This window comes from Elgaria multicarinata, chromosome 20, assembly GCF_023053635.1.
Source record: "Elgaria multicarinata webbii isolate HBS135686 ecotype San Diego chromosome 20, rElgMul1.1.pri, whole genome shotgun sequence".
Classification (NCBI taxonomy): Eukaryota; Metazoa; Chordata; class Lepidosauria; order Squamata; family Anguidae; genus Elgaria; species Elgaria multicarinata.
This window is the reverse complement of record NC_086190.1, coordinates 17364099-17429858: the sequence shown is the minus strand read 5'-3', so window position 1 is coordinate 17429858 and position 65760 is coordinate 17364099. Positions and strand designations below refer to the sequence as shown.

Below are 65760 nucleotides of genomic sequence, written 5' to 3'. Positions count from 1 at the left end.
GCATCCCTGACAGATGGTTCTCCAGCTGCCTCTTGAAGGCCTCTAGGGTGGGACAGCCCACAACCTCCCTAGGTAACTGATTTCATTGTCATACTGCTCTAACAGTCAGGAAGTTTTTCCTGATGTCCAGCTGGAATCTGGCTTCCTTTAACTTGAGCCCGTTATTCCGTGTCCTGCACTCTGGGAGGATCGAGAAGAGATCCTGGCCCTCCTCTGTGTGACAACCTTTCAAGTATTTGAAGAGTGCTCTCATGTCTCTCCCCCACCTTCTCTTCTCCAGGCTAAACATGCCCATAGAATTACTGTGTAAAACAGATTCATCTCTTTCTCCCCCTCCCCCTCTCTCCCCTCTCCCTCTCTCCCTTCCCCCTCTCCCCTCCCTCCCTCTCCTTCTCCCCTCTCTCTCCCTCTTTCTCTCCCCCTCTCTCTTCCTCTTTCTCCCCCTCTCCCCCTCCCCCTCTCTCCCCTCCCCCTTCCCCTCTCCCCCTCTCTCTCCCTCTCTCCCCCTCTCTCTTCCTCTTTCTCCCCCCTCTCCCCCTCCCCCTCTCTCCCCTCCCCCTTCCCCTCTCTCCCCCTCTCTCCCTCTCCTCCCCTCTCTCTCCCCTCTCTCTATCACTCCTCCCCCTCTCTCCAATGCTCAGTTTTAACTCCACCTCTCCCCTGCAGCCCAAAATTGCTTCCCACGGTTAAAACACGCCACTATATTTTCCATGAAGGAAGAATGGCATAAAATGAAGTTCAGCTGTAATGGGCTGAGGCGGCTCCTTAAATCATCAAGCGACGACACCCTACGCAGCTCTGATGGCAGAGAGTTTCCCACCCTGCCTGCACCAGAGGCTTTGTGTGCGTCTTTAGGGTTTCACTCGAATTTTAAATGAAACAAAACCAATGCACCGTGCAACAACACCGGTTATAGCTCGCGGAGGCTTCAGGGCCTGAAAGCGAGGGCACTGGGGCTTGCTCCTGAGTAGGCATGGATAGAATTGGGCTGCGTCCCGTGCCGTGATCCCTTCAGGCCCACAGAGGAGACTAGCTGTCATGTTTTGGCTGGATCAGGCTATGTGTTAGGCAAATAAAGCGGCAGATCCAAATGGTGTCAATTAGACAGGCCAACAGCCAAGCACAGAGGTATGGGATCAGCTTAAGGCAGGAGTAGTCAGGATACAGAATGGTCATAGCACAGTATTGCCAAGCAAGTGAGTGGTTTCCAGAAGAAAAGTCTGAGATGCAGCCAAGGTCCAAACACAAGTGAGTTGTCAAACAGAAACACAGTAGAGAAAGCAGACACTGGAGCTTAAAGTAAGGTATTGTTCCAGCAGCTAGCAAATTCAAACTGGGGGCTTATATGTTGGAGCTTCCACAGACTCACCCAGGACTCAGCTGCACCATAATTAAAGGCTTGTGAAAAAGGGCCTAATCATGAGGAATCTTTAAGGAGTCCTCTTCAGCAGGCGGGCATTCCTTCACCAGGCCACCATCCTAGACATAATCTTAAGGTGCCAGTGTTCTCAGGGACTAGATGGTGTCTCAGCATCCCCTTCTGCCTCAGAAGCTAAGCTCTGTGCCTCTCAAGGTGGCAGATCTGAAGGTCTCAACCCTGAGGGCTCAAGACCATGAGGACCATCTGAGGTTCCCTATTTCCTGTGGATATCAGGCTCTGATTGTTCAAGCTCATCCTCTGACGATGATTCCTCCAGTGGAGGTGATGCTGGTATCACCCAATGGCAATCAGAACAAGACAAGAAGAAAACAAAACCCTGAACAGCTCCAAATAGGACCTTCTGGCTGGAACTCTCAACTGTTAACCACAATAGGAGAATGTTGTCTCAGCAAAGAGCCAAAGCCAACAGAAGCTTGATGTAGGGTGTCAAGACTTGCCACGTGGTCAGGTCTGTCGCCTCTGTGGTGGTCTGGACTGTTAAAGGGCCCTAGCCTGATTTTTGTAGTTCATGGCAAGATCAGACTTGTAGAGTTGGTGAGAAAATGTCCAAATTAGTATGAATTACAGTGAAGGAAGATAGATGCTTTTGAATTGTGGTGTTGGAGGAAAATTCTGAGAGTGCCTTGGACTGCAAGAAAATCAAACCAGTCCATACTCCAGGAAATAAAGCCAGACTGCTCACTTGAGGGAATGGTATTAAAGGCAAAACTGAAGTACTTTGGCCACATAATGAGAAGACAGGATACCCTGGAGAAGAGGCTGATGCTAGGGAAAGTGGAAAGCAAAAGGAAGAGGGGCCGACCAAGGGCAAGATGGAGGGATGATATTCTGGAGGTGACAGACTTGACTCAACCAGCCGTTGATGGGAAAACCACAAGCACGGCATGAATGCAACAGTACCCTCCCGCCCATGTTCCCCAGCAACTGGTGACCTGATCTTTCCCATGGTCCCCCGGGGAAAGCACATTTAAAATATTATTTATTCATTTGCTTGGCTGTACATTGACGAGGATCAAAATGTTTCAAGTGCGATGCGAGATGGAATCATTCCACTTTGGCTGCCTCCCACATAGATCAAATGAGGCTATGACTTCTTGAAGGTACACATTCATGGCAAGCTATTTTGCTGATGTTTTTCTGCTTCCTTTGACTATTCTTCAAGGACTTCAGTTCTCCTCTCTCCCCACCCCTCCGCCTCCCCGTGCATTCAAGCATTCATCCCGCAAACATAACCTCTCTCGAAGCTCCAGAGATGTGAATTATCTGAGTGGGGCGTTCTGCCTTTGACGGAGACCGGGGTGTACCGTCTGCCCCGCAAGCAATGCACCTCGCCGTGATGAATAAACTTTTAATGGCACTGTAAATTGCAAGGTTATTTAACAATACCAAATCAATTTGGGTGCATTAAAGTGCATTTACCAAGAGTTAGCAGAAACCGGGAGGGCAAGGAAGCTATTTAAGAAAAATACAGTGCTGACGATTGCAAGATTTTAGAGTCTCTTCTTTCCTAAACATTCCTTTGACAGAAAAATCAGCAGTTTCTACCTCCACCTTCTTTATGGAGATCAATATACATCCACTGACTGTGACCAAACCGGTACAATTATAGGTTTGGTAACTAGAGAAAACGGCCATTTAATGCCCACCTATCCTTTTATTTAAAAAAATCCTCTCCCACCCACCCATCATGACCATTTCAGAAATGACAGCCAGGGGTGGGGGAGAATCATTAATCCACTAATTTGAAATCAATTTAAAGTGCATTTGCTTAATGGCATGAAGCTTGTAAATTATCCAGACATTTTTAATTTAAGGTGAATACCAATGAAGGGGAGGAAGTTTCTGTTGTTGTTTTTGTGTAACATTTGCACCCTCCCTTTATTAATTGCCCTTTTTTTCCAGATGTGTGTTTATTTGGAAACTTAATTAGCACATTCTATCGGTGAAAAAAAAGGGCCTCCTTCTGTGAGATGTTGCTTCTTCCCACGAACAAAGCGCAAACGACAACAAGAGAGGCCCAAGACGTGAAGGACGAAGAGAAGTGACCCAAAATGTCCGATGGAACGAGGGCAGCGACTTCATATTCAACGTGGGCAGGACTACAAACCCCATTATCCCCAGTTCTTGGCCATGCTGGCTGCTGGGAGGGATGAGGACTGTAGGCCAAAAGATCTGGAAGAGATTCAGGATGGATCAAAGGCAGGAATTCTTCCCACGGTGCATTGCTAAACCATGGAATTCGCTACCACAAGATGGTGGCATGGCCACCAATTTCGATGGCTTGAAAAGGAAGTTGGATGAATTCCTAGCCGAGAAGGCTATCAGTGGCTCTATGCTAACCTCTAGTATCAGAGGCAGAATGCCTATATACACCTGTTGCTGGGGAACATGGGCAGGAGGGTGCTGTTGCTCTCATGTCCTGCTTATGGGTTCCTGGTCAACAGCTAGTTGGCCACTGTGTGAACAGAACATTGGACTAGATGGACCCTTGGTCTGATCCATCAGGGCTCTTCTGATTAGGGATGTGCTCCGCTTCTAATCAGACCGGCGAATTAGAAGCGGAGCGGGGGGCTTCGCCTGCCCTTAAGGCGGAGGCGAAGAGGATTGGGAGGCCGGCGGAGCGTGGCGAAGAGGATCGAGGTGAAGGCGGATCCTTCGCCTTGATCCGGAGCTCCGCCGGAAAGGTAAGTGGGGTTTACCGGGCCCTGCCGCTGTCGCTGTAACCCCCCCCGCCCTCCTCTCCCGGCCTTACCTGGCACCACTCCCCTCCACTGCGGAGCTCCGATTCAGAGCCAGAGCTCCGCGGCGAAGAGGAGCGGAGTATGGGCGGAGCGGCAGGGAGCGGAGCGGGCCGATCCGAAATTTTTGGATCGGCCCGCGGGGCGGAGCGGGGGGTCCGTGCACACCCCTACTTCTGATGTTCTTATGTACACTGCATTACTGAACCTGGGGCCCACATTTCTGCCTCCCTGTACTATCCTAACAACAACCCTTTGAGGTAGGATAGCTGGAGAGATGGAGACTGGGTCAAAGTGAGCATCATGTAGCTGGATATGGAATGGAACCCTGGTTTCCCAGCTCCTGGTCCAACACTATCATCACTACACCAGAGTGGCTGTCCTAGAACAACCGAGGGAGGGAGGCATCCTTTCTCAGAGCCATCTATGTTTAAGGGCCATTGCTGTGTTTTGTGGCAGGGGTTTAGGCCTTCCCCTTTGGCCTCTGGACACTCCAACCTCTGGGAGGCCATGTTAGAAACAACCCTGAGATACAGATAGATGGATCTGACAATTTTAGTTTCATTTTCCCAATCTTAAGTACAACTTGTACTGATTTGTTTTTAAAGGAGGTGTTTTTGTGCCTCCTATTCCTAATATATGCATTTTATTGCAAGTTTGGGCCAGATTTTCCCCAATAAACAAATTGTGGTATGCCCTTTTGCCTGATATGCACTCTTGATGAAAGAACCTTCCCTAATAGTTTGCCTTTTCAAATGTTATTTCATGCATTTGGGGTGTATATTTTCCCCGAAGACATACATTTTTTATATATATCTTTTAAAAAATAAAATAAAATAAAATAAAATGGAGAACTCCATCGCAAAATTTGAAGAAGTGCGAAGCACAGAAGGAGAAGGGTGCAATCCCAGGCCAGTTTAGAGAGAGAAAAGTCCTACAGTGTGGTGTAGTGGCTAGAGCCAGCGTGGCGAGGTTGATAAAGTGTTGGACTGGGAGTTGGGAGATCCGGGTTCTAGTCCCCCACTTGGCCATGGAAAACCCACTGGGTCACTTTGGGCCGGTCACAGACTCTCAGCCCATCCCACCTCACAGGGTTGTTGTTGTGAAGATAAAATGGAGAGGAGGAGGAGGATTATGTATGCCGCCTTGGGTTCCTTGCAGGGGAAAAGGCGGATTATAAATATGGCTTGGGGGCCAGGCTATCTGAAGGAACGCCTCCTCCCGTATGTACCTGCCCGGACCCTAAGGTCATCCTCAGGGGTCCTTCTCCGCGAGCCCCTGCCAAAGGAAGTGAGGCAAGTGGCTACCAGGAGCAGGGCCTTCTCTGCTGTGGCACCCCGGCTGTGGAATGAGCTCCTTAAGGAGGTTCGCTTGGCACCTACATTATATGCTTTTAGACGCCAGGTGAAGACCTTTTTATTCTCCCAGCATTTTAACAGTCTATAAATAAATTTTAACTTGGTGTTTTAAATTTGTAATTTTGCAATTCTGCTGTTTTTATCTGGTTGAGCTTTTATATTGTATTTTATATTATACTGTTGTTTTATACTTTGAATGTTTTTAATTTTTGTGAACCGCCCAGAGAGCTCCGGCTATTGGGCGGTATAGAAATGTAATAAATAATATAATATAATATAATATAATAAATAAATACAATTCCTAGCATGCCCCGATTGTGGGATCTTTTCTCCATCTCAACAGGCATCGGATTGCGCTGTGAGTTCCAGTTCACGTATTGGTTTGAAAGAGAGAAATCAGGCGTCCTCCCATTACGATGTGAAGCGAACGAATCCCCTACCCTGAGAGGCGAAGGCTACAAAATGGATCGCGTGGCGGCTGGCTCAGCTCATGGTTCAGCCTCCAGAACATCCCGTATTTCTGTTTCTGTGTTTTGTTCGTGCTTCTCTTGCCTCCATCCATCATTGGGATGCATTGGATAGTAATAAGATGTATTGCATCCTCACAGCAAAATAACATTCTAGTTGGAGGTCCTCATTTGTTATAATCCAGATACCGGGACAGCCAGACGTATCCGTTCAGTAAACATTCCACTCGGAAGCAAGAGCGCAGGGATTTAATTGATGCCAGGAGCCACGAGTGGCTGAGCCATCTGTCTACCGTGCCATCTTTCAAACTTGGACCATCTAAAGGCCCCCAAACAAGAGATACAAAACCAGAGGTTCCGCGGAGCACGTACGGAGTGTCTTCCACTCAACATTGTGTAACTACTGAGACGGTTGGATCCAAACTCTGCCTTACACAGGGAGAGGTGTTCATAAGAACTTCAGAAGAGCCCTGCCGGATCGACCTGTTTAACAATAGCTGTAACAGAATTACTTTTGTTCCCGTTCCATGAGGCTGCTGAACCTCTTTCAGTTTTGAACATGGATGGACGAGAAATTCATTTCAGCTCATTTTTATTGGGATTTGGTGAGCCAGGACGAATTTCGAACTGGGATTCGGAGAACTTTAATGAGCACATGTTTTGCAGCCACGGAGTCCACCTTCCAGTGATGGGCGGAGCCGAAAGCCAAAAAGGGGAGGTGCCAACAACAGAAGGGAGGGGTCAAAACACCCGTGCCATTTAGCTTAAAGCTTGTACTGCCTTTGGGGCGGCATCTCAACCTTTTAGAATGGGGGTTATAAAAACCACACAAAATCTAGAAAAATCAAACGATTCATGGGTTTCGGGGGTGGAAGGTCAGGGACAAGGGAAGAGACCTGGTCCTCTGGAGTGCCCAACCCAGGAGGTAGTTTTAGACCCCTGGTTTGATGCTCTGCAGCCCTGAGATAAAGGACAGGGCTCTGCCCCAAAGCACTTACAATTTACATTGCAGCTTTGAGGACACAAATAAAACATTTTCTTTCTTTTCTTTTTTTTAAAAAAGGCCAATTTCTGTATTTTTCTACAGATTTCTGTATATTTCTAGAACTGATGGGCGTCAAGACAACATCTATCGCAAGCCAGCAAATTAAACCCACGTTCTGTTTCAAGGCATCAAGGGTTCTCTTGTATGCTCACAAAACGCACGAGCTGCAGAAAAGCGGAAAACTCCCCTTTCCCCGAACGCGCGGGATTACAAAAGAAATCTCATGATTTATTGTTCCTCATTGTGCCATCAGTTGAATAATAAAAAAAGAGAACACAGTAGCCTCTATTTCTCTTTTCTTTTCGTAGAACAATGGGGAGAAAATTACATTGTTTGCTTCAATGTTTCGCCCGACGCGCCATTAACGCTTTGATTTTTTATTTTTAAAAAGTGGCGTGTGCGCCTGCGTGCAGAGGAGAGAGTCTCTTTCCCTCCCTTGCCAGGCTTCGAAACTTTAAACTTTTAAAAGATGGATTGTTCTTACAAGACATGGGGCCTGCAGTATTGCTGTCAGACAACACACATCGCTGTGTGTCGGGAGGATGTTTTATGCTACGGCTGGAACCTTTTTTCTAGAAACTTCTTTTGGTTTTGGTTTTTTGCTGGCTGGAGAGGTCGTTTTAAGAATGCACGCGTGTTTACAGATCCACGCTAGAGGTTTCTGTGATTTTGTCAGGTTTCCTACAAGTTTATTTATTTATTTATTGCATTTATATCCTGCCTTTTTTCCTTCAAGGAACCCAAGGAGGCGTACATAACCCTCCTCCTCTCCATGTTATCCTCACAACAGCAACCTTGTGAGGTGGGTCAGGCTGAGAGTCTGTGACTGGCCCAAAGTCACAGTGGCTGAGTGGGGACTAGAACCCAGATCTCCTGCAAACAGAGCTGGTATCAAGGGTACACTTGGGTAAGCACTTACTGAGGGCCCAAACTGGCAAGACCACTTAGAGAGGGGGGGGGAGTCCGTTGCACAAGGGACCCCCAAAACCTAGGGCAGGTCCTGCCTGCAAATAACCAGATGCACATTGCGATTATTCACTTGTTTGACTTGTACCCTGCCTTTCTATCCAGAAAATAGCCATCAAGGCGGCTTGCCGTTATAGGGACCCTAACGTAAACATTAAAAAAACACCAAACGAGAGTACGGCAAATGCTTTAAAAACATAAATACAAACGCATCAAGGAGAAAATACAAGCAGCATCTAATCCAACAAGCCAAGTTTCACACCAAAGGGCTGTTTGAATAAAAAGCTCTTTGTCTTCACAGACGTCACAAACGTAAAATACCTGGGTGCTTTTCCCCCTTCCATCCCTTATAAACGAAGAGAATCCTGCCTTGGCTCCTTACCAGCTGACTGTCCATCTAGTAAAGAATTAAATTTGCATTTGCAAATCATGCAAACATGTCCTGTTTGGGGTGTGGGTGTGGGTGTGTTTGAAACAACACATTTGTCCCGTTCAAAACATACACTTTTCCTGTTTCAAAAGCTCAAATCAAGGTGGTGTTTGGAGAATCTGGGAAAACCCAAAAATGGCTTCCTCGCCCCTCCGCAGTCTTTCATCACCTGCAGCGGCTTTGCGGCATCTCAGACGCAGCACTTTGACATCACCTGTGCCATATCAGGCTGCCCGACTCATGACAAAATGCTCCTCCATGAAAACAAAATAGAATCCCCACATATAAAAATCTAGCGCGTCAGGGAGAAGGCTAGGCTCGCACCGTGGTCCTTGAGACACTAGATTTCTATCTGCAAGGGATACACCTTCCCCTTTCTAACAAGGAGGAGCATTTGGTGGTAGAATCCTGGAACTTCCTTAGCTTTTATGAGAAGTCAGACTCAGGTCTCCGCCATCGGAAGGGAGAGGATGAAACTTTTCAAGTAACTCAGGGCAATAAACAGCTTCTCCCTCTTGACAGCCGCTGCCTGAGGCAAGAATTGCTTACACTTTACATGCAGGAGATGACACACAACAGAGCCACCCAAACTGTTTAGGAACAACAACACTCCCACACACGGAAGAGAGCGCTCGCCGGGTGTGCCAGAACAAAGCATAAAGAAATCAAAGCAAAAGAACACAACATAGAACAGGGAAAGGTTGGGAGAAGCCAAGCACAGGTGACATGGTAGAAAAGTACAAAATTATGCCTGGTGTGGAAAAGGAGGAGAGGGAGACATTTCTCTCTCTCCCCCATAATACTAGACACCCAAAGGAGTCATTATTCCATGAAGCTGATTGGTGGAAGGTTCAGGGCAAGGACTTCTCCACACAGTATAAACTATGGAACTCGCTACCACAAGATGTAGTGATGGCCGCCATCTTGGATGGCTTTGAAAGGGGGTGAGACAACTTTCTTGGACGAGAAGGCTATCCATGGCTACTAGGATCCTATCTCCAGGATTAGAGGCAGTATACCTATGTACACCAGTTGCTGGGGAACATGGGTAAGAGGGTGTAATTGCATCCATGCCCCACTCGTAGGGTCCCCATGGGTAGCTGATTGGCCATGGTGTGAACAGAATGCTGGACTGATGGACCCTTGGTCTGATCCAGCCGGGCACTTCTTATATTGTTAGAAAAGTGCCATTAGTAGAGATGGACAAGTCTGTCAATTTTGCTCATACACACATTTGATGATGATGATGATGATTAAAAAAACACCCCTGAAGAGCTTTTTATCCCATTTATGAAGACATCAGTGCTTTACAATAAGTTCTGACATAACAGCGAACTGAACTGAAATTCTCATCCGTCGGCAATTTCAAGCGCTATAGCTATTCTAGCCATGGATGAATGTGTCCATTTCAGTTCCTCTCACATTCTCAATTTCCCACTCTTCATTCATTATTACGTTTATATCTCACATTTTTTCTCTCTTGCAAGAGCGGATAGCGCAGAAGGTCAATCAAAAGGCAAGGCCCAGAAAGTAAAGTATAAGACACCGAAGCTGATAAACAATGTTGTTCAAACACTGGCCAGGCTAAAACTGAAGGCTTATATTGCTGGAGCATTCTGAGCCCCACCCAGGGCTCAGCTGCAGTACATTACAGGCCCCCTGGCAAAAGTCCTACTCAAGAGGATGGCCTTGCTCCCAAGGAGTCTTCCTTCTCAGAGGAGCCCTATTGGCCTGCCTCTACAAAGATACAGGAGCCCTGTCCTCCTTTCGATAGGGTCACCCTAGCATTACTTTACTGCCCACGTTCCAAAGCTCGCCCTCAATCCCAAACGTCATAGCAAATTTGTAACGCGTCAATCCAGGCTCACCATCAAGGAGGGAGCATTAAGAACGGACAAGTTTTGCTCCATGAGTGAAAGACAGACCACATCTGGCAGCACAACTTATTCCCAATATGACCTACCCCCGCTACCCACCCCTGTGCAAAATATTTCTGAACACTTCTGATGTCCTCACATAGAACTTCTTTTGAAGTACACGTGCAGGACTCACTCCAAATTTAGGACACTGTGGAATTTCACAGGTACAGTCAGCCACAGCGAGGGATTTCTTGAGACACGATCTTAATAATGTGTGATGCTCTCCCTCCTCTTCCTCCTCCCCTTCTGAAAAAGGCCACGGAAAAACATTATTTGTGACTTTCAGCAAGAGAAAACCAGTCGGGAATAAATAGTTACATCCATTTCCAGCAAATGAAAAACTGTTTATTCCTGCTCCTTTGCAAATCCCTCACCGCAGATGGGGGGACAGCTGATGTTTAAATGCCCCTTCCCACCTTCACGGTGTCAAAAAAGGAATGCGTGCGGACAGACGATATTTATAATTTCAGTCGCACTAGGTCGGGCCATGCACTGTAAAAAAAAAAAAAAAGACATTGCAAAAGGATTTGTATGGACAGCTGGCACCGAGGGAAGCCTGATTTGATGCCCACGCTCAGTCATGTAGCTGACTTGGCAACCTTGGCGAAGTCACTATGTCTCAGCCTGGTGTAGCCTTCCTCTCAGGGCTGTTGTGAGATAAAATGAGGGAGGGGAGAGAACCAAGGTTGCCATGTCCTCGGATGTGTGGAATAGGCATGCAATTCATACATAAGCTACCTACGACATTCACCCACCGCTGCTCAAAATATAGCATATTTAGCCAGTGTGGTGTAGTGGTTAGAGTGTTGGACTTGGAATTGGGAGATCCGGGTTCTTGTCCCCATTCGGCCATGGAAAGCCACTGGGTGACTTTGGGCCAGTCACAGACTCTCAGCCCAACCTACCTCGCAGGGTTGTTGTTGTGAGGATAACATGGAGAGAAGGATTATGCATGCCGCCTTGGAAGAAAAAAGGCAGGCTATAAATGCAATAATAATAATAAATAATAATAATATTCAAGTATCTAGCAATGTCCCCCAGCTGGAAACATGAGCAGAACTATGCTGTTGTGCTCAGGACCTGCTCATGGGCTTCCCATTGGAGCACAGTTGTTGAAAGTCATAGAATCATAGAACAGTAGAGTTGGAAGGGGTCCCTAAGGCCATTGAGTCCAACCCCCTGCTCAATGCAGGAATCCACTCTAAAGCAACCCTGACAGGTGACTGTCCAGCTGCCTCTTGAAGTCCTCTAGGGTGGGAGAGCCCACCACCTCCCTAGGTCATGGGTTCCTTCAGGTCAAGGGCCAAACTGACTTTTGGAGGACATCTCAGGGGTGACATCCTGTCCTGCGTTGGCTGTAGCACTCTCAGTGATAGGACTGATCACAAGTCCAAGTAATAACCCCCAAGAAACCAGGCCAATGTTCCAGCAAATAGTTTCCTGTTCAAAGGAGTTCAGGCAAAGCAGGCAAAGTGTCCAAGCATGGTTAGACATTCCAATACATACACAATCCAGTGACAGAGTCAAGCAGGAGTCCAAGGTCATAATGCAACGGGTTCAGCAAACCAGGAGAACCTGGTGAGATGTTTCCACCAACTAGCAAGCTCAGCTGCTGTCCATTAGAGCTCTCTGGCCAGAGTCCTACTCAAGAGGAGTCACTTTCTCCTGCGGAGACCATTGTTGTAAGTGAGCACTCCTTCTTCCAGGAGGCCTATTGGCCTGTCACTTGAGGTGATGGCGCTTCTGGGGGTCTGGGGGTTACTCAGCACCTCCTCCAGATCAGAGTCCGCTCCCCCTGACAGGGACGGAGGTGAAGCCATCTCTCCTGAAGTCCCAGGCTAGTCTTGGTGTGGTACCAGTGACTGATATGGTGTCCCCCTGGTTTCTGCAGGCTCTACGTCTTCCTCTGAAGAGGATTCCTCTAGTGAACGCATGACACATCCCAGTGGTGGGAAGGGGTTAAGGTAGGGTGACCCTATGGAAAGGAGGACAGGGCTCCTGTATCTTTACCAGTTGTATTGAAAAGGGAATTTCAGCAGGTGTCATTTGTATATATGGAGAACCTGGTGAAATTCCCTTTTCATCACAACAGTTAAAACTGCAGGTGCCCTGCCCTCTTTTAAATCTGGTCACTCTAGTATCGCTCCTCCAGGTTTAACTGTTGGGATGGAGAGGGAATTTCACCAGGTTCTCCATATAGACAAATGACACTTGCTGAAATTCCCTTTTCTACGCAACTGTTAAAGATACAGGAGCCCTGTCCTCCTTTTCATAGGGTCACCCTAGTTAAGGAAAAGCGGGTGTGTGTTTGTGTGAGGCCAGAGTGCCAGTATATGTAAGCTTTGAAGCATTTACTGCCAGTAAGCAAGCCTTAGAAGAGAGATTTTGACTTTTTAGAAGGGCGAAAACTTTCTCCGCACTGTGCATCCATTTTGTATACCTCTATTACATCTTCTAATCCATGCCTTAAAAAAGAAGAAGCTAAATAGTTAGGGTGACCATATGAAAAGGAGGATAGGGCTCCTGTATCTTTAACAGTTGTACTGAAAAGGAAATTTCAGCAAGTGTCATTTGTATATATGGGGAACCTGGTGAAATTTCCTCATCACAGCAGTTAAAGCTGCAGGTGCCCTGCCCTCTTTTAAATCTAGTCACTCTAGTATGGCTCCTGCACCTTTAACTGTTGTGATGAAGACGGAATTTCATCAGGTTCTCCATATGTACAAATGACACCTGCTGAAATTCCCTTTTCTATGCAACTGTTAAAGATACATGAGCCCTGTCCTCCTTTTCACAGGGTCAGCCAAAAATAATCCCAGATATTGTAAGGAAATGAAGGAAAGGAACCTCTCGTGCAAGCACGGAGTCATTACTGAGTCTTGGAGGGACGCCAGCTTTCGCTGACATTTTCTTGGCAGGCCTTATGGTGGGGTGGTTTGCCGTTGCCTTCCCCAGCCATTATTACCTTTCCCCCAGCTAACTGGGCACTCATTTTACCAACCTCGGGAGGATGGAAGGCTGAGTCGACCCGAGCCGGCTGCCTGAAACCAGCTTCCGCTGGTATCAAACTCAGGCCATGGGGAGAGTTTCAGCTGCAGAAACTGCTGCTTTACCGCTCTGCACCACACGAGGCTCTCAATATTGTAAACCTCTCCTTATGGGGGGGTTGCTCCAGCCCTTTGATATACCATGAGACATCCATCTCGCGTGTGTGTGTGTGTGTGTGTGAGAGAGAGAGAGAGAGAGAGTGCTAAGCCAGAAAAATGTAAGATTTAAAGACCCTGCATTTCTCTGCATAAATTGCCCGTGAGCACATAAATTGCTCATGAGTGGCCCAAGAGGCTTAGAGATGGCCATTTCAAGGTTAAGCAGAGGGTGGGTTAGCGGGTGTGTGTGTGAATGCAACAGTGGGATAAAAATAAATGGAATCTTAAAGTTTTCCAGCAGGAGACCAACGGAATTCAGCGGAAATCTGTCTTCAATGTCCGATTCTGAAAGAAAGGGGGAGGCGGGAAACCCTGCAGTTGCTAAGTTGGAGAAGCTATACAACTCCGGAACGGAGAGGATGGAATCCGTTCCATGCAGTTGTTAGAATTTGAGAAAGAGTAAAGAGTGCTGTTTTTTCTTGATCGTTCTAGTAGAATATAAAGGGGAAAGTATTGGGTCTTTAAACGTCTAGGCATACATAACGTTAAATATTCCTTTCTTCCTTTCAAGCCAGAACAAAGAATCAATTACACCCAATCACCAACAGCTTCAAGCTGTATTCCACCCCACCCCCCCAATGGATTTTATACCAAGAACAGCTTTAGGGTTCCACCAGATGTCTGAAATAGCCAATGCATATTAATATCTCGCCCTGGGCTCCGTGCGAGGGTGAGCAGAATAGAAATAGGATAAAATAAATATTTGGTGTTAGGGTGGTACATGGCATTACAAGCTGGGACTGTTGGTCTTCTTTGAAATTTAGGATGCAGTCCTATACGATCCAGAGCTGGCTGGTGGATGCTGGAATTGTAGGACTTTTTTCTGTCGAAACATGCGTAGGATTTTTGTATTAGCTTGTGCTGTGCCGAAAAATTCTCCCACAGACTTTTTTTTGACCCGTCTCATTAGTATTAGTATTATTATATTTATTATTTATTACATTTATATACCACCCCATAGCCGAAGCTCTCTGGGCAGTTTACGAAAGTTCAAAGCAGTGAACATTAAAAACAAACATACAAAAATTTTAAACCATCAAAAGCATAAAAACAACAATATCCATTTAAAACAGCTCTTCTGAGGGCAGTTAAAAAACTCAGCCTATGTTGTTAACTGCCTGGGAGAAGAGAAAAGTCACGAGCTGGCGCTGAAAAGATAGCAATGTGGGCGCCAGGCGAGCCTCGTTGGGGAGATCATTCCATCATTGGGGGGCCACCACTGAAAAGGCCCTCTCCATTCAATTTCGAAAAGAAATTCAAGGGTGAAGGAAATTTTACGGAAATTGTCATGGGGTTCTTGTTCTTACAATACTCATGAGGTGGCTGAGGAGTGTTCTGAATTTTATTTTACCGTTGTCTCTCCAGCAACGTGCACCCTCCTTGGCTTCTCACACATCAATTAAAGCCCGGGGAAGATACCCGGAGGTGTACCCTCGCCTGAGGGTCTGGGATTGCCTCAAAGACCCCCAGTGAGCTTCATGGCCGAACGGGGAGTAGAACCCGGACCTCCCACGTCAGTCCAACACTCGAACCACTATGCCACACATTTTAGTGTGGACTGCTTGGAGATTTCATTAAATTAAGTGGTATTATAAACAAATATTTCTGGCAGGAGAAGGCTATACCCACGACTACTAGTCCTGATGGCTCTACAACCCCACTGTCAGAGGCAGTTGCTGGGGAACATGGGCAGGAGGGTGCTGTTGCACTCATGTCTTCCTTGTGGGCTTCTGGTTGACAGCTGGTTCACCACTGTGTGAACAGAATGCAGATTTATTTATTTGTTACATTCATATCCTGCCTTTTTTCCTCCAAGGAACCCAAGGCAGTGTCCATAATCCTCCTACTCTCCATTTTATCCTCACAACAACCCTGTGAGGTAGGCTGGGCTGAGAGTCCGTGACTGGCCCAAAGTCACCCAGTGGGTTTCCATGGCTGCGTGGGGACTAGAACCCGGATCTCCCAACTCCCAGTCCAACGCTCTAACCACTACACCACCCTGGGCCTGATCCAGCATGGCTCTCCTTATGCTCTGGCGTTCTTAATAACTTTGGTGTAATCCAAAACAGCTTTTCTTTATATTTGCGGCGTCCTTCCAATGAAAAGAGGCGGAGGAAATGAATGAGCCCTAAAAAGTACACAGTTGAATGTCAAAATCTTTTTATTATTATTTATTATTATGTACAACCATCTCAAAAAGAACGCACACACGCACAAAATATCGACAGCTTGGGGACAGGGGGGCGGTAAGTGGTGATGGAAATTAACTGGGAAGTGGGCGAGGAACAGCCAACACAACTTGATAACGGGTCCATTATATGAAGAAATTGTGCTATGGAACCTTCCTGGGAAAGAAAGAAAAAAAAATTCCAATATTTAAATCACCAGGTAAGGAAGACACACCTGTTCCTACCCATTGAACACCATAAAAATCCTACTTCTAAACCAGTGATTTCCCCCCCTATTATTTGATTCCTTCATGCTGCCAACCTGTTTGTTTTTTGCATAGCTGTATATATATGCAGTTCAAAGCCAGGTTAAAGCATTCACACAGACTAGTTTTGGACGAGTGCAAGACTGGAAGTTCGGCTCCACTTCGGTCTCTCAATAAAAAAAATGAACGTTAAATTCTTGGTTTCGTTTTGTTTTTGAAGGAAGGTAACACCAGCGAGTTCGGGAGAGATTAACACCTTGTTAATGTCGGCTCTAGTGACACCGCCCGGGTGGATGAGAGCTAGTGTGCAGTGAAAAGAGACTGAGCTACAGATCCGGAGGTCTTGAGTTCGAATTTTGACTTTGCTGTGAACTTGCTAGGTGTCCCTTAGGCATGTACGTGGAGCGGAATACAGACCTACAATTCAGAATTAGCGCAAGGCAGAGATTCCCTGTTAAATCAAGCCAACGGCATCTCTACCAGGGTGCTGAAAGACTGGAGCTTTTTTTCCTCTTCCCTCCCCATCGCTCTTCCTTGCGTGCCATGTCTTTTTAAATTCGACGCCTGCCTTGTTTCACATGATTCCATGCCAGTCACCCCAGAAGCCTTTAAGGAGTAGAAGAAAGGATCCGTCTCAGGCAGATTCTGTAAGAATTCCAGCATGTGTGCTTTTTTTTTAAGTGCTCCCTGCCACAGGGAAGATTTACAAAAGCAACAAGCGAGAGACCTTCTCTTCCCCTGACGCACACACCCTTGAGTTTACCCAGTTTGTCTGCAAATCAATCTGCAGCGACTCCTCCACCGGAGAGCACAAGAGGATTTATGTCAGCCGCTGTGGTAAATAACAGGCACTTTATTACCTTCCCGAGAGGAACAGCGTCTCTCGCAAAGGAAAATTGAAGGCACACAAATTACGCTCCAAGGATGAGGGTGCCGTGACTTCAGCCCAGACAGCGACAAGCAAACCCAAAACTGAGATGGGGTCCTTCCAACCTGGAAGTGGGACAGCAGCAAGACAGGAAGCAGAACTGTTGATGTTTTGCCCGCTGTTTCGAATTCGGGGGCCATCCCTCACGGCTGCACCGTTTAAGGCAGGGATGGGGGATTTCTTTCAGCCTGGGGATGGGGTGGAGATCAATTTTGAAGATGCTCAGGGGTGGGGGGGGAGGGATATCCCAGTGGTGGGTGGGACCGAAGGCAAAAAGGGGCGGAGCTACGGATGTGCAGATTTCGTAGACTCCGTTCCGTCTGTGTTTCGCAAATTGCCACCTGCGGTCCGTTCCTTTGAAGGAATTCCCCCACAGGATTCCTGGATTTACACAAATGCATAAATCCCCCCAAAGCGCAGACCCCCCCCAAATATTCAAATCCCCCCCAAAAATGTGCATTTCCATTCTTTAGCCTATGGGGGAGACACACATTTGGGGTTGGTGATTTTCGATGACTCAATTTGCGTAAAATTGCAGGAAGTTTTTTGTTTGTTTTTGTTTTAAAGAACAGTTTGCAAGTCTGTGGAATCCGTGCGACATGGGAAAAGCCGGCCCGCTGCGGAATCCATGGGGTGGATAGAAATCTGAACTAAATTCATTCCCTTATGGAGTTCTCCGGCATCCTTAAGTGAGGCCAAAAGGCAGAAGTATTTAGGGCAAAAATACTCAAAATACCAGCTTAAAACTCTGACTGCCAGAAAGGAGGCATTTGTAGGATACAGGGAAACTGCACAAAACTTGGGATGCCCCCAAATGATTGACGGTTGGGGAAAGGGGTGGGGCCAGTGAAAAGGGGGCAGGGCCATCTGGAGAATTCCCCACCCCCTTGATATAAGGCCGCCGTCCTTTCCGCCAGAGACAGAAAATGTGTAGCTTTCCGGAAGTTGGACTCTCTGTTCTATCCTCCCTCAACTTTGCTGGGGTTGAAGGGAGTTGTAGTCAAACCACACCTGGAGGGCCGCTGCAAGGCTCAAGACGCTGCCCTCTGCGGATCCCCTGAGCCGCCTCCCCTTTCTCTGCTCGGGGAGCCGTCGTTCTGCATACCAATGCAGACGTCTCATTATTCCAGCCTTAAGAATATAAGAGAAGCAGCCATGCTGTAAATGTTCCTGTTAATGGAGTTGGGTTTGCGGTTTCATTTGCGGCGTAATACAAACCGTCTGCTCCATGCAGGTGGCTTCTTGGGAGGGGGAGGCCGCAATACTTGCAAGCTGGCAGGAGCAAGCGAAATTTAGCTTCTGCTCCTTCGGCAGAAGGATATAGCGACGCATTCAACGGGCCCCTTTGTGCCCTGGTGTACAGGTTCCAGGACTCGCCGGGACAGAGTGCCGGCACTTTTTCATTAGCAGGGTTGCTGATGCTGTCTGCCACCCCCCTTGGACTCGGCTGTTCCCTCTGAGCTTAGCTGCAGTCTTCACAGGAGCTGGGGACTGGGGAGAAACCATTTCCCCCAACAATCATCTATTTCTCCTTATTATCCTAGAACGTTTTTTGGGGTGTATGTGTGGTTTTCAGTAGATCACTGAGACCCATTCGCTTTACTACAGCTCCTGATGGAGATGAAAATGGCTAGAATTGGTTTGTTGATCTGGATCAACACCACGGCCTGCATTTCCTGGACTCTCCTTGGGGGAGAGGAGCTTCGAAACAGCCCATGACTCTGTCGCCTTCGGCCCAGACGAACGTCACTAAACCTGAACCGTAACCGACTCCACTCTCATCATCCTCAGCCAGCATGACCAAATGGTTAGAGCCCCAAAAGTCTGGAAGGTACTAGGTTGGAGAAGGGAACTGTAAGGATTTCAGGAAGCCAACAAATCTGTACACAGAAGACATGTCAACAAGTTGGATCAGCTTCCTAGGGAATAAAAGTATTGAAATGGTTCCACCTAGGCAGGCAGGCAATTGGCTATTGTCAACCAGAAAAAACTGGAATCATAGAATAGTAGAGTTGGAAGGGGCCTGTAAGGCCATCAAGTCCAACCCCCCGCTCAATGCAGGAATCCACCCTAAAGCATCCCTGACAGATGGCTGTTCATCTTGAAGGCCTCTAAGCATGGGAGAGCCCAGGACCTCCCTAGGTCATGGGTTCCCATTGTCATACTGCTCTAACAGTCAGGAAGTTTTTCCTGATGTCCAGCCAGAATCTGGCTTCCTGTCACTTGAGCCTGTTATTCCGTGTCTTGCACTCTGGGAGGATCGAGAAGAGATCCTGGCCCTCCTCTGTGGGACAACCTTTTAAGTATTTGAAGAGTGTTCTCATGTCTCCCCTCCATCTTCTCTTCTCCAGGCTAAACATGCCCAGTTGTTTCAGTCTCTCCTCATAGGGCTTTGTTTCCAGACCCCTGATCATCCTCGTTGCCTTCCTCTGAACACGCTCCAGCTTGTCTGCGTCCTTCTTGAAGTGTGGTGCCCAGAACTATGATTTGTCCATTTCGCTTTCTCCCACATTTGAATGGTGTAAATCGCAATTCCTTTCCATCTTGTATGTGAAGAAAGGTGCAGGTTTTGGTAGATCCTTCTTGAAAATAACCCAAAATAAAATTCTCACCCATCTGCAACAGCCAAATTCAATAGATACAGTGATTTCTCCCATGGAGGGGGATGTGTTATATCTGCCTGCCATGTAGCTGTTAAAAATGGCCAGGCAGAGCAAGGAAGGTTTGATTCGAATTCAGCTCCTCAATATACAAAAGAAATTGGGGTGATCAAAATTATTGCCCGTCCCTTGCTCTAACACCAGCCTTGGTTTGAGGAATGTCCATCGCTGCGAAATCCATCTTGTTTTTAGTTCTGCGAGGTGTACTACCAGCGAGCCAAGCTGTGGGCTGTTCCTCAAACTCTGGGAACTTTTTGCGCATTTTGGTGGGGAAGTTCCTGGAATTAGCATTTATTTTGGAGCCATTCGAGCAAAGTCACAGCCAAACATGCACAAATTATGGCCAGATTTGTGGAAGTTACGCAAATTTGGCTGGAATTCGAGCGAACTGCACAGGAATTTGAGCAAACCGCTCAGGAATTTGCGTAAATTTCGAAACCTTCAAAAATGCACAAAAGTTCCCAGAAAATCCCCAAACTGGCCCGACTTGCTGCAGAATTAGTCGGGCACCACAGCGGAAACCGAAATGAAATCCAGAGGGCCAAACCCAAGAAAACTTGTCGGACGCTTCCCCCTTCCAAATGGATTTCTCCAAAATCCCTACTTGGTTTTGAGCTTCCGTTCAGTGGCTGCCTATGGTTCAACTCCGACAACGGCTTTATCATGAGGACCAGAAACTTACTTTGAAAAATTAAACACACCCACACACACAAATCCGACATGACCAGGAGGTTGGCAAAGACGACTGGGTCAGCTTCTGCTTCCGCAGGCTGAGGACATAGCTTGGGGAAACACAGGTTTTTTTTTATATCACGGGAAATGGAAAATATGAAACAGCAAAAAGCAAGGCAAGGAAAAAATATGGAGGGTTCCTCTGCCCAACTTTCTTCTACTATGAATCCCCCTCTCCCAAACGGTCAATTCTCCTACTAGCCAACATGTACAGACTCTCATTGTCCATCCTAAAAATACATATTAAAATACATTTGTTTAAAGAGCAAAAACAAGGAGGGGAAAAAAGGAGGTCAGGAAGTAAAGTGCAGCTGGAAATTGAGAGGGTGGAAAAGGGGGGTGGAAGCAGGACAGGGCGGAAACAAGGAAAAAGGACTGGATTCTTTTTTGGACTTACAAAAAAAAATCTTCTTTATAAAACGTGATGTGGGAATTACGGGAGGCCGTAGAAGTACAAAAACTGCTCACTGGTCCGGAGGTGGGAAGGAGACGGGAGCTGTCTGGTCCGCACAGGACGGGAGCCCCTTTCTCCTCAATCCGTCGCCCCCCTCCCCACACCCCTGTCCATAGGGAAAGTCCTCCCTTTCACATTTCTGGGGGGCTGGATGGGGAAAGTCAAGGACATCGGGGATACGGGACAGATCCCATGCTCTGGCTGCTGACGGATGTCCGCCAAGCCCCGCCCCGTTTGTGGGTGGGGCTCTGAGGGCACCCAGGAAATTATAAGCGCCAACCATGCCTCGGTGCTGTCACGTGTCCTCTGGTTCACCGTCCTGCTCCCGAGACTCCTGCAGCTCTCTAGTCGGAGGGAGGGGAAGGGTCACGAAAGAAGTATCAAAAAGAAGAGGTCATTGGGCATGCGCAGAACTATAGGACGGTCCCATTGGGAAGGGGGATCCTGAACCCGCTCCTCAGAAGTGCCAGGCCCACACAGAGACCCACGAGGCCAGCGAGCAGCACCCCTGCCAGGGCTTTCAGGAAGGAAGTCCGGCTCCGGGTGAAGGCGGGCGGACCCATGATGCTCAGCAAAGCGGTGCTGACAGTCAGGGTGTAAAGGATGGAGACGCCCGTGTTGAGGGCCACGATCTTGCCGAACTTCGCAAAGGGGGCGATGATGCAGAAGAAGAGGGGGACGGTGGCAATGACGGTGGTGACGGCGCTGGAGACGATGGCCACGCCCACGTGCCGGACCGCCTCGATCGTCCTCCACTGGCGGATGGAGCTGGGGTCCTGGGGGTGGGAAGGGTTACAATCTTAAAAGGCACGACGGAAAAGGAAAGAGGGCGGGGAGGGCAAAGGAAAAAGAAGAGTGAAGCAGTTTTTCAGCAGGGCTGGTGTGACGGTTGAGTTTCCCCACTCATCTCCCACCGCACAGCCTGCTCGAATGGCTGCTGGTGGGGAGAGCTGAGGGAGGAGGAGCCTTCATGAGGGAGGACTTCAGCACAGCTGGTGGAATGGCCCTGCTCTCCCTCTCATCTTGAGTGGGTATAAACCCTTACATGGCTCAGAACCACATTAGCTGATGCAGCATCTCTCCTGGTATGATCCTGCCTCTAGACTACAATCAACAGATGTAGTCTGTTGATTGTAATCTCCTCCGAGGGAGATTCAGAGGATGGCAACAAGGGAGAGGGCCTTTCGGTGGTGGCCCCCTGATTATGGAACACTCTCCCTAGTTATGAAGTGTGGGCCCTCAGCAGGTGCCCAACCATGCCTATCCTTGGTGCCAGCCCTGATCTACAGGGCATCAGATTGCCTGAGTGATCTGTTGTTAATAGCTGTTTTTCCAAGAAATAAGAAGTTTGTGTCCCCATTTCAGAAACGAAAAGTCAGCAATAAGAGCAAAAGCAACCTCTTTCTGACTTTTTGGATTTTTTTTCTAAAACTGAAGAAAAGAGTCTTGGGAGAAGGCACCACGCCAACCCCCCTAGTTCTTCATCCAGATCTGAAGCAGGCTGAAGGACAAGTCTTGTGGTGGGAGACCACGAAGGACAAGCCTCAGGGGTTGAAGGACAAGCCTTCCAGGAGGCCAGGAAGGACAAGCCTTGGGGTTGAAGGACAAGCCTTGTGGGAGGCCAGGAAGGACAAGCCTCAGGTGTTGAAGGACAAGTCTCGTTGGAGGCCCAGAAGGAGAAGCCTCAGAAGTTTAAGGACAAGCCTTCCAGGAGGCCAGGAAGGACAAGCCTTGGGGTTGAAGGACAAGCCTTGTGGGAGGCCAGGAAGGACAAGCCTCAGGTGTTGAAGGACAAGTCTCGTTGGAGGCCTAGAAGGAGAAGCCTCAGAAGTTTAAGGACAAGCCTTGTGGGAGGCCGGGAAAGACAACTCTCAGGGATTGGTGAATAAGCTTTGTAGGAGGCCAGGAAGGACAAGCCTTGGGGTTGAAGGACAAGCCTTGTGGGAGGCCAGGAAGGACAAGCCTCAGGTGTTGAAGGACAAGTCTCGTTGGAGGCCCAGAAGGAGAAGCCTCAGAAGTTTAAGGACAAGCCTTGTGGGAGGCCAGGAAAGACAACTCTCAGGGATTGGTGAATAAGCTTTGTAGGAGGCCAGGAAGGACAAGCCTTGGGCGTTGAAGGACCAGTCTCGTTGGAGGCCTAGAAGGAGAAGCCTCAGAAGTTTAAGGACAAGCCTTGTGGGAGGCCAGGAAAGACAACTCTCAGGGATTGGTGAATAAGCTTTGTAGGAGGCCAGGAAGGACAAGCCTTGGGCGTTGAAGGACAAGTCTCGTTGGAGGCCTAGAAGGAGAACCCTCAGAAGTTTAAGGACAAGCCTTGCAGGAGGCCAGGAAGGGACTCTCTCACCTCAGCCAGATGAAGCGGCAGGTTCTCCCCTGCCAGGAGGAATCCTTCCACAAGATGCACACAGTAGTCAACCGAGGAACCGACAAGGATAGAGAGGGAGATCGCTTCTACCGCTCCCATCTCCCAACCAGACCAATACATGATGGTTACCACCAGACACACGACCCCTGCGGAGGGGAGAGCGAGACAGAGAGAGCCCATTAATGAAATACAGGGTAGCCTATCCCTAAGTCTTCTCCATTGTTGCATACTCTTAGGGATATAATGCCGCCCCCTCCTACAGGTTTCAGATGGTGAAGCTGGCGATACTCAGGGAGCAACACAGGAGCCTACTAAGGGTGTGCAATTCTGTCAAACGTGATTGTGCTCAGGCTTTTATTGTGCGTACGTTCATTCGGTCCTGATCCTGGACTGGATTGCAATTTCGGTTCCTGTCTGCATGAAAATGTGTGTGCGTTTTTGTGTGCAGTTTTTTTTTTTTAAAAAAAAAATCTCATTTTTTTGGTATGTATTCACCGCCCCCCTGCCCCAATGTCCACACTTTGTAAATGCACAGTTTGTTTCCCGTTTTGGTGCACATTTTGTGGGTATATGTGTTTTAAATATTTATCAATTGATTTATTATTTATTTATTTATTCTATTCATATCCTGCCTTTTTTCCTGCAAGGCATCCCAAGGCGGCATACATAATTCTCCTCTCCATGTTATCCTCACAACAACCCTGTGAGGTAGGCTGGGCTGAGAGTCTGTGACCGGCCCAAAGTCACCCAGTGGTTTTCCATAGCTGAGTGGGGGGACTAGAACCCGGATCTCCCGACTCCCAGTCCAACACCTTAGCCACTACACCACACTGTCTTTTAAGTCTTGCACCACCACCATTGTCTGGGCCAGACCGAGAGGCAGGTGAACAAGGAGGTTGAAATGGCGAAGAGGAGGCGGCATTCTTGTCGGTGGGGCCCTGCTGGGACACGGGACCTTGACCATCGCCCCACCATGCCTACCCTTGATGCTGGCCCTGCACTAGGTGCCCAAGCAAGAAGCCCAAGATGCCGCATTCACAAAACTGCAGCCAGGTTCATTCCGCAGCAGTTTATGTCTCCTGTACCTAAAATGGTGAGCAACACAGGCAGCAGCAGCAGGACGTGAGTGGTAAAGAGTGCAACAGCAGCCACGCAGATCAACAGGGAAAGAATGAGTCCGTAAAGGGCACTTTGAACACCTGCAACACAGCAAGGCGAGGGGTAGAAGAGAGAGAGAGACACACACAGAGAGACAGAGACACACAGAGAGACAGAGACACACAGAGAGACAGAGACACACACACAGAGAGACAGAGAGAGACACAGAGAGAGACAGGCACACAGAGAGACAGACAGACACATACACACAGAGAGAGACACAGAGAGAGACAGAGAGAGAGAGAGAAAGGGACAGAGAGAGAGACGGAGAGAGAGATGGAGAGAGAGAGACACACACAGAGAGACAGAGAGACAGACAGAGAGAGACAGGCACACAGAGAGACAGACAGACACATACACACACACACAGAGACACACAGAGAGAGACAGAGAGAGAGAGAGAAAGGGACAGAGAGAGAGAGACGGAAAGAGAGATGGAGAGAGACACACAGAGAGAGAGAGAGACAGATAGATAAACAGACACACACACACACAGATTTTATTTCATGTAAAAAAACAACAACTAACTAACACAGATGTTGGATTAGGAATGGGAAGGCCCAAATTCAATTCTCCACTTGACCACAGATCATCTATGGCTGTGCAGGCTGGGGCTATCCTTGTAGCAGTTTTTATCTCTTGGCCCAGGAGTGCATCTCCAGATATGGTCAGCGTCCAACTCCCAGCATGGCCAGTGGCCAGCAGGGAATGGGAGTTGTACTCCTATGCTGCCTGGAAGGCGGGAGGCTGCCCCTCCCTTTCTTCTCCCAGGCAATCTCACAGGGCTTTTGTGAGCATGGCACGCATAGGGGTGGGGGAGAACCATGCGCCCCACCCTCAGCTCTGTGGACGATGGACGGGATGAAAATGCAATGATAATAATCTGTCACATAGAGGAAGACCATCCTGGACTGCAGCACATGGAATGATGGACTCAAGTTACAGGAAGCCAGATTTTAGCTGGACATCAGGAAAAATGTCCTGACTGTTAGAGCAGTACGACAATGGAACCCATGACCTAGGGAAGTTGTGGGCTCTCCCACACTGGAGGCATTCAAGATGCAGTTGGACAGCCCTCTTTCAGGGATGCTTTATAAGGTGGATTCCTGCAATGAGCAGGAAGTGGGACTCCATGGCCTTATAGGCCCCTTCCAACTCTACTATTCTAGGATTCTAGGATTTGGTATCCACACAGTGACTTGATACCCACTGTTCATTCATCACTTCATGAGTGTTGGTTCACACAGTTATGGCTATTCCTGGCTCTGCAGTTGGGATCCTCTTTGAGCTTGAGTGGAAGGGCGAGAGACTCCTTACCGATGATCTCCATGAAGATCTGTTTCCAGTGTTCACAGGTCTGGAAGCCCCGGCGCAACGCCGAGCCTTCCGGGAACTGCCGGAGCTGATCCTGGAGGAAAGTTTCCCACTTGAGATAGTCAGAGTAGGTCTGGAAGGATGATTTGCCCTTGTAGGTTGTCTGAAAGAGAAGACAGGCGAATGGCTAGAGAAGAAATGGGAACATAGAGGAGACCTGTGTTTTCACCCAGAGACATACAGGTAGGGACATACAACGCCAATGGAGGGTAATAGGATGGAATCTGTAGGGCAGAGCTGGAGAAATTGGTTGCGTTTTCACCCTCCGCCACAACAGAATTCTCATACACCCATAATGGCCAAGAAGATGCAGAGCCCAAGAGTTGGATAACAAAGTAGGGTTGGGTGTCCTCACCGACTCAAAGGCCATGGAGATCCATTGGACTTTGCTCTCCTTCACTCCCACTGCCCCATGGGAGAGCTGTCCTGGAAGAAGGTTTGGCTCGGGTATATTCTTACACTCAGGGTGTAGCATCTGAAGCACCGAGGAGATACTGTAGCCTGCAAAGAGGGAGAATGCTTTGTCCATACAAGCCAGAATGCTTGAGTCTATACCTGGAGAACTAGATTCTAAGAGATTAAAATGCCCCTCCCCGCGTGGCCTCCAAGAGCCTCCCTGAAATGGAATTCAGCCTTCACAGATCAACTCTGAATTGTGAGCGGCAGGATGGAAGCCTTGCTATATTCCAATATGGCCGTCAATGACCCAAAATGGCAGGCCACAATAATGGCGACCTCTCAAGAGGGTTCAACCTACCCGACGGCAGGCATTGGGCGCCTCCTGGTTTTACCAGCTCAGCGTTGCCGGCGATCGCCTTGCAGATCCGGCACAAGTTGCCAATCTCTTTGAAGAGGTCGAATCCATCATCATAGATGACGCTGCCCTTTCACAAGGAGACACAAACAGACAGAGAGAAACACATGAGACCATAGGGTTCCCCAAGGAAGAGGGGCAGAGGAGGCGGTGATCTTCAGCTCAACCTCCAACTGCGCAGGAAAGCACGTGTACCATATCTCCAATGACGTGGTTGTCCATCCGCCGGGTACGGTTCACCCCGAGGATCCCAAACACCACAAACACCATGGCTCCTGTGTCCACCAGTGGCCGCACTGCTGGTTTGCCGCAACTGGTGTTCCCACAAGGGTTGAATCCAGATGTGGCTGATAGCTTGGCTTTGGGGGAGGCTGGAGAAGAAGAAGAAAAGGGCAGGATAGCAATGAGGGTGCTGGAAAGAAAGGACCCAAGGTATTATTATTATTATTATTATTATTATTATTATTATTATTATTATTATTATTATTTTAAGAATATAAGAAGAGCATTGCAGGATCAAAACAAGGGTCCATCTAGTCCTGCATTTTGTTCACATAGTAGCCAACCAACTGTCAATGGGATGTTTCCAATTTGAAATGCACCCTTTTCCCATTTGAGCAAAACAACAACGAAAGGGCAAATTCATGCAGGAAAGGAGGAGAGGCAATCTTCAAATTGATGTTCAGAGGCTCCGGGACATAGCGAGAATTGCTTCTTCACCCATCCCTATATGGAAATAGTCTGGCTTCTTTGGGGAGCCAGTCCGCCATGAGCTGGAGAGGAAAGTTGCTCAATTGTAGAAGCAATAACAACTGGGCGTACATAGCGTTGGCAGTATCTCCATCAAAAATGTCATGTTAGGTGTGAGCCCTGAGGTCTTTTTTTTTCCAAGAGGGATGCTGTTGGCTTTGGGGGAACTGGTGCTATTTTTTAGCCCTCCGTTCTCAGGGTATTTGCCTCTTGCTCCCCTTGTAGATTTGTAAAGGGATGTTTTCCAATCCGAACGTGAGTCCTCTGTCCACGCAAGGAAATAAGCGTGAAAAGTTTCCCCCTTCAAAATGCCCTACTGCTCAGGGAAGCGGCAAGTGTGAAATAACATGGAAAGTACCCAGATCACTCCAAGGCTAACCTCTCTCACTTGGCACATACAAGAAGCCTTTGTTGGGTCCATCTGGGCTAGAGCTGAGGAGACATCCGGGCGGCGCCATGCACACTCGGCCATGAAATGGAGGCTTGTGCGACTGGGCAAAATATAGCTTCCTGGAAGAAAGAAAAGCAACGAATTTACCTCGATATGAGCACTACAGAAAAGCAGCCACATTCCTTTAGGCCTCAGGGAGGAACCAGAACTATTTCAATATCTACATTTCCTTCCATCTCAACAGAGTTGCCGCAGGTTCTGTGCTTTTGTCAACGTAACTCAACGGGTCAAGCTTCTCCTACTACAGAGGTAAATGCCTCACCTGCCAATTTCTGCATTTATAGTCAAATCCAGTCTCTAAATTGCTGCCAGGAGAAGGAATTCCACAGGTAGGAGGCACGCACTGGGAACTACACTGGCTGCCTATTCACTATCAGGCCGGGTTTAAGATCCTAATACTAGGGTACAAAGCCCTAAACAAGTTGGGATCAGGATACCTGAGAGAGTGCCTTCTACCCTATCAACCTGCCTGGTCACTGAGGTCAACTGAGGGCATACTCCTGGTGGTTCCACTTGGACCTATGATTCAGTTGAGTCCACCCGGAGAAGAGCCTTCAGTGTGGTGGCCCCCTTCCTATGGAATTCCCTGCCTCTGGTGGTCAGGCAGGCCACAACCTCCCTAGGTTACTGGTTCCATTGTCGTACTGCTGTAACAGTCGGAAAGTTTTTCCTGATGTCCAGCCAGAATCTGGCTTCCTGTAACTTCAGCCCGTTATTCCATGTCCTGCACTCTGGGAGGATCGAGAAGAGATCCTGGCCCTCCTCTGTGTGACAACCTTTCAAGTATTTGGAGAGTGCTATCATGTCTCCCCTCAATCTTCTTTTCTCCAGGCTAAACATGCCCAGTTGTTTCAGCCTCTCCTCATAGGGCTTTGTTTCCAGACCCCTGATCATCCTGGTTGCCCTCTTCTGAACACACTCCAGCTTGTCTGCGTCCTTCCTGAATTGTGGAGCCCAGAACTGGACGCAATACTAGATGAAGCCTAACCAGGGCCGAATAGAGAGGAACCAGTACCTCACGGGATTTGGAAGCTATACTTCTATTGATGCAGCCCAAAATAGCATTTGCCTTTCTTGCAGCCATATCACACTGTTGGCTTATATTCATTACCGTGTGCGTAGTTGTTCCTTTGTAGCCACGTAGAAACTGAAGTCGAATTTCCATCCTCTCTTGGCATCACAGGACAGAGTGGTCATCATCCATTTCTTGGGCCCCATCTGTTGGACATGCCCTACTGTGGACATACAAGCGGTCAGCCTCTTGGTGAAGTTACCGTAAGGAACTCTATACACCTAAGCAATGAATTAATGAAAACAGAACACTTCACTAAACGTGTCCGGAGCCAGGGAAAACAGGGCACAAAAGAGAGGTTATCATGACGTCTTCCCTATGGGCCCTGCAAGACGCTGCAGCCAGACATACGAACTTTCAAATGTGGTCGACATAACAATGGGAGAACGAGCAAAGTTTGATTTCGTCTCCTCTTTCTCTTGCTCCTGAATGAGAGCATCTTCTTTTCCTCCACCCAGCTCAGAAAGTGCGCATTTTCGAACATGCGCACGTGTGCATTTGCAGAAGTTTTATTTACGCCAGCAAATGCACATTTGGGAAATTGTGAACGTTTCCTGAGAATTAGGCTCCTGCTCATATTTGTGTCTGTGAAGGGGACACGATCACATGATTTGTAAATGGGAACCATGTTTTCATACATGCCTACACCCGCACCGAGCAGATCATGTTCTAAAAGTGTTACGGAAGAACTTCAGAAATGCCGTGCTAGATTAGGACAAAATCTCCAGGATCTTTTCTTGATCATCCTAGAGTGCAGGACACGGAATAACGGGCTTAAGTGACAGGAAGCCCGATTCCGGCTGGACATCAGGAAAAACTTCCTGATGGTTAGAGCAGGATGACTATGGAACCCATGACCTAGGGAGGTTGTGGGCTCTCCCACACTAGAGGCCTTCAAGAAGCAGCTGGACAGCCCTCTGTCAGGGATGCTTTAAGGTGGATTCCTGCATTGAGCAGGGGGTTGGACTTGATGGCCTTAGAGGCCCCTTCCAACTCTACTATTCTGTGATTCTATGATTCTATGAAAATGCTTTCTTAGCCTTGAGCACCTGGTACTGTCAGCACTGCTGGCTGGGGATAATGGAAGTTGTAGCCCTCCAACATCTATAGCAGCCTTTCCCAACCTAGGAATGTATAAGAATTTCGCTTTTGCTTGCAAAATATGGGAACATGCCCCGTTTGAAGCTCTGAGTGTGAACACAACCACGTGTTAACTGAAAATATTCATAAATAGCCAAGCATGTGTGTGCATTCGTCTGTTCCCTGATTCCTAGTTCAATTGGTGCAAATTTCCTAATTTGCGCAAATTAGGAGATGTGCACGAATTTGGAGCGATTTGCGCAAGTTTGGGGGGAGATTTTTGCAAATCTCCCATTCGATCACTGCTTGACTGGCACAGGCTTCCCATTCACAGAAAAATGAGCAGTGATCGAACTTAGCGCCCTCCAGATGTTTTTGACAGCTTCCAGCATTCCTGACTGTTGGCCGTGTTGCTTGGGGCTGATGGGAGTTGATATTCAAAACATCACGGAACCACAGTTGGGTCAGGCTGATCTAGTCTCTAAATCCCAGAATGCTGCATTCTGGGTGAACGTGGGGCACCCGGGAGTGGGGTACACCTGTCCTGGATGCTACACTTCCCAACAGCCCTATGGAGAAAGGGAGGCTCCCCTGGTGGAGGCTCCCCTCTCCTCTCCCCCAGGCTGTTTAAAGAAGCTGCCGCTAGGACAACATCACTCACAGCTGCTGTAAAGACTCACCTGAAAAGAGGGGACTTCCCCATCTCCTGCGAGCACCGTCTGCCATGGCGCTGGGACGGTGGCATTGAGGGAGAACCTGTAGACCACTGGCCTGCCTTTGCCTTTGGATCTGAAGATGTAGACTGTTCCCTGGGGGTCTGGAAAGGACGGCACAGTCAGTAGGACATCTGTGCTGGACCAGACCAAGAGCTTCTTCAGTCAAGCACGTTGTTTCCTACAGTGGTCGACCAGAAGACCCAATGGGAAGCCCACAACCCCGACACAGAAACAATAGGCTTCTCCCGTGGCTGTTCTCCGGCAACTGGAATTTTAAAGCAGGTTGATTGCTTCTGATCCCAATGTCGTGACTAACAAGTAGCTGTTGGTCCTTCTATTCCCCTGTAAACACGGGACAGCCTCCTCCAGTAACAAAATTACTTTCCAATGAAAAATGTGATTACAGCGAGGCCTTTGGGGTACAGGAGTGGAGAGTGCTTCTCCCTTTTTATTCCGCTACCAGAAGTGTGTGTAAGTGCTGGATATCAGGAGTGTGGAACCCTTTTCTCTCGAGGGCCGCATTCCATCGGAAGGGATCTGTTGAGGGCCGCATGTCAGCACTTGGGGAAAAATTGGGTGGGGATTATTTATTATTATTATTATTATTATTATTATTATTATTATTATTATTATTATTATTTACATTTATGTACCACCCCATAGCCGAAGCTCTCCGAGCAGTTTACAAAGATTAAAAGAACTGAACATTAAAAATCAATATACAAAATTTAAAAACATTTAAAAAACCCCACATTTTTTAAACTCTCAGCCGGGCCAAAGATAGTTCTGGAGTCCGTTAAAACTCAACATATACTGTTAAAAGCCTTGGAGAAATGAAAAATCTTGACCTGGTGCCTCATCGGGGAGATTGTATTTGTGTTTTTAGACTATTGGTTGTTTTATTATGGTTTTAATTTTTGTGAACCGCCCAGAGAGCTTCGGCTATTGGGCGGTATAAAAAATGTAATAAATAATTAAATAAATAATTGGGGGCCACCACAGAGAAGGCGCTCTCCCTTGATGTCCCCCCTTTCTCTCTTCTCTGTGTCTCTGTCTCTCTGCCACTTCATTTTCTCCCTCTCTTCCTCCCTGCCTAGTGACCTGTCCAGGGAAGAAAAGCTCATTCTTGCCAGAGATGTAAACACATATCTTTCAGTTGGCCACATGGTGCTCACCACTGTTTTATAGTTTCCTCAGCTGCTTGGTTGCTGAAGACCTTAGCCAGCCTAGGCACTGATGATGGAGAAACGTGTCCTACAAGGCCACACTTTGGGTGTGTGGGTGTGTTTGAGGAAATCATCACATGTATGTATGCTCACAGGCTTTTAGAGGGGGAGAGGAAATGGAGGGGGCACGCGCATAAACTCACCCTGCCCCACTCCTCCATCACCAGCGGCACTTCCTCGGCTGCTCCATACTGGGGTTGAGCCCCGTTTCCTCTTCTCCAAAGAGGTGCGGATGTTATTCTGAAGAGTATGGGGCTTTTCCTGAAACAAGCCTGTCGCACAAGGTTAGTCAGGGACAAAAGGGTAGCCAGCATCGTCAGAAGTCCAGCAAGGCCGGGGGACTTCACTTCCAAATAAAGGAGGAACCCTACCACGGCGAAGTCTTGCAACCGCGTACCTTCTGTCGGAAAATCATTCTACAGGGATGTCCATCGCCAGGAAATCCGGCACTTTGGGGAGTCGCCGGACTTCTGCAGCGTGCCCCACAATTTCCTTTTAGGAATTGCGGCCATAATTCGTGAAAACGACTCAAATTTGCGGCTGTTGCGGCTGGCATTCATGCCAATTCAAAAACTCCCCACTCACTGCAGAATGAATCGGACCAGCTAGCAGAAGTCTGGGAGTCCAGGGTGGGCGACGAGCAGACGGAAGTTAATTGAGCTTTACCCCCAATCAGGATTTCTCCGACACCCTTATTATCCTATGGACAAATGGTCTCCTAGGAGCATTTATTTTGCGTAAATACATGCCCAATGGAGCCACGCGGTTCTGCCAACCAGTGACTGCCCCTCGGTCCAACTCACCTGAGCAGGTGACACAAGAGATTCCCTCAGCGCTCAGGTTGTACTTCAGATCTAGCAGCACCTGGAAACAGGGATGCACGAGAACTTCCTTTTTTTGCCGGCCATGTATGACCACACCCTGTTTGCAACCCCGAACAGTCCGCGAAAAATGTCCGCAAATTACCGAACATTTGCGCAGCTTTCCTTATCCGACATGGACAAATCCCCAGATTAGCGCGCATCTTAACATTAGCCCTGCTTTAGCCGACGGGGGGAAATGTGAGCAAACTGGGGTAGGCCTGAGCAATGTTGACATTCGATCGCTGTTCGTTTCGCACCATTTTCCTGTTCGCGCAAAGTGAACAGCGACTGCAAACGTGAACGGGGATTGAGCATGTGATGAGCAGGGAGCGGCGGCTAAGAGAATCTTGGTGAAATCAAAGCTCGCTTTGCCCCCATAGTTACCTGGATGTTGGTGTCGGGCCGGAACAGCAGAGGGGCGCGGCTAGCGGGGCGGAGGCGGCTGGCGAAGAAGACCGAAAGGCTGAGAACCGACACAAACAACCCTGCAACAAAAATGGGGCGAGGTTTAGTGCTGAGTGTGGGATGAACAGGGAGAAAAAATATTGAAAACCAAGGAGGATCATAGAATAGTAGGGTTGGAAGGGACCTATAAGGCCATCGAGTCCAACCCCCTGCTCAATGCAGGAATCCATCTTAAAGCATCCCTGACAGATGGTTGTCCAGCTGCCTCTTGAACGCCTCTAGTGTGGGAGAGCCCACCACCTCCCTAGAGAATTGCTTCCACTGTCATACTGCTCTAACCGTCAGGAAGTTTTTCCTGATGTCCAGCCGGAATCTGGCTTCCTGTCACTTGAGCCCGTTATTCCGTGTCTTGCACTCTGGGAGGATCGAGAAGAGATCCTGGCCCTCCTCTGTGTGACAACCTTTTAAGTATTTGAAGAGTGCTCTCATGTCTCCTGTCAATCTCCTCTTCTCCAGGCTAAACAGTTCTTTCAGCCTCTTTTCATAGGGCTTTGTTTCCAGACCCCTGATCATCCTGGTTGCCCTCCTCTGAACATGCTCCAGCTTGTCTGCCTCCTTCTTGAATTGTGGAGCCCAGAACTGGACGCAATACTCTAGATGAGGCCTAACCAGGGCTGAATAGAGAGGAACCAGTACCTCACGTGATTTGGAAGCTCTACTTCTATTAATGCAGCCCAAAATAGCATTTGCCTTTTTTTTTGCAATCCACTGTTGGGCACCATGGGTAGGATCCTCCTTGTAGGTCCTCCGTCTCCTTTTCTCCTGGCTAAAAATGCCCAGTTCTTTCAGTCTCTGTTCATCGGGCTTTGTTTCCAGCCCACCTGGCACCAAATAAGCAAACACGAAGGGGTTTGATGACCTCAGAAGGAGATGTACGAGCTCAGTGAGTTCAGTTGCAGAACAATCTCCCACTGAAGCCCACCTGACACCCAGGGCTGAATAGAGAGGGACCAGTAGTTGCATGGCTGACTAGTTTGCCTACCGTACACATGCTTGCAACTGTTTTTCAAGGTGCGATCCTCTGCATGTTTAGACAGAAAAAAAGTCCTACAACTCCCAGCATGCTGGGCATTGTAGGGCTTTGTTTTTTCTGGCCCAGCATGCATGGGATCGTGCCCTACAGGGCCTAACCTGCAATGGGGTTGAAAAGCAGACTATCAAACCTTGATACGACCAACGAACAGATAGAGGCAGCTCACCAACGATCATCCATTTGCTCTTCACGGCTGACCACAGCACCCAGTACTGGAGAAGTTCCTGCAGGTGAGCTAACAGGTGGCCCTGGCTGTTCTTCTTGGTGGGGACCTGGAGCTGCTCAGGCAGGACGGATACCAAGGGGACGTCCCCCAGTTCCAGAGCGACTGATGCCGGGAGAAAGAAGAAGGCCAAGTTGAAGGCCCTGACACAAGCAAAAGATCATAGCTGACCCCTTGGCTCCACCCCCTGGTGCCCCACCTCCACGCCACCAGCCCCAATCGCCTCCCACCACCGCTGGATGGCCAACCAAAGAGAAAGCCGTTTCGTGGACACGTGATCTGAGCAGTCCAATCTACTGGCAACTCGAAAGGCACACCACCCGATTCAGTGGATGAATGGGGATCCAGTGAAGGAACGCAGCCATCCTGTAAGATTTCAGTTCCTGCGGCTTCCAATCCGTTCCTGCCTTTTAAATCTTTGCTTCGGCTGCTAGCTTTTATTTTGGCTTGGATTTTGATTTCATGCTGCTGTTTTCAACGGCTATAGTGTCTCTTTCCACGATACGTGTAATGGATTTCGTACTTGCGAAACCGCCCAGAGGGCTGCGGCTTTCGGGCAGTACAGAAATGAATAGATAAAATTATCCTGGCCAAGGATTTTGAACCCCCCATTTGCAATAGCAGGGGGCCCCTTGAGCTAAAGACCCCTGACCTGAGATCCCCGGGGAAACGCCGTAGCGCAAGTCAGATGCCCAGAGGAACTGGTGCCTTTTACGCCATAAAAGGGAGAAGCTGGCAAGAGGAGACAGAGGAGGAGGCTCCAGACGGAAGGCTGCCCCTTAAAGGAAGGGGGTGGAAACTCTTTCCACCCGAGGACTGAATTCCATTTTGCAATTGCCCTAATACAATGTATTTCAAAAACCTTATTTCAGTGAAGTTGCACATTTTTGGTGTGCATTCTCCCCTAAGTCAAACACATTTTGTATGTATTTCGGATAGTATTAAGGTTGAGAGGAACCAGATTTAAGATTGGAAAAACGTGAGAACTCGTAGGAAGAACACGTACTTCGTGTTGGGTAAAAAGGAGCAACCAAAGAGAGAGAGAGAGAGAGAGAGAGAGAGAGAGAGAGAGAGAGATCCATCTTTCCCCCCTGCCCTTCAATTTAGCATTTCGGCGTTCAGGGCTACCCTCCTTTCTCCATTTGCATCACATTCACGCACCCCCACAAAACAGAGAGCTCCTTTCTCTGCCCCATTGACCCGAGGGTCTCCCGGAGGAAATGGTCCTGCTGTCTACGATTATTCCAGGAAAGCAGCAAAGGACCCATTTCCATAAATTACCATGCAGCGCAGAGATGGCATATTAACAAGCCTAGTTCCAAGTCGTGTGCTGAGAGGCACCTGACCTCGGCTTGCAGAAGGGCGCGTCACAGGAGGAAAAGAATGGGGCTCAACACTCCCCAAAGACAGGACTGCTGCAGTGCTAAAACCCCTCCCCGCTAGGGATGTAGGAACATTTCATTTCTGCTCTCAGAACATGTGAGCATGCCCTATTCACAACCCAACAGGAGCCCCCTCCATCTGCTGGGGAAATCCTCAAATTCTAGAGCATGTGCTCACGTTCAATTTGCGCAAGTTTCTCCATTCGGTTTTGCGCAAAATTTCAAGTTTTTAAATCACCTGTGGGTTTTTTCCCTTATAGGGGAAATTTGAGCCCATTGGATAAAACGAGGTTGATTTTTCGCCCAACGTTCACGTTCGGTGGCGGTTTGGTTGCTGCATGTGCTCTGCGCAAAACGGAGGCGAAAGCAAATGGAGTGCGAATCGAGGCAAGGTGAGAAGCAGGCCGAAGTTTGGAGAATGGTGATGAGCTCAAAGAGGTCTTGTTCGCCCACCTCTACTCGCCACCCGCTTTTGCAACAGATCTGCCAGCCCTTTGGACTTCCAATTCTTCATCAATAGCAACAACCCTACGGCTTCGCCTGATGAACTTGGTCGGCTGAAATGGAGACACCCTGGTGTCTCCAGGAGGAGATCTACACTAGTGTCTTACCGGTTTTCATTGTGCATTTCGTAGTATTGCGCCACATGACGTATTGTTTTTAACGTTGTATTGGTTTTCCTTCTCTCATTTTTTAAAAATCTTATCTGAAATAAATCGTGCTATGAGCTGTTATGTGACCGAATGCATCATTTTAAAATTTCCCCCTGAAGTTCTTCCATAGCCAATCGCCTTCCTGGGGGTGTGTTTATTCTATTTCCACGCCCAAAGTTGGAGGTAGTTCTCTCATTCAAGCCTCGTGTTAGCAGCCACTTTCAGTATCAGTTTTCGGAGGATTCTTGGAGGATCGCATGTTGGGGGAGGATTGCCCCGAATTGCCTGGTTAGTTCTGTTCCCGTTCAAACTGTTTGAATTTAAACACAGGCAGGCGCCGTGAAACAAAAGACTACAGAGGAGGGACAAAGGAAGAGAAGAGGAAGTGGGAGGAACAATGAGCAGACAGATGGGGAATTACAAAAGAACGATTTAATTTTCATTGGGTGGCCAAAAGGACTGCAGTCCAACCGGGAGGGGAAACGGAAGTAAACGTTGTAATAGGTACGCGTGCCCCGCTATGTTTAAAATCATTAGATAATATTACGTTCACTGACTGTAAAAAGGACGTTTTATATACCAGTGTAGATCTGCCCCAGGAGTGGACCTTTACATGAAAGCTCAACTCCGTTCTGGTGCTGAGAACAAATTTCGAGCTTCAAGATACGCTCAGAGGCCCCCCTGTTCTTTAATTTGGGTTCTTCTGTTCCTGGCTCTGGTTGATGGAACTTGGACATCTAGTAAACAAACAAGGGCGATCTAACAAAATGGAAGTTCTCCTGACTTCCCTTTGGCCTACCTGGTTCGTCTTCCACATTCAGAAGAGGAATATCGTCGTCCAAGTAAGGCAGAGGCCCTGGGCTTGGCACGCCAGCGGCCTCCGAGGAGATGAACAGGCCATCCGAGACGTGCAAGGTGTCCTCCTTCACACATTTCTGACTGCAGCTGCGGGCAGAGAGGGAGGAACGGATGCCAAGTCAGCTCCTCAAAGCAATTTGCCCTCGCAAAAACAGCTGCGGCTCCGTTGGGAAAGCCAAGGACGGACCGGCTGGCTGGGAAGCCGCCACGCTCAAGACGGGCATCAGGTGCGCACGGCTTGCAAGCAATTTCCACTGCTAATGCATGGCGGGGGGGGGAGGAGGTTGAGGGAGAGGGGGGGACATAAACGCTCACCTCCCTTTCAGCATCTTCCCATGGAGCAAAAGCTCAGCATGGTTGCATTGAGCAGGGAGTTGGACTCGATGGCCTTAGAGGCCCCCTTCCAACTCTACTATTCTATGATTCTATGATAGGCAGAAAAGGAGTTGTGTGTGTGTGTGGGGAGAGAATGAAGCCCAGCCTCCACCGTTACTCTCTAATGGAGCCTCCCCCAACAGAATGCCCCCCAGATATCTTAAACTACAACTGTCCTCATCCACAGCCAGCATGGCTAAGTCCACCAGTCTGAAGAAGGCTACTCTTGAGATCACCCCAGATACACTAAGGGAAGTTGAAACTCAGGCCCGTCGGCTAAATACGGACACCTGGGCTTTTCCATATGCCTAAACCTCCTTCTCCTGGCCCCGCCCCCTTTACCGTAACCACCAACCAACGGCTGGTTTCCCCGCTTTTGCGCAGTCCCTGTTTCCTGCCGTTCCAACATTTTGGCAGGTTTCTCCTAAGGCTCCGTGTCTGCCAGTAACAGCTTTAAGCTTAAATATGCTGGTATTTGAGTGTGTTTAGGCCCCGCCCCTATTTTCTTTGGCTCCTCCTACCACTGGAATGCGGCCCCCGAGAGCTTCTATGGAATAGAATGCGGCCCTCGGGCTGGAAGAAATTTGGACACCGAGCTTCAACATGCCCAGATTTATAACTTTAGCATAACTAGATAGTCTCATCAGCCTTTAGGGATGTCCGTCACCAGGAATTCCAGCACTTTGGGGGCTCGCTGGATTCCTGCAGCTTCGCTGACTCAGCTTTTGTTTGTCAGCTGAGCCACGGGCTTCTTCCCGAAATCTGGAAACCTTTCCAGGTTGCTTTTTAAAAAATTGCCTAAAAAGCAGTTCGCACAAATTGCAGTTCTGCGGATTGCAAATTATGGCTGAAATTTGCACAAATCCATGGCCGAAATTTGTGTAGGTTGTGGAAATTGTGGCTGAAATTTGTGCAAATTTCTTTTTTAATGCAAATCCCCATCCCTAATCCAAGGAATTGGCCCAACGGATGTAGAAAGAGAGGTAAAGTCCCGGGGCCAGGCTGAAGAGCGACAGATTCCTCTGACATTGCGATAACTGTTACAACAGCCTTGCAAAGTAGGGCACTATTATTATCCCCCTGCTGCAGCTGGGATTCTGAGGCCAGGAGAATGCAGCTTGCTGATGCCTCCCAGCGACAATCCAAATGGGCTGTTTCTGTTTTGTTGCCTAATCTCTTGGCCCATAAGCTAGGCTCACCACGTGCTTAAAGCTAATCCATGAAGTTTCTCTCACCTGGCCTGGCAGGCATTTTCCAGAGGGGACAAGTAGAGAGACCATATCCCGAGCGCTGCAGGCATGGTGAAGAGGACGGCCACCCAGCAGCAAGAAACAATCAGAGACATGAAGAGGCCAAAGTCATGGACGGCAGGGATCTGCGGAAAAAGCAGGGGAGAGTTTGGGAAACGGTGCTGAAACCTCCCGGGAGGAACGAAGCAACGGAAGACGCTACCCCAAGGTTTGAGTAGGGGGTAGGTGCAGAGGTAGGTTTGGTTATTTGTTGGTAAGGAAGTGCCAAGGCCTGCAAATGTCTTCCAGTTTGGGACAGAAAGATTTTAAAAGAATGAATTCTGGGAGAAACAGAGACGGATAAAGTTCTCCATCGTCCATTGTAAATCCGTCCATTCCTTCTTGGCTGAGGAACAGGATAAAAGATATGTTAAAGGGGCAACCCTATGCATGTTCAGACAGAAAAGAAGTCCTATAGCTCCCATCATGTAATGATATAAAGTAAGGGGGAAGGAAGGAAGGAAGGAAGGAAGGAAGGAAGGAAGGAAGGAAGGAGAGAGTGGGCACCCTTGGTGGTTTCAACAGGAGGTTGAGGATTATAAATCCACCTTTGTGAGCCCCTATTCACAGGGTCAGGATGAAGTCAAGTGCAGCTTAAGGCACAATCCTCGGCACCCTTAGGCAGAAAGAAGTCTGACAATTCCCAACATCCCCCAGCCAGCATTGGGATACTACAACTCCCAGCATCCCCAAGCAGGAAGGGGGGAAAGTCCTCCAATTCCCAGAATTCCCCAGCCAGCATGGAAGAGAAATCCCACAATTCCCAGCATCTCAAGCAAGGTGGAAAGGAAGATCTACAACTCCCAAGATCCCAAGCTGCCTAAGGCGTGCTGGGAGTTGTAGGACTTCCCCTCCCTATCTAAACGTGCATAAGATTATGCCCTAAATAACTAAATACGTCGGGAACCTGAAACCCGCTTGGAGATCTTGCCTCCTCCGGTCAGAGAAGGTGGAAGATCCATGCTCACCTGCGAGAAGACGTTGGCTGCGTAGGCCGCGGCGGTGGTCAAGGAGGTGAAGAAGGTGGCTTTGCCAGCGGTCTGGATGGTGTGGATCATCCGGAGGTTCAGGTCTTTCAAGTGGGTGGCCTGCCGGTAGGTGTTGATGAAGACAAAGACGTCATCCACACCTGGGATGACACAAGCACAAGCAGGATGGAGAAACCTTCAAAAAACACTAGGGTGGTCTTCCGTCCTGTTCTGTTGATTCTCCAGGAACAGGGGTGTTGAACTTCTTTTAGTCTAAGGGCTCTCGGGGGCTGCATTCCAGCAGTTGGCGGGGCCAAAAGGGGTGGAGCCATAAATACCACCATCTCCTAGGACTTCATCCCTTCATTTATTTTATATTTATTTATTTATTTATTACATTTCTATACCGCCCCACAGCCGAAACTCTCTGGGCGGTTTACAACAGTTTAAAACAGTAAACATTAAAAAAGTATACAAAATTTAAAACCATCAAAAGCTGCTTTGTAGTGATATTGAAGTGCACTGACAACTGTTTGGGCCCAGAAGACACATACCGTTAGGGTGACCCTATGGAAAGGAGGACCGGGCTCCTGTATCTTTAACAGTTGCATAGAAAAGCGAATTTCAGCCCTGTCCTCCTTTTCATAGGGTCACCATACATACCACATACCGCTTTCGTACCACTTTGATACTGCTATATCCTGCTTGGTGTGGCTCCTGCCTTTAATACACTGCTTTCATAGTGCAATATCCTGCTTGGTGTAGATTAGGCCTTTGAGTCCTCATCCTCCAATCTTTGAGTTTTTGCTAGATGGGTTTGTTAGCCCATCTAGCGAGAAAGCTTCAGAGGAGGAGGAAAGGAGGCTCAGCATAAAGTGGGGACTCAGGATAAATTGACATTAGGCCTTAAAGTGAAACATGGTGTTCCCAGTATTTTGGCCCTTTTCCTTCGGCCCCGCCCACTGCTGGAATGTGAGCCCTGACAGCTCCCCTGAACTTGAATTTGTCCTACGTGTTGGGAGAGATTCTCTCCCTTGCTGTATCCACTTCTTTGGGAGGAAGCCCGATTGAACTCGAATCAACTTACTTCTGAGCAGACCTATTTAAAGACTGCACTGTCTGGAGAACATCTTGATACCTGGGCAGGGCAACGAACTTACCAATCCCCACAATAACAAATGCCGCCACTCCGTTCAAGATTCCTAGGTACTGGATGCCAAACACGACGTGGTATAGGAAGAGGGCCACGAGGCAGCTGAGACCAATGCTTGCGATCCCAAAGAAAGAGAGGAACACTGGCGGTAGAAGAGAGAGAGAAAGAGAGAGAGAGAGAGGGAGAAATGTTATACAAATACCTTTCAGAGGGAACCTACCAAGAGCAGGTTTTGTAAGACATTTATACAAGAACTGCGGGCCGAGAATTTGGAGGAAGAAATTCCCAACCGGAGTTCTGCGTGGCCATTGCAAGTGGCTGCAGTGTCAGCTCTGTTTGCTGCAGTTCCCTATTTTGCATCCACCACAAGGTAGGTGTGTGAGAAGGGGCAGTGTTGTGTCCCACTTCAGGGAAAGGGTTGGGATTAATGCTACTAAAGTAGATATACTTCCTGTTAGAGCGGTACGAGAATGGAACCCATGACCTAGGGAGGTGGTGGGCTCTCCCACACTAGAGGCCTTCAAGAGGCAGCTGGACAACCATCTGTCAGGGATCCTTAAGGTGGATTCCTGCATTTCAGCAAGGGGTTGGACTCGATGGCCTTAGAGGCCCCTTCCAACTCTACGATTCTAGGATTCTATGTTTTCCAAAAACCCACAAGCGTCCAGCGGCCTCCTTCCAAGAGCAACCACACCTGAGTAAGCGCTGTGCCACTGCGGCTTTTCGCCGCTCAGAGAGGAAGCGGGGCGGACATAACGGCAGCTGACCTGAGCAAGACGCAAGGATGTAGACCAGAACCGCGATGCAGCTGCTGCTAATGAAGGCGAGCAACATGTCGTTGTTGAAGGTCTTCCTCACTTCGTAGTCGAACAAATCCGTCCCGCCGTAGAGCACTTGGACTTTGCTGGCAAGAGACACAGGAGGAAACGTTACGATGGAATTAGAACATTAGAACATGAGAAGAGACGTGCTGGATGAGACCATCAAGTCCAGGACTCTGTTCACACAGTGGCCAACTAGCTGTCGACCAGGGACCAACAAACCAGGACATGCTGCAAAAGCACCCTCCCACCCATGTTCCCCAGCACCTTGGTGTATATAGGCTTACTGCCTCTGATACTGGAGGTAGCATAGAGCCATGAGGACTAGTAGCCACGAATAGCCTCTTCCTCCAGGAATTTATCCAACCCTTGTTCAAAGCCATCTAAATTGGTGGCCATCACTCCATCTACCCTTGCGTGGAGTCCCTCCTCTACTTCCCCAAATACAATGTGTTTTTCACCGTTCTTTTCACTTCTTCCAATAACGACGTTTTTGTACACATTGTGGGATTGGAGAAGTCCGTTGCGGAATTCGGAGCAGTACGATTTTCAGAGGTTAACTCCGTTCCCATGCACGCGTTTGTTTGAAAGTGCAAAACTAGGTAAGTCCGCATTAAAAGGTGAAATAAATTAATTTCTCTCCTGTTCCTAACCATTGTGTAGAAACCACGGCCTTATCTACACCAACCGGGATATTGCACTATGAAAGCGGTATGAAAGCGGTATCTAAAAGGCAGGAGCCACACTCCTGCTTTATAGCGGTATTGAAGTGCACGGACGCCTGTTAGGGCCCATTGACACATACCACGTTCATACCGCTATATCCTGCTGGGTGTGGCTCCTGCCTCTTATATACCGCTTTCCTAGTTTAATATCCTGCTTGGTGTAGATTGAGCCTCGTGTGGCGCAGAGCGGTAAAGCAGCAGTTTCTGCAGCCGAAACTCTCCCCACGGCCTGAGTTCGATCCCAGCGGAAGCTGGTTTCAGGTAGCCGGCTCGGGTCGACTCAACCTTCCATCCTCCCGAGGTGGGTAAAATGAGTACCCAGTTAGCTGGGGGAAAGGTAATAATGGCCGGGGAAGGCAACGGCAAACCACCCCGCTATAAGGCCTGCCAAGAAAACGTCAGCAAAAGCTGGCGTCCCTCCAAGAGTCAGTAATGACTCAGTGCTGGCACGAGAGGTTCCTTTCCTTTCCTTCCCTTGGTGTAGATTAGGCCAACGTTAGACATTCTATAGCTGGAAACCATCACACAACATGACGCAAGATGGATTTCTCCTTCCAGCTCTTGACTGGTGGGTCAGAAGAAAATCTGTGTCGATGATAGAAACTCCACCAGCTCCTTTGCCTCAAGAGAAACAGGATTACATTCTCCGGAAGGCGGAAGCAATTGTCAAGAGACGAACAGAGAGAAAACGCCGAATGCTCCCCCCCTCTCCGGCGTTTTCCTTTAGAGCTTAGTTTTCTGGTTCCCCAAAGTTGGCAATTCCACCAGGAATCCTGATCAGCCTTTTATTATATTAAAGGAGCACAAAAGGGCTAATGAAGGAGCGTATTCAGGTGGTGCAGCAGCCTATGTTGAAAGCTGCATGATATATCCAGGCTCTTCTGCAAAAAGATAATCCAAGATAATTAAAAACGAGAAAGACAATGAAGCCTGCCCTGCAGGAAAGTGGCTTTTCGCAAATCCTGACAATCTATCCCCTCCTTTGCTTTTATTTTCTCCTTGGCACAATGGCCTGAAATATCGATGGCATTATTTCAGGGCTGAGCGAAACATCTGACTCAGCTTGAGCGGCGACCTTCACATCTTTAGCACCAGAGTCATTTGTCAATATTAGGGCTTTGTCATGTGACGGGCACTGCTGAGCATGTGCCAAGTGCCTTTCCTACACTGCAGGTAACTGCGGTCAGTCTCCTTCACACGTATATTGGGGATGTGTGAGAATTTTCCTTTCACTTGCAACTCCGAATGTGAACGGGAGCACGGTTTTTGGGGAGGGGGGGGAGCTCACACATTCCTGAGCTTGCGATCACATTCGAAAAAATGTGTTTGCTGGGGGGGGGGAGTTCACTTTACAAGGAACACATTTTTGTCAGGATCATGTCCAGTCTCCCTGGTGTGCAGTCAGACTCAGCCAAGGAGGAGGAGGAGGAGGAGGGAGAGGGAGAGGGAGAAGGAGGAGGAGGAGGAGGAGGGAGAGGGAGAGGGAGAGGGAGAGGGAGAGGGAGAGGGAGGAGGGAGAGGTAGGAGGAGAAGGAGGGAGAGGGAGAGGGAGGAGGAGGGAGAGGGAGAGGGAGAGGGAGGAGGAGAAGGGAGAGGGAAAAGGAGGAGGAGGAGGAGGAGGGAGAGGGAGAGGGAGAGGGAGGAGGGAGAGGGAGGGGGAGGAGGAGGAGGAGGAGGAGGAGAAGGAGAAGGAGAGGAGAAGGAGAAGGAGAAGGAGAAGGAGAAGGAGAAGGAGAAGGAGAAGGAGAAGAAGAAGAAGAAGAAGAAGAAGAAGAAGAAGAAGAAGAAGAAGAAGAAGAAGAAGAAGAAGAAATAATAATAATTTATGAGCAAAGACAGGAAGCAGGGGAGGAAAGAACTGGGTATGTTTAGCCTGGAGAAGAGAAGATTGAAGGGAAGACATGAGAGCACTCTTCAAATCCTTGAAAGGTTGTCACACAGAGGAGGGCCAGGATCTCTTCTCGATCATCAGGGAGAGGGAGAGGGAGAGGGAGAGGGAGAGGGAGAGGGAGAGGGAGAGGGAGAGGGAGAGGGAGGGGGAGGGGGAGGGGGAGGGGGAGGAGGAGGAGGAGGAGGAGGAGGAGGAGAAGAAGAAGAAGAAGAAGAAGAAGAAGAAGAAGAAGAAGAAGAAGAAGAAGAAGAAGAAGAAGAAGAAGAAGAAGAAGAAGAAGAAGAAGAGCCAAAACAGGATCTGGGGGAAAAATTCTCCAGGAGTCAAGGAGGAATCTTCCCAGGAACTTATCGGACAGGAGGCCCAGGCTCCGAGACCATCCTCCCTGCACCTGGGAACTCAGTCTTTGTTCGAGGGGAAGGGAGCATCAGAATTGACAGATCCCAGAGTCCACCGCAGTGTCAAGTGGAGGTGAGAGGAGTTGGGACTAGACTAGCCACATGGCAGAAGTTACAGCTTGAAGCCTCTCCCTGAAGGAGGGTGCCCAGTAAAAGCCTGTCAGGCACGGTGGGAAACTGTCCATTTAGTTGACAGGCAAGTGCTTCGCTTTGGTAGGCTAATTTTTAGAAGACAGCCTTCGCACTCCCTTCAGGTGTGAAGAGGTGTCCAATTTACTGAATCAAACTTTGTGGATGGCACAGCAGACCTCTTTATCATCTCACATCTTGGCGGGACGGCTTGGGATCACGACATATTTTTGTACACTTTTTTGTTATAAAATCGGAGAACTGGATCGCAAAATCCAGAGAAGGGCAAAAAATGGATGGATAATTGCATTCCGGACGGGCACAGTAAGTCAGAGGGCATCAAAATGAGATCCCAACCCATTTCTCTCCCCCTCCCCATTCCATCTTCCTCCTCATACAAATGAAACCGCCCCCTTCTTCACCTGGTGGATTGCTTGGCCAGCAAGGTCACGTAGGTCACCACAAAGCTCTGGAACTTGCGGCGTTGTTCCTCCCACCGGTCTTCCACCGAGTAGTAGCTGGGGAGAGGGGCCCCAAAGAGGATCTCACTACGCAAGAGGGAGCTCTTCATGTTTTCCGCCGACAGAGCCTCGTCCACGTACCAGTAGAACTCCGGATGAGTCATGGCTAGCTCTAAGGAACCTAGAAGAAGGCAGAGAGACCGGTGGGATTTGACGGACTGTCACTCAGTAGCAGGTAGGGATATCCATCACTGCGAAAATCTGCCCCATTTCCAGCTTGCTGGTCTTCCGCAGCACGGCCAACTCGGCTTGCATTTGTGAGCCAAGCCTCGGTTTCCCCCAAATTCCGGGGGAATTTTTTACATGTGTGTGTTTTGTATTTGCCAAAACAGATATTAGTGTGAATTGCAGCTGATAGATGCTTCATAAGCTACAAAACACAGACAGGATGGCTTTAACAAAATTCGTAGGCCCGCTGCAGTGGGAGACAAGATGGGGAGCAGCGCCGTGCTACCACCTCCACTGAAAGACCATTTCCTTTTTTCTCCTCTTCCCTCCCCATCCTCTTTCCTTTTGTGCCATGACTTTTTTAGATTGTAAGCCTGCCGTCAGAACACTTTAATGCTGATGGCCACAGTCTTGCAGGCATGGCAATATTTCTGATAGAACAACCCATCTAATCTGGCAATCCTCGGAACAAGAGGAAACTTTTGCAGTCACAGACTGGGCACATTGACTCCAAATGGCCCGAACGGGGAAGATAATACCACCTCCTATACTTCTCTTTCACTCTGGGAATTCCACCAACAGCACTACGATTCTATAACTATCACCTGGGTGTATGTGTGTGCATGTTTCAGCTCTTATACGAACTGTCACGGATGAAGGATTTGATAGACATTAAAGAATATATATTTATCCCTGTTTTGCTAGTTGTGTCACTCTATATCTATCTATCTATCTATCTATCTATCTATCTATCTATCTATTTATTTATTACATTTCTATACCGCCCAATAGCCGAAGCTCTCTGGGCGGTTCACAAAAATTAAAACCATGATAAAACAACCAACAGGTTAAAAGCACAAATACAAAATACAGTATAAAAAGCACAACCAGGATAAAACCACGCAGCAAAATTGATATAAGATTAAAATACAGAGTTAAAACAGTGAAATTTAAATTTAAGTTAAAATTAAGTGTTAAAATACTGAGCGAATAAAAAGGTCTTCAGCTGGCGATGAAAGGAGTACAGTGTAGGCGCCAGGCGGACCTCTCTGGGGACATAATATGCTAGACATAATAGCATATTAATTACATCATATTATATCTAAACATACATTTATTTTATAGAGATAAATTTAATTATAGAGCAGAATCTATCATATGTAGGAGATCCTGTGAGTATCAGTAACCAGCCAGATCATGTTTGTCCAGACAAATATTTAACTTGCCCAATGGTTGGGCCGGCCCCTAGCCCAACACAACTCACCTCGAATGTCAGCCAGGTCCTGTCCCAGGCCATCGTAGTAGATCTTTCCGCCCCTCTCAGTGGGGAAGAAATAGGTCATGAGAGAACTAGGAGGTGAACAGTAAGAGTAAGAACCCAATGGGAGGTCTTTGAGGACCTCGTGTGGCTTCCAGCAGAACTCCCGGAAGTGAGGGTGGTCCATAATTTTACGCTCAATCTCGTGGATGGTGACCAGACGCTCGGAGGTGAAGATGTTGTTCTCGGCGTCTCCCCGGGCCAGGAAGATGAGCTCGATGCGCCAATGCACGTGGGTCTGCGTGTTGGCGCTCACCACGGCGTTGGAGTATTCCCAGCGGGGCAGGGTACTCCGCGGTCGGCGGGAGGTTTGGTTGGTCAACGTCGGCTGAGCCAGAGGAGAGGGACTAGTCCTGTCCTGGTCGGCGCTGCGGCGTTTCCGCCCGCGGCCGCCCAGCTGCGAGGCGTTCCGGCGCACCTGCTGGAGCTGCTCAAAGATCAGTCTCTGCAAGGTCTCTGAGTTGAAGTCCGCCAGGTCCCGGCGGCTGCGGCCCCAGGAGCCAAACTGGGACTTGAGGGCCAAGGCCAGGGCGTCGAAGCGCTGGGAGGACTCGTGGTTGCGGATCTCGAAGGCGTTGTACGAGATGTCGATGTCCAAAGCAGGGTAGTGCAGGAACATCACTACGGCCAAGGCGGCCGGAATGCCACAGCCCAAGAAGAGGATAAGGCTGGCGGAGTAGGGGTTGGTGAAGACCCAACCCACCACGTGCCAGAAGCTGGAGGACAACACCGGTGCCGTGGGCGCCCGGGGCCTGGGATTCCATCGGCATTTCCCGCAGAGCCGGGGGCCTTCGGATCTCTTGCAGGGGCCGAAGGCCACCTCCTCTTCCTCGTTCAGCCAAGCATCTTGCAACAAGGGGTCGTCCTCAGCATCCATACTTGACACCTGACAGGACAAAGAAAAGGGCATGAGTCGACAGGCTAGAACCCGGAAGTGAAGGGCTGTGGCTCAGTGGTTGTTCGCAAAGCGACGGACCCAGGTTCGATCCACGGGCTCCCCAAGTAGGGCTGGAAAAATTCCATCACACCACACCAGCAATGTGTCTGCATCTCAGTCCTTTCCTGAGCCCGATTCCTACCACTGGTCTTCCCTTTTTGAGCTCTCAACAGCTTGGGACCAAGTTAATTGAAAAGTCAGCTCTGGGTCAGGATTTACCCCGTCCATACGGAGTCAGTAGAAGCAGGAAGGGATTTTCTGCAGAAAAATGGTGCAGCCCCTTCCGGCTTCTGGATGCGGAGTACGTTGTGGCTCAGGATAGGGTGGGGACAGAACTACTTTCTGCCCAGACCTTAAGATCATTCACAGGGGCCCTTCTCTGTGAGCCCCTGCCAAAGGAAGTGAGGCAGGTGGCTACCAGGAGGAGGGCCTTCTCTGCTGTGGCACCCCGGCTGTGGAATGAGCTCCCCAGAGAGGTCCGCCTGGCGCCTACACTGTACTCCTTCCGTCACCAGCTGAAGACCTTTTTATTCGCTCAGTATTTTAACACTTAATTTTAACTTAAATCTAAATTTTACTGTTCTAACTCTGTATTTTAATCTTATATCAATTTTGTTGCGTGGTTTTATCCTGGTTGTGCTTTTTATACTGTATTTTGTAATTGTGCTTTTAACCTGACGGTTGTTTTATTATGGTTTTAATTTTTGTGAACCGCCCAGAGAGCTTCGGCTCTTGGGCGGTATAGAAATGTAATAAATAAATGAATAAATAAACAAATACTTCCCTTCTAAATCAGAAGCAGGTAGGTTACACACGGTCACTTAAAAACAGATGACACCAGCGGTCAGCACACACATTCTCCTGCTCTTCTAGCACTTTAACCACTACGCCATACTGCCTCCCCGTGTACCGCTCTTTGTGGAAATTAAACGCTCACCCCTGCACCCCTTGGCTGTATCCTGAGAACCCGGTCTGCAACCCCCAACCCTCCAGGTAGGAAAAACTGGAGGAGAAACTCCCAACATCTGAGCCTTCCTTCCCTGAAAGCAAAATCGGTTATCTTCCCTCCCTGGGCAATTTCCGCGGAGGCGAGGTTTCTCTTTGTAGCTTGACCCTGGAAGTCACAGGCAATTTCAAAACGCCGGCAAGAACCGATTTGAAGCGTCACCTTTGGCAAGGTTCCACTTTTGAAGGGACTCCGAAGGCGAAGCACGCATTTCGCCTCCGTCGCCAGTGCCAGAGACGAACTCCCGACCGGGCTAGCTGCTGTTCCCGCTTCTAACGGCTAAGTTCAGCCGAGGAGAGGTGAAAATAAATAAATCCCCCGTTTAAACTGAGAGCTACTTTCTTTTCTTTCATTTCTTTTTTTTTAAAAAAGCACTCGATTGGATCGTTAAATGGAAAAGGACGAAACGAAACCAAATAAATCCGCGTTGCAGTCGCGTCAGGTGCGCAACGCAAAGGCCAAAACTGGAGGGAGAGGAGGACGAGAAGAAAAAATGAAGAAAAGTGAGCGATAAAAAGTGGGAATATGTGCGCTGCCAGGCAGGGCAGTCATAGAATCATAGAATCATAGAATAGCAGAGTTGGAAGGGGCCTTAGAAAAGGGAATTTCAGCAGGTGTCATTTGTATGCATGCAGCACCTGGTGAAATGCCCTCTTCATCACAACAGTTAAAGCGGCACGAGCTATACTAAAGTGACCAGATTTAAAAGAGGGCAGCTTTAACTGTTGTGATGAAGAGGGAATTTCACCAGGTTCTCCAAATATACAAACGACATCTGCTGAAATTCCCTTTTCTATGCAACTGTTAAAGATACAGGAGCCCGGTCCTCCTTTTCACATGGTCACCCTATTTTAACCACTGAGACAGGAGTGACAGAACTCCAACTCAGAGGCGTAAATCAATTCAGGCTTGTTAGATAGGTGACCATTATGAGCAGATGTATTTCATCCAATGAGCCCATGAATTATGAAATCCAGAGACCTCACCTATTTCCAATAGGGCTTCTTTCCCCCATGCAAAAGATTTCCAAACAGCTCAGAAGTTCTCGTGTTGAGCTCTGTTTGCAGTACAGGAGGATCACACCTGGGATTTCACAGGTGCAGTCAGTTACAGTGAGGGCTTTCTTGAGATTTATTTATTCATTTATTTATTTGTTACATTTATATACCACTCCATAGCCGAAGCTCTCTGGGCGGTTTGCAAAAGTTAAAAACAGTAAACATTAAAAGTATACAAAATTTAAAAACATCAAAACAACGGTATAAAAACAACAGCATCCATTTAAAAAAGAACAGTTCTGGGGGTCCGTTAAAAAACAAACTTAGCGTTGTTAAATGGTGTTAAATACTTGGGAGAAGAGAAAAGTCTTGACCTGGCGCCGAAAAGATAACAGTGTTGGTGCCAGGTGAGCCTCATCGGGGAGATCATTCCACAGGCGGGGGGGGGGGCACTTAATGACCCTCCTCCGCCCTTATCCTCCTCCCCCCCTTCTGCAAAGAGCCAAGAAAACAATGCTTTGCAGCTTCACAAAGGAGAGAAAGGGAGGCAGTAAGGAGAATGGTTCAAACAGTGGTCTAGGTGATAAGGACAACAGCAGATTTAGGGGGAACCTGCATTCTAGTGTCCTGTGGGTGCTCAGGAGTTCACACGCCATTCCAAACTTAATAGCAAATTCAGAACATATTGACCCGGCCTTGCGACGCAGGATGGTCACATTTCAACCAACAAGTCCACTAATTACAATTAGCGTTGCCCCTCACACCCCTCTGGTCTTGTAGACATCAGGGCCCTTGGAGGCATTAAATAAACACACACCCTTCTCTCCTCTCCGGCAAAATTGAGTAAGTCATCATTGCTGCAAGCTAGCTGCAATTTCCCGGGCTGATTGGAATAATTGCTTCATTAGTTGTTCTTAAGGCTCCGTGGAGCCATGAAGAAGCAAAACACACACACACACGCACACACACACACACACACACACACACACACACACACACACACACACATACCTTGTGCAGCCCTGGAAAACACCCGAGCCTGATCCACACACACAGAGAGATTACTTGTACAGCCCAGGAAAGCACCTGGACTTGTTCCAGCCTCCTTGGGCAAGAACAAGGAGAGCTCTGATGTTCCATCTGTATAAAATTCACAAGACTGAGATCCAGGACTTTCTTCACCAACACCAAATTCCCTGCCACGTAACCTGGGGAAGTCAGTACAGAACAGGGACGAGTGAGAACTTGGTTCCAGTTCATTTTTGGTCAGAACGGACCGGAAATTCAGAAACGACTTCAAATTCAGGATGAAAAGAACTTGAGTTTAGAAAAAAAAATCAGATGCAGGACATCAGGAAAATCTTCCTGACTGTTAGAGCAGTACGACAATGGAACCAGTTACCTAGGGAGGTGGTGGGCTCTCCCACACTCGAGGCATTCAAGAGGCAGCTGGACAACCCTCTGTCAGGGATGCTTTAGGGTGGATTCCTGCACTGAGCAGAGGGTTGGACTTGATGGCCTTGTAGGCCCCTTCCAACTCTGCTATTCTATGATTCTATAAAGCAAAACTGACAGACCCCTCCCTTCCTTGATGCGTAATATCACAGAGTCCTGGCTCTGTGGCACATCCAAATTTGATACCGACAAGGGAACGTTCACCAAATCATGCTCACCCCTCTCTCGGAGGGAGCTGCTCTGGAAAGCAGCTATCCCCAAAGGGAGAAGCTACACCACCAGCGTCGGATTCATCAGCTCAAATTTCTCGGCTTAAGGGACCGGGGATTGGGGGAGAAGAGTGAGATCAAGGGAAAAGCCTGAAGCAAAGATAAGAACGTTGCAGCCGCAGCAGTTCGAGGCTCTCGAGGCTGAGAGCAGGAAACGCATCCCAATGGGATTCTTCTTCTCTCTCTCTCTCTTTTAATTGGGGGTCGGAGGGGGGACGAGAGCAGAGGCGAGGTGTGAGCACAAGATGGGCATGGCGTCTGGTCCCCCGCCAATGGCGAGTCATAACCATCACTGCCAGAGGCGCAAGCCATGCAGAAAAAAGGAAACCATTAAAGCATTACCACAGCTCACCGAACAGAGTTCGCCAAGCTGGGAGCAGGAAGAGTAGGGCGAGAGGTTCCCAACGAGAACCAAACATGTTGCCTCTGTGAAACACGCCTCATGCAACTGCATTGCCCTCAAAGCTTAGATGAGTCCAGGACTTCGTTTTCAGCCAGGATTCGTTTATTTTTTTAAAATACTTCGGATGTAGACACACGTAAGGATGTCCAGATTTCACGAACACCCATGTATGCATGTCGCGTGAGTTGGGCGGTGTTGTTCATTCCGGGATCGGTTCCCAAACCGAGTCGATTCCCCCCTCTGTTATGCAGGAAATTATGTAAATAATTCCAAAAGAACGTTCGAAAGAATTTACATAATTTATGTTAGTACGTAACGTCCAACATTTTGTCCCCGATTCCATTCAACTTCTCCTTGCGCGCATTCTCCAGCATGGCATATGTCTCGGGAGAAACTTGCGCATTTTTCTGAGAATAAATTCGCGTAAATTTCAGGAAAGTAAAAAATAAAATGAAATCCAGAAATTGTCGGACTCTGCACAGCTTGGGGAGGTTGGTCCTCAGTGGTCCAACCTCCCCAATTCCTAAGAATTCTGCAGGTCAGATTCTTAGAAAACCAAACTCATTTTAGTCCGTCGCAAATTTCTTCAGCATCTCTAGTTACATGGCTGGAAGGAATTTCAGGGCATCACCTAGACAGCCAGCGTGATTAGAGTGTTGGACTTTTAAATCAAAAGACCTGAATTCAAGTTCCTACTCAGCTCTCAAGCTGGGAGAATTTGGGCCTTTCACTGACTCACAGCTTAACCTACCTCACAGGGTTGTTGTGAGAATAAAGTCAAGAGGAGGAGCATCATGTATGCTAACTTGGGCTTATTGAAGGAAAAGCGGGCTGATGTAAACTGCCCAGAGAGTTTTGACTATGGGGCAGTATAGAAATGATGATGATGATAATAATAATAATAATAATAATAATAATAATAATAATAATAATAATATATTTATTGCATTTATATCCCGCCTTTTTTCCTCCAAGGAACCCAAGGTGGCGTACTTAATCCTTCTCCAACTCTCCATTTCTATCCTCACAACAACAACCCTGTGAGGTAGGGTTGGGTTGAGAGTCTAAGACTGGCCCAAAGTCACCCAGTGGTTTCATGGTTGAGTGGAGACTAGAACCCAGATCTCCTGACTCCCAGTCCGATACTCTAGTCACTACACCACACTGTAAAAATAAATAAATAAAATCTGGAGAGGCTGGATGATTGGGTTGAAACCAAAGAAGATAAAATTCAACAAAGATAAATTCAAAGCCCTGTATTTAAATATAAAAATCAAAGTATCGGATGGGGGAGACCTGGCTTGAAAAGGATCTAGACGTCTTGGTTGATCACGTGGAGAAAATGAGCCAGCAGGGTGACGCTGCTGCAAAAAAAGCTAATGCCATTTTAGGCCACATTAACAGAAATGTGATGTCCGGATCATGAGAAGTAGTTGTTCCACTCTGTTTTGCACTGCCTGGACTGCAGCTGGAAGACTGGGTCCACAGTTCAGGATGCCACATTTTAAGAAGGGCATTGGTCAATCAGAGCACGTCCAGAGGAGGGTGACCAGGAAGGCGAGGGGGGGGGAGGATCCTGCAAGATTGAAAGAGCTCGGTGGGTTTAGCCTGGAGATGAGAACATAACGGGGGAAATCATGATAGGGGCCTTCAGAGATCTGAAGAGCGAAGACGGCACAGACGTGTTCTATGTTGCTGCTCCAGAACATAGAACAAGAACTAACGGAGGGGAATTGCTGGTAATTGTTGCATTAGGCCTCATCACAGACAATTTGATGAGCCAAATTTCAACCTCTCCCTTAATGCTAACCTAGCGGCAGCCATTCCATCAGGCCACCTGCACTATTTCCAGCTTAGCTAGCCATTATGAAAGTTTAAGAATTGGTGCCAGGGCATGTTTTTTTTTTCCTCCTCCCTCCGCATCTCCTTTTCCTTGTGTGTCATCTCTCTTAGACTGCAAGCCCAAAGGCAGGGACAGCCTTACTCCTGGTCTTTACAAGTTCAGCTGGCTAAATAAGAGGCTCAAAACAGCTTGAAATGAAACAAACACACGAACAACCAAATAGTAAAACGTCCTGCATACCTAGCATAACACTCCGGTGTCCCCCCGTGACTCAGGTCCAATGTTTTTCATGCCTTACTTTCAGTGCAGAGACAGCGCTGCTTTTCCCGAACAGAAGAATCGGTTTGGTGCAGGGAAACGCATCGAATTTCAGGGATGTGAACATTTTATCTTCGCTGGAAGTGGATGGTCCAGGAATAAAGCATTTACCTGCTGATGGTCGGACTCTTTGGTTGTCAATGAATGCTGTTTTATTGCCACCTATGATGCAGCAGAAAATCTGTCACCCTAAGCACTCTAGCCTATTGATGATGGGCTGGGGGTGGGGGTGGCGTGCAGCGTGGAGAGGCAAGAAGGAGATGAAGAGCACACGATATTAAAGATCACAGCTCTCTCCAAACAAGAGACACTGCACAGTTTAGACGCTGCAGCTGGAGAACAGAGAAGAATTGGCGTGTTCAGAGGAGGGCAACCAGGATGATCAGGGGTCTGGAAACAAAGCCCTATGAAGAGAGACTGAAAGAACTGGGCGTGTTTAGCCTGGAGAAGAGAAGACTGAGGGGAGACATGAGAGCACTCTTCAAATAGTTGAAAGGTTGACACACAGAGCAGGGCCAGGATCTCTTCTCGATCCTCCCAGAGTGCAGGACACGGAATAACGGGCTTAAGTTACAGGAAGCCAGATTCCGGCTGGACATCAGGAAAAGCTTCCTGGCTATTAGACCAGTACAACAATGGAACCAGTTACCAAGGGAGGTGGTGGGCTCTCCTACACTAGAGGCATTTAAGAGGCAGCTGAGCAACCATCTGTAAGGGATGCTTTAAGGTGGATTCCTGCATTGAGCAGGGGTTGGACTCAATGGACTTTTAGGCGCCATCCAACTCTACTATTCTATGATTTTGTGGCTGCATTTTGGAAAACACAAATAGGGAGAGGCAGATATCCAGTGCCACTCCATCCTGGCCACAGAAGAGGAGAAGGTGGTGGTGGGCCATGTGAGCTGAGATAAAATCTCTTAAGAATTAAATAAGCCTGATAGCAGGGATAAGGAACCAAACGTGAACCTTCATGGCCACACCCATTTCCTGGCCGCATCCTTTCCTGGCCACACCTACTTCCTGGCCACACCCCCTTTCCCCTTCATGGCCACACCTCTTTGCTGGCCGCATCCTTGGGTGGATTTGCCTGTGTGTTCCCCCTAGCCACCTGTTCTAAAGGGTTGAAATGCCTCGCCTTAGGCTTAATTGTTTCCAGGAAGCGCTTTAAGCTACCAGATAAGAACAGAACATCAGAAGAGCCCTGCTGGATCAGACTGAGAGTCCATCTAGTCCAGCACTCTATTCACACAGTAGGCAACCAGCTGTTGACTAGGGACCCACAAGTAGGACATGAGTGCAACAGCACCCTCCCGCCCATGTTCCCCAGCAACTGGTGTACATAGCCTCTGGAGTTAGCATATAGCCATCAGGGCTAGTAGCCATTGATAGTCTTCTCCTCCAGGAATTTGTCCAAGAGGCTGAGACTTCGGCGGGGTTGACTCCACCCTCTTTGCATTCACTGCTCCCAACCAATGGATTGAGCCCCGCAAGTCCTCCTCTGAGTCCTCTGGCTATAAGAGGCTCCGTACACGTATTAGGGGAAAAATTGACTAGAAACCATCCCCGCCTCTCCCCACCCAGGAGTAGTGACCCCTAACGTCTGGAAGAGGACATCTCTGTACAGAGAAAGGGGTAAAAACACAGAATTAACCTGTCTCTCAGAAAACACTGTTTATGACCACTCTGAGCGAGTTGCAAATCCCTTCCACTCAGTACTCATACAGAGGAGCACCGAATCTCTGGAGGACATCGAATAAAGAGTTTTGAATAGGGATGTCAGAAGACTCCATCCAGGGGTTGGAGTTTGATCATCTTCCATCAGCTCAGTCCCCTGGACTTTGGCTCATTTCCCGCAGGCTGCCCCAACTCAACGCGCATCGAATCAGGACAGTTTGTGAATTTCCCATATATATATATATATTTAAAGAAATGCATAAAGAGAAAGTTGTGCAAATTCCAGGCATAATTTGTGTCACTTCCACAAATGCCGCCTGTCCTTTGCGCAGCTTTCTATTAACACAAAGTTGTTGTTGTTTTTTTAAAAAAACCTTCTCTGGATTTCAGGGAAAACCCTCGGCTCATAAGAACTATCCAGTGGAATTTTAGGATGTTTTAAAGAGGTTTTAATCATTTGTGGTATGTTTTTAATCACTTTTTAACGTGTATTTTATATCATGTTTTTATAGTGTTTGTTTTATACTTTGAAGCCTCGTGTGGCGCAGAGCGGTAAAGCAGCAGTTTCTGCAGCTGAAACTCTCCCCACGGCCTGAGTTCGATCCCAGCGGAAGCTGGTTTCAGGCAGTCGGCTCGGGTCGACTCAGCATTCCATCCTCCCGAGGTCGGTAAAATGAGTACCCAGTTAGCTGGGGGAAAGGTAATCATGGCCGGGGAAGGCAACGGCGAACCACCCCGCTATAAGGCCCACCAAGAAAACGTCAGTGAAAGCTGGCGTCCCTCCAAGAGTCAGTAATGACTCAGTGCTTGCACAAGAGGTTCCTTTCCTTTCCTTTATACTTTGAATGGTTTTAGTTTTTGTGAACTGCCCAGGGAGCTTCGGCTATTGGGCAATATAAAAATGCAATAAATAAATAAATAAATAAATATAATAATAATAAAAGTCTGAAGAGCCTTGCAGGATCAGACAAAGGGGCCCTCTAATCCAGAATTCTGTGCACACAGCGGCCCTCTAGCCATCGATGGGCGACCCACAAGCAGGACGTGAGTTGCAACAGCACACGCAAGCCGAGTTGGGGTGCCACAGAAATCTGGTGAGCCCCCAAAAGGGCTGGATTTCCCAGCAACGATCCTCCCCGAATAGCTGTTTTAAACGAAGGTGCACAGTGACTGGTAATACAGGCTCTGTTCTTTTTTTCTTTTCTTTTTTCTTTTTAAAAAAACACGACTCCACTTTTTATTGAGTCTTTCCTTCCGTGCTCTTGCGGGCCTGTCCATCTTTCCGTTTCAATTCAGCCGTAAAAATTGGCGGTGAGATGCAGCTTGGCGCGGGCAGCGCTGGGAGTTAGAGCAGAGAGGAGTTTCAGGCGGTAGATGGATGGAGGGGGGGAAGAGAGCATTTTAAGACAGCTTGTGTTGGTTTCGATTTGTGGGCATGGGCAAATAGAATCTGGAGGTTTATTTCCCCTCCACACACACACACATGCAAGCCTTTTAAGTACACCTTTAATGCAACCGTTTGCTGACAACACAATCCAATCCCACAGATGCTTTGGAACTTATACAATTTTTTTTTTTTTTTTTTTTAAGAGAACCATACATAGAGAGAAAGCAGAGAAGACTGAGGGGAGACATGAGAGCACTCTTCAAATCCTTGAAAGGTTGTCACACAGAGGAGGGCCAGGATCTCTTCTCGATCCTCCCAGAGTGCAGGACACGGAATAATGGACTCAAGTTAAAGGAAGCCAGATTCCAGTTGGACATCAGGAAAAACTTCCTGACTGTTAGAGCAGTGCGACAATGGAACCAGTGACCTAGGGAGGTTGTGGGCTCTCCCACACTAGAGGCCTTTAAGAGGCAGCTGGACAAGCATCTGTCAGGGATGCTTTAGGGTGGATTCCTGCATTGAGCAGGGGGTTGGACTTGATGGCCTTGTAGGACCCTTCCAACTCTGCTATTCTATGATTCTATGATTAGGGGAGGCTGGTGATGAATCTTGAGAGCTAGAAATTGCCGCACACTTTCAAGGGAGGAAAATAGCACACAAGAAAGAGAGGTGGAGGAGGATTGTGTTTGGAACAGAGGAGGAAGGACGCTGGCAAGACCATTGAATAACAGAAAGCCGATCTCTTATCCGTCAATAGACCGTTTTTGATTGATGCTGGCAACTTCTCCACCGAAACTCTTAATCCCCCTCACTTCCCGGTATATCCAATTATACTTCAGCTACCTTTTTCCAAAGGGGGGTTGTGGATCGGCGCACCCACGTTTGCAATGGCACACAAAAGACTTTCCTAATAATCTAAGAGTAGCCTTGCTGGCTGAGGGTCAGTAAAACCCAGCATCTCTGCTTCCAGCAACGGACAGCCCACATTGAGATCTGAAGCAGTCAGTGTGCTCTGTGCGTACTGCATCCATCCTTTGGGCAGCGCCCCCAAAGTAGGCTGGTGCTACGAGCCAGGGCCACCGTCAAAGTAGCCGGGGCATGTGCCGAGGGACCACACCCCAGTAGAGGCCCACTGAGAAGAACCAGCTAGAGTTGATCCCCCTCCTCTTCCCCGTTGCAACCTGCATGGAAGCTATAATAGAGGTATAGCTTCCAAATCGCGTGAGGTACTGGTTCCTCTCTATTCGGTCCTGGTTAGGCCTCATCTAGAGTATTGCGTCCAGTTCTGGGCTCCACAATTCAAGAAGGACGCAGTCAAGCTGGAGTGGGTTCAGAGGAGGGCAACCAAGATGATCAGGGGTCTGGAAACAAAGTCCTATGAAGAAAGACTGAAAGAACTGGGCCTGTTTAGCCTGGAGAAGAGAAGAGGGGAGACATGACAGCACTCTTCAAGGACTTGAAAGGTTGTCACACAGAGGAGGGCCAGGATCTCTTCTCGATCCTCCCAGAGTGCAGGACACGGAATCATGGGCTCAAGTGACAGGAAGCCGCTTGGACATCAGGAAAAATGTCCTGACTGTTAGAGCGGTATGACAATGGAACCCATGACCTAGGGAAGTGGTGGGCTCTCCCACACTAGAAGCATTCAGGACAGCCACCCGTCAGGGATGCTTTAAGGTGGATTCCTGCATTGAGCAGGGAGGTGGTCTTGGTGGCCTGGTTCTATGGTTCTATGTCCCCCTGCCTCTCACTCTGGCCCAGACAATCGTGTTGGTGAGAAGGAGCAGAAGCAGATGCCACGGCCTCCTTGCTCCCTGGCTCTGCACCTGCCAAGCAAACAATCGGAACCAAGGATGAGAAAGAAGAGGAGAAAGAGAAGCTGGTGACCATGGTGGTGAGAAGGTAGACTCAGAGGGAGGAGACCCATGGAGAGTGCTTTGCCCATAGGTCCTCCAAAACAGGGCATGGATCAAATCTGCAAGATCAAATCTGCCAAGGAACAGCGGCAGCTCCGTGGCATCCAGGTGGTGAAAGGCAATGTCTCTAGCCCACCTGCTGGACATGCCTGCCTTCTTCTGCCAAAAAAAAACGGTAGCCGGTTAGGGCTGCCCAGTGCCCACCCTTTGAGCTGGTGGAATGTTCTTTGTTAACAAGGCCTGGCAAAGAGCGGGAATCGTCGACGGTGCCAGTGGCGGGGTGCACAGCCCCCAGGCAGGCGGCAGGGGAAGCGTTTGGGAAGGAGGGGCAGCAGGTGCTGAACAAAGAGCACTCACTTAAAAACAACAAGCCCGGAATGGCCAGGTGTTCAAGCGGGGCCGACGGCCAAGAAACGCACGATACGAGACCATTACAACGTAATCACCCAGATTTCATTTTCTTCGAACGGGAAGGTGAATTCATGATAAATCAGGGGGGAAAAGAATAATGCTTATTGAATGTGGTGGGAGGGATGGAACCCAGTGGCCTCCCTGATGTTTTGGACTTCAATTCCCATCGGGCATGGCCAATGGTCAGGAATGCTGGGAGTTGTAGTCCAAAAGGACACCCACAAGCACTTTGAAACTAAGAACTTACGCTTGAGTTATGCTTCCCCTTCCCAATTCCTTTTCCTTTTGTGCTGTGTTTTTTAGACTGGAAGCCTGTGGGCAGGGACCCTCTCATTATTCATAGAATCATAGAATAGTAGAGTTGGAAGGGGCCTATAAGGCCATCAAGTCCAACTCCCTGCTCAATGCAGGAATCCACCCTAAAGCATCCCTGACAGGTGGTTGTCCAGCTGCCTCTTGAAGGCCTCTAGTGTGGGAGAGCCCACAACCTCCCTAGGTAACTGGTTCCATTGTCGTACTGCTCTAACAGTCAGGAAATTTTTCCTGATGTCCAGCTGGAATCTGGCTTCCTTTAACTTGAGCCCGTTACTCCGTGTCCTGCACTCTGGGAGGATCGAGAAGAGATCCTGGCCCTCCTCTGTGTGACAACCTTTCAAGGATTTGAAGAGTGCTCTCATGTCTTCCCTCAATCTTCTCTTCTCCAGGCTAAACAGGCCCAGTTCTTTCTGTCTCTCCTCATAGGGCTTTGTTTCCAGACCCCTGATCATCCTGGTTCCCCTCCTCTGAACACACTCCAGCTTGTCTGCATCCTTCTTGAATTGTGGAGCCCAGAACTGGATGTAATACTCTAGATGAGGGCCGAATAGAGAGGAACCAGTACCTCACGCGATTTGGAAGCTATACTTCTGTTAATGCAGCAGTCCAAAATAGCATTTGCCTTTCTTGCAGCCACATCGCACTGTTGGCTCATATTCAGCTTGTGATCTACAACAACTCCAGGATCCTTCTCGTTTGTAGTATTGCTGAGCCAAGTATCCACCATCTTGTAACTGTGCATTTGGTTTCCATTTCCTAGATGTAGAACTTGGCATTTATCCCTATTCAATTTCATTCATTCTGTGAGGTGCTCTCAGAATCTAGTTTGGGCTGAAGAGCAGGGTACAGATACTCTGAATAAATAAATAAGAACATAAGAAGAATCCTGCCGGATCAGAACGAGGGTCCACCTAATGCAGCACTCTGTTCACCCAGCGGCCAACCAGCTGTCGACCAGGGACCCCCGAGCGGGACACGCCGAGAGAAAGAGAGATCACCTCCCCTTCTTTTCCCATTGAGGTGCATCTAGCTGGAAACCTAGCAACTGCGTGAGAAAGAGAGATTGATTGATTTTTCTCCACTTTTATCATGCCAGAAAACTCATCATCAAATCTGGGTTTATATCTTCAAGCGGGCACATACAAATGGTTAGGCAGCCCAAACTGAATATTCTACAGAAAAGGGCTTCCAACAGACAGAGATAGCGACTAGGGAACAGAGGCATTTCGTAGAGAAGTATACTCACTTCTGCACAGCGTAAGTGTGTCTGTGTGTGCCTGGGGGTAGAGATACGAATTTAGAGTAAAATAGGACACTGTGCACACCGTGCCTCTGAGGATGTGTGAAGCAGCCAAAACCGAGTTCTCTGAACTTCTTTCCAAATTCCATCACAAAGCTCATTCCGGTTCAAATCCATATTAGATTCTAAGCTTTCCCCCCTCTTCCATGTGAAAATCCATCCATGTTTTTCCAAGCGTAGACATCAGCTGTGCACGCTTTTTGATATGTGCTCATTTTTGAAATGTGCGTGCATGCTGTCAAACACTTTTGGGGGCAATCCAAAAATCACATTGCAAGCTTGTAAACGCAGAGTTTTCAACGGCAGGTTGCAGACTTCTGACTCTGTGTTGGGTTTAGAAGGTGTGAACTGGGTAAAACCCTGATCAAAAATGACCTGAAATGAATTCCTCAGCCTCCAATCACTGATTTCTACTACAGCGTGGAAGTAGTGTCTTGCCCTCTGCTAGAGATCACTTGCCGGTATGTGGGCTGGGGGCACCACGCGGTGATGGCTTCAGCTTTTCAGGGCCCTTGACAAATTCTGGACAATAATCCACTCTGGTACTGAGAGACATGGCTTCAAACCTGTTTTGCCTTTTGCTAGAGCAACATCTCCACAGCCTCAGAGCTGTCCTTGGTCCTGATTCAGTTTCCACTCCACCAGCCTCACCCATCCTAGCTTCTTCCAGAGAGCAACACGAGAAGCTGCCTTATACTGAGTGAGACCATTGGTCCATCTGGACCAGTATCGTCAACACTGACTGGCAGCACTGGCTCTCCAAGGTTTCAGGAGTTTTTCCAGTCCTACCTGGAGATTTTGTTCATCAAACCTGGGACTTTCTGAATGCAAAGCAGCACTCTGACAATGAGTTATAGCCCCTACCGGCATGCTGTAGTTCCACAATTCCTGTACTAAGAAATGGGGTTGCCCAAATGACCTCCACTGTCCCTTCTGACTCCAATTCGAGGCCACTTGCTGCAGCATCAGACCAGATACTCACTGCGGTTAGAAATAGGACATGGGGAACAATGCATATTCCTTGTGGTTTTGTCCCCAGAATAGGGTTGGTGGGTCATTAATGAAGTTCATAAGCTCCCACACATACATACCAGTTGCCTCCAAATTCAATAAAATCACGATTTCGGCTGGACATCAGGCTGGAAGCCAGATTCCAGCTGGACATCAGGAAAAACTTCCTGACTGTTAGAGCAGTACGACAATGGAATCAGTTACCTAGGGAGGTTGTGGCCTCTCCCACACTAGAGGCCTTCAAGAGGAAGCTGGACAACCATCTGTCAGGGATGCTTTAGGGTGGATTCCTGCCTTGAGCAGGGGGTTGGACTATGGCAGCCTGGTTGGTCACCAGTACATCTAGGGGTGAGCATATTACCCCAACATTAAAATCACTCCACTGGCTGTCAGTTAGTTTCTGGGCAAAGTACAAAGTGTTGGTCATTACCTTTAAAGCCCTAAATAGTTCGGGTCCAAGTTACCTGCGGGATCGCCTTCTCCCATATAGTCCGCCCCGCACACTCAGGTCCTCTGGGGTGAACTTACTCCAGTCAGCAAAAACTAGGCTGACATCAGTTTCCCAGAGGATCTTTTCTTCTGTGGCCCCCCGATTGTGGAATGGCCTGCCGGAGGTGATTCATAAAATTAACTCTCTGTGTGATTTTAAGGCAGGTTTAAAGTCTAGCCTTTTCTGGCAGGCCTATCCAGATCAATGTAAAACCAAGAATTTTTAAGATGTATTGATTCCTGTACTAATGTTGTTCCCCGCCTCGATCCAAAGGGAGAGGCGGGTAAGAAATTATTATTATTATTATTATTATTATTATTATTATTATTATTATTATTGGCCCCTTCCAACTCTACGATTCTATGATTCTATGCCTCCTGTAACTTTCTAAAAGAATCCTTCCAGTCTTCACTATTAATTTGACCCTGATTGAGGTATATTTTTAAAAAGCCAGAGTCAAACCAAACTGGAAAACGTCCGAAATCACACGGTGAAATGGAGACTGAAAGTCTTTGGATGTCAAAGATAACGTCTTGTTCCTCAGAGTAGGCAAGCGTGTTTCGGGTTCAGCCCTGTACCATATATTCCTGGGCCTCCCTTAAGGGTTAACATTTTTAAATGTAGCTTGCAAAGATCTCTGCAAAATTTAGGTCTCCAAGATTAATTGCAGTGAAAAGGCCATACGACTTTTAAAGATGACCCAGTTGGTTCTGGCGTGAACTTCCAGATCCAAGAATCCCCTTTATCGGGCGTGCGATGCGGACAACGTGTACACGCGTGCACCTGTGAGCACACGCTCACAAACACATACACTTTAAATCTGCAAAATCTAGCACCTCAATTAAGATTTGCACACTGTGGAAGAACAAACGCTTCAATCTGTTTTTCAGACACATACGCGCATGCTGTCGGAATTTGTCACGAGAAAAAGATTGCGAAGTCTTTGCAGACGCTAAAGGCGCGCTCCCCAAGGGGATTAACAGAGGTAGCACCGTTTAAATCTCAGGACGCCCGGGTTAACTGTTGATACAGGATTGGAAGAGGCAAACAGCTGAGATGAATAAGAAATAGCTCAGGCAACTAGGCAAAAAAAAAAACCCCTTTCATAAATGAGAAAGGCATGTGGGTGTTTAGTTTGGGTTCCGTTCCTTTCACTGCATCACCGATAAGAAGCCCAGGTTACGTGCAAGCATGACAGTGTGGGCTAGCAACTTGCACAGACTTATTTGCAAAGCTGAGTTTATGGGCCATGCTTGCACACACTCACGCCAATAAAGCTGGGACTGGATCAAGGAAAAGATAAAGGGGAGACAGGTTAGCTGCCTACAAATACTTTGAATCTATGGAGCCACGCATTTTTCATCTGGTCCCAGTCCTACCATCTGGAGAATCATCGGGTAGAAATTTCAGGGAAGCAGAATTTGGCCAAACAGTAGGGAGAATTCGATACACTACATCAAGAGGTGGTGGGTTCTCCATCTCAGGCATTTGAAGGGAATCCAAATGGATCCCTAAATCAAAGCATGCTGGGATCCTTTTTTACCTTCTTTTCCTTTATCATAGCCCTCTGCAGCCAGGCTGAAGTGCATGGAATTGAGATGGAAGCATATTCCGCTCTTCTCACACCAATTTCCATTCCACCATCTGCCCCAGACCAGATTTATCCATCCCGAAGCCTTCCTCATTTGGAAAACACTCCATACACTGATGCCGCTTATACAATAATAATGATCTCAGCCATAATCATTATACACATAAACAGCTCTGTTGCTGAAGGCACTGTTAACTAGCTTGATTCTGTTTATTTCTCTTATGGCTGTGTTGATTTGTTTTCATGTGACATTTGATGATTCAGGTTTTAATCTGGATTTTATGATCTACCGCCTTGAGAGCCATTTTTGCACACAGAAATGCAGGATATAAATGCTATCATAAATAACAACAACGCACAATAATGCTCCCTTGCACATAAAGAGAGTGTGCGGAGTCTGGTCTTCATTTATTTATTTATTTTTGCATTTATTTCCTGCCTGTCTTCCTGCAAGGAACCCAAGGTGGCATACATAATCCTCCTCCTCTCTATTTTATCCTCACAACGACAACCCTGGGAGGTGGGTTGGGCTGAGAGTTTGTGACTGGCCCAAAGTCACCCAGTGGGTTTCCATGTCCGAGTGGGGACTAGAACCCGGATCTCCAAACTCTCAGTCTGACACTTTAGCCACTACACCACACTGGCTCTTCATTAGGCAAAAGCAGATAATGCATGTCTGGGATGCATTAGAAGAAGCATTGTATCCAAGATGCATGAAGTCCTGCTTCCTCTCTACTCAGCACTAGTAAGACCACACCTGGAGTATTGTGTACATTTCTGGGCACCAGATTTCCAGAAGGACATGGATGGGTTAGAACAGGTTCAGAAGAGGGCAACAGAGGTGATACAGGGACTTTAGGGCAGGACCTTATGAGGAAAGGCTGAAGAACTTGGGATGTTCAGCTAGAGAAAAGGAGACTGAGGGGAGACATGTCAGCAGTGCTCAGGTCCATCAAAGGGTGCCCCACGGAAGATGCTCAAGAATTATTCTCCATCGCCACAGAAATTAGGATCTGAAATAATGGGCATAAGTTACAGCTACTTAAGATTCCGATTAAATAGAAGCAAAAACTTCCTGACCGTAAGGTCTGTATAACAGTGGAACAGTCTACCTAGGGAGGTTGTGGGTTCTCCATCTCTGGAGGTTTTATGAAGAGGCTGGGCAGCCACCTCTCATGGATGGTTTAACTGGTTTCCCTGCACATTGCAGAGGGTTGGACTAGATTATCTTTGTGGCTCCTTCCAACTCCACAGTTCTTTGATTCTACGATACCCCCAAGTGGCTTTGCTCAGTCGTCGATGTACCATTGGAATGGAATAAAATGCAAGAGGATTGAGAATTGTGTCCGTCAGCTGCAGGTTCCCAGCAAAGGCGGGGGGGGGGGGAAGCAAGACAATTTACATATGTCCCAAGTATGA

The 65760-nt window shown here is 48.2% G+C and overlaps 1 protein-coding gene across 1 annotated transcript; it reads right to left on the bottom strand.

Annotated features, from left to right (window-relative positions):
* Positions 1 to 21089: 21089 nt before the first annotated feature.
* Positions 21090 to 47894, bottom strand: DISP3 (dispatched RND transporter family member 3). Its single transcript, XM_063145492.1, has 21 exons — positions 46964 to 47894; positions 45433 to 45652; positions 41814 to 41950; positions 41054 to 41188; positions 39894 to 40054; positions 38872 to 39011; positions 37203 to 37348; positions 34312 to 34473; positions 33032 to 33132; positions 32588 to 32648; positions 31928 to 32056; positions 30523 to 30659; positions 28802 to 28983; positions 27619 to 27749; positions 26685 to 26860; positions 26433 to 26559; positions 26031 to 26176; positions 25619 to 25778; positions 24229 to 24342; positions 23123 to 23289; positions 21090 to 21554 (listed from the first exon to the last, which is right to left on the bottom strand). The coding sequence occupies exons 1-21, from the start codon at positions 47892 to 47894 to the stop codon at positions 21192 to 21194; spliced, it is 4026 nt and encodes a 1341-aa protein (XP_063001562.1). The 3' UTR covers positions 21090 to 21191.
* Between the last annotated feature and the right edge of the window lie 17866 nt (positions 47895 to 65760).

Excerpts from the sequence above, each read along its gene's own strand:
- DISP3 (XM_063145492.1), bottom strand. The coding sequence starts at position 47,894 with ATGGATGCTGAGGACGACCCCTTGTTGCAAGATGCTTGGCTGAACGAG. Across the intron at positions 45,653-46,963 it reads GGACCTGGCTGACATTCGAG|GTTCCTTAGAGCTAGCCATG; the intron begins GTGAGTTGTGTT and ends GCCTTCTTCTAG. Across the intron at positions 23,290-24,228 it reads TGTGTTGCTCACCATTTTAG|GGGTCGTGTGTCTGGTGGTA; the intron begins GTACAGGAGACA and ends TCCCCTCCGCAG.